This window comes from Kogia breviceps, chromosome 7, assembly GCF_026419965.1.
Source record: "Kogia breviceps isolate mKogBre1 chromosome 7, mKogBre1 haplotype 1, whole genome shotgun sequence".
Taxonomy (NCBI): Eukaryota; Metazoa; Chordata; class Mammalia; order Artiodactyla; family Physeteridae; genus Kogia; species Kogia breviceps.
In genome coordinates this window covers 99,530,844-99,602,932 of record NC_081316.1, presented here as the reverse complement: position 1 = coordinate 99,602,932, position 72,089 = coordinate 99,530,844, and the positions used below count along the sequence as shown (strand labels likewise).

Sequence of the window (72,089 nt, the reverse complement as noted above, 5' to 3'; positions counted from 1 at the left end):
ATAAAGTCAAATTTCTCAATGATTCATTCAACTCACATTTGAATGACTGGCACTGCACAAGGTGCTGGTGTAACAGAGATAAAGGCCCAACTCTCAGGGAGCTCACAGTCCAGAGCTGCAGACAGAAGTTAATGGACAGAGTGACCGAGCGTCTACCATGTGCCAGGCTCTCTTGCAGACGCGTGGGATGGAGCACACAGGAACGTAAAACATGCTGAGTCCCTTGTGTTCAAAATGAGGAGCCTGAGGTAGAGGTGAACTAAAGCAAGCAGGACATGGCATAGTGGCAGGAAAACCACCAACTGTAATAAATGTTGGTAGGTACTGTTCCTGTGTTAGAAGCGAGAGCTGGATGCTCCAGAAACACAAGGAAGTGATACCTGCACGGAGTCCTAATGCCGGGAGGCTTGGTGAAGAAGGTGTGCGGTCCCCGGGGCAGCGTTCAGAGCCACAAGAAAAGGTGTGGAGTCGTGCCACAGGGTGGCACACGTGGGTGGTATGGCTGGAGTCAAAAGGGTGTGCGAGAAACGGTGGAATCTGCAGCCAGGCCACAGAAAGCGTTGTCTGCAGGTCTAGGTTGCCTGGACTCTACCTTGTTGGCCCCTGTGTTTACTAAGTGTGCCTGATAAGAATCACCCAGGTGTTTGTTAAAAGCTGCTTTTCAAGTTCTACACCAGGCCTGCTGCATCAGAGTCTTAGAGGAGAGGCTCTGACTAAGGCCTTCTAACAAGCCCTCAGGTGGTTATTCTGACCAAACAAATTTGGAAACAGCCTGGAGGTGATATTGGTCAATGAGAGCTAGTTCTAGACCAGTTCTTAACTAAATGAATCCTCATCTCCCCACCCCCGCCCCTCCCCCTTGCAGAAGTGCACACCCTTGAATCTTCCTAAGTGTCTGCAGGGCAAGCAGGGGTTGGTACACTGACCCTGTCTGCAGACTTCTGGACCTCATGACCTGATGAGGCTGTGTGTGACCTTTGCCACCAGCAGCATCACTGCAGAGCAGTATATTCCCGCAGGCAGAAATCAAACAGCAGACATAGAAGCAATAGAATATATTGTTCCTTGTTTTCACTGTTGTTTTTTTCTTTTCTTTTTATTAGGGCTTGTGTTTGCAATGTGCACTAGCTATAGCCTGACTGAATATTGCAATCATAGAAGGAGTAGAAGGGAGAGAGGATGAATCCTGGAAGAGGGGGTGGAGCAGTGAATAGAAATTTCTATGGGTCAGAAAACTATGTTTGTAGCCATCTGGCAAACTGTAATAGAACATGCCTTGATGAAGAGACAAATATCTCCTCCTTCTAGATTTCTCAAGGAGTGCTGGCAAAAGCTTCCTCAGAGAGAGAGTGGTGAGAGATTTGACAATACAGATTTTATACATGCTGTGCGTAAGTGGGCTAGGGATTAGGTTTCCTAATACCAAGTTAGTGTTGCTAAAGCTTCCCATGATGGAAAAATGCTCTCGATGTTAAATATCTTGGCTTCAGACAGTTCAGAAAGGATTAGTGAGAAATTCTACTGCAATTCATGGTTAATACCAAATAAGGGTGGGGGGAGGAGAGAATACAGAAAAGAGAGACAATGCCAAAAAATGAAAACTCATTTTAGCTCTTCTATTAAAGCCAGATGTATTTTAGGCCCTGTTCCTAAGCAACTGCATAACGGTAATATTCTTGAATCTTTTTTAAAGACTCACAACTGTCAGAGTCAGTAAAGGTCAGAAGGTAATTATAAAGTAATAAAGATGACATACAAGAGGCAGAATCACCTTAGCATCGTTTGGGAAGCAGTGACATTTTGTATTTTGCATTCATTCTCAGAAACTCTAAGATCTTCCTTGGGGCACTCAGACATGCCCCTCTGGGAAGACCACTGACCCAATCAAACTTGAGGGTGACATTGGCATTTAGCCTGCCCATCCCATCATCGCCCATCTCCAATCACCCATGGAGACAGATGGAGCTCCCACAGTGTGCACACGCCTCCACTGGTTGCTGAGGGGGTTTAATAACCCTCTCAGACAACGTAGAACCAATAAAAAACTTTCCAACTGGAAATGCCTTAGACAGCAGTCCAACAGGCGCCATAGACAGATATGGAAACTAAACCCACAGACAGGAGGGGAAAAGGAGAGAGAAGGAAACTAAGATCTATGAAGTGCATGCATGTGCCCGCTTCAGGCTCTCTGAATGCGGTGCGACCCTGGGACAAAGAAGGAAATTAGCATTCATTGTGTTCCTCAAGCACTTTGCTAGGCCCTTTATATACATTAGCATTTGATTTTCACAATAACTGCATAGGGCTTATAGAAATCATTCCTATTTTGCAGAGGATGAATCCAGGGCTTACACAGAGGTCAAGTCTCCCTGACTCACCCACTTACTGTATGTTTGACTTTGAAAAAGGTCCTACAAGCTCTCGCCTACAAAATGATGACACTACCACATACCTTGCAGGGTGTTTTACAAGATTAAATAGGGTCGTTTTTGTGAACACCTAGCACAGAAAGCTGGGCATATGATGAGTCAGAACATCACACTGCTTTTCTCAGAACCCTCCTGCGGCTTCCATCCCACAGCAATAAAGCCGAGTCCATGCCAGCCTCCAGGGCCTGCTCCCTTTGGAAATGCACCTTCACTCACAGACCTTTTAACCTGTCCTGTTCCTCCCCAGCCCCTGCCACTCCTGGGCCCGTCCACCTCGCTGGCATGCTTTCCACCTCAGGGACCACCTCACTTAAAATTCACCTCTTCACTCTCCCCACCTCAATGCCTTTATCTCTCCTCTGCTTTGTTGTTCCCCAAAGCACTTACGGCCATCTAAAATATCCTATATTTCCACTTATTTTCTATCCTACCCCTGCCCTGGAAAGTAAGCTGTGAGGACAGGAATTTGGTTTTTTTTCGTTTGCTTGGTTTTTGTCCTTGCTGAATCCCCAGCACCTAGTAGATGCTCAATAAATATTTGCTAAATGAATAAATGGATATTATCTTGCTTTCTCCTTCCCTTCGTTTCTCTTTCAAAGTCACACACCTTGTTAGATCAAAAGTCTCTGCCCTTCCAAAATATGAAGAAGACAAGAACAAAACTTAACCATAAGTAACTATGAAACACAATTAAAGGGCTCCAAGACAAAGAACATGTCCAAACCAGGGACAAGCCATGTTACCAGGGCTTCTTTATTCATACTATAACTCCTTGCTGAGTTTGGGATGTTTAGGACTTTATGGGTTTTTGGTTTTGTCTTTAGTGTTCACATGGCTTATCCCCCTAGCATGAAGGCACCCACTCCCTGCCTTCCAACACTTCAGAAAAGCATCTATTGACTGATGAGTGTGTGTCAGGCACCATGTTCTGGGCACTATGATACACAGGATGGGGCTTAGTGGCAGACAAACACCAACAGCCAAACTCAGCACATTCTAATATGGCAAATACCCTGGGGGAACCCAGAAAGGGGGAATTTAACCCCAGCTGGGAATCCAGAGAAGACTTCCCAGAGACATCTAGAAGAGGATCAAGAGTTAGCCAGGCCAGGAAGGGGCAGGAGGGTGCTCCAGGGATCAGTCTAAATGCAGTTATGAAACTGCCTGATGTATTCAGGGAACTACCAGGGAGTTTGTGCTACTAGAGCATAGGCTATGAGGCTCAGAGTCTTATATGCTATATGCAGGAGCACGGACTTCACCTGTGGAACATGAAATGATCCGATTTGCTTGCAGACTGATCATCCTATTGGAGGATAGTTTTAATCCAGGCTTGTGGAAGGTTTCTTAAGTCTACGAAAGCAAGACTTGGTGAGATCTTGGATGACACACCTAGCCCTTTTCATATGATGACAGGAGAGGATACAGACCCTTCAGAAGCCCCTGTAGTCTGGAGGCCTTCTTAGAATCAGGCAGAATACCTAGAGAGGCTGGGTGATCCACTCCAGCCCATGGGCAGTCTGCAGGCCCACCCCAGGTCTGGCAAGCCTCCTAACACTGGAGATCCCTTAGCAAGCGAATCAACTTTGAGGCTCCTTGAAAATCAGATTCACTGAAAGAGACCCATGTTGACATTTCAGAGCTTTTTGAGTATAATGAAAGTCCTAAGAGTTAGGACCCAGCTGACTCACTTCCCAGGGATTCTTAGACCAGAGGTTGCAAGGTGGCAGCCCACTATTATCTGCTCATGGCTGTTTTATTTATCCCATATAATATTAAAAACAAAGGCTAAAACAACTTAAAATCCTTGCAAATATGTCACAGTCGGTAGATTTCACATGAAAATATGGGTCCCAGCTTCTAATCTGAAAATACTGGCCTGCCTTCTGACTGGGCAACAACTGGCTGGAGTAAAATAACAGCTGCCGCCACCCTCCTGTCCTCCTCCTCCCTAGACAGGCCATGACCTCATGTGCCCTCATGTGTAGGGGAGCCTACAGGTGACTTCTGAGACTTCAGAAACTGACCCTAAACATTCTTAAATGTCTCCACCTTAGTCAAAATCATAGCCCCTCATCTCCAGTCTGGGTTTATCAGGTGATCAAATTGAAAAATTCTTTCAAGACTAATGAGTCCTACCAATAAGCTCTCTCCAGCCAAGTACTTGGTGCTAGTATTGGGTTAGACATAGAAGTTACCTTAGTAAAGGAGAACATAATGGGCACTAACAAAGAGGAGGAAAGAGACAAGGTAGGGTCAGGTAGGAGTCGGGGTAGGCAGAGCACCCCAAAGAATCAGATCAGAGGGCTTTAAGGAGCTGATTTAAAAAAAAAAAAAAGACATGAAGTGGAGAGGGGCAGGACGGGCTGGAGAGAAGGAGCTAGTGTGGAATTAATATCTTGGCAGGAGGTGGGAGTGGGATGGGGAGGGTTCCTCTCCTTCTCAAACCTCATGGTCAAATGTTTAAAAGAAAAGAATTAATAGCCATATGCTTCTAAGTTTTATTATGAATTAGAATTTAACATGCTTGGGAGTTTGGGATGAGGTGATAAGTACAACGTATGTTAACTTGGGCAGGGGTGAGATTTTTCCAGTTCAAAATTAATGCCCCTACAAAAAATGAGAGCAATGGAATGTTTCACCCAGATGGTTTGGCTCTTTAATATCTACAAACATTTTGAAAACACGTAAAATATTTTTCAACTTTTCTGTGCAGTTGCACTAGTTGATGACTGCTGACTTTATTTCCTGTTCAGTTTTTCCTTTGCTCTCTCCCCAAACAACTTTTAGTTTGGAAGGCTGTAGTCAGTCCACAAAATTGGACTTGTGGCATAAAAAACTTGTGTGGGGACTTCCCTGGTGGCAGTGGTTAAGAATTCGCCTGCCGATGCGGGGGCACGGGTTCGAGCCCTGGTCCTGGAAGATCCCACATGCTGCGGAGCACCTAAGCCCACACGCCACAGCTACTGAGCCCACACCCCACAACTACCAAAGCCCACGTGCCTAGAGCCCGTGCTCCACAACAAGAGAAGCCACCCCAATGAGAAGCCCGAGCACCGCAAAGAAGAGTAGCCCCCGCTCGCCGCAACTACAGAAAGCCCACGCACAGAAACGAAGACCCAACGCAGCCAAAAATAAAATAAATAAAACAATATTTAAAAAAACAAACCTGTGTGGGACTTCCCTGGTGGTCCAGTGATTAAGACCGTGCTCCCAAAGCACGGGGCACAGGTTCGATCCCTAGTTGGGGAACTAAGATCCCACATGCTGCAAGGTGCAGCCAAAACAAAAAAAAAGTTGTGTAATAATGGAGACACATGAGTTCCAACAGGTGGTTTCACAATCTAATGCGTTGTGATAAATTCTGTTATCTTGCTGCTCGGCATGAATTCTGAGCTTGAGGATGGATGTTTTGAGGTGAGCACATTAACCACATCAAGATGAGGCTCTCACCTGCAGGGGATGGGGTTTCACTGGGGCTATGGAAGAGCTCCAAGACTGCGCATGATGACTACATAGAGGTAGTCAGCCGGCTGGCTGACAGCTGCTGCAACTGTTAGACGAACGTTTTAGTCCCTGATGGAGAAAGGAGAAGCCAGGGAAGTCAGCTTCCTACCGCCCTCTCTTCGTCCGCTACTATAAAAGAAGCCTCCATGCCCTAAAGGTGTGATCGCCAGGCAGGGCACCCCAGAACACACAGTAGAAGCTGGTAGAGCCGGGTGCCAGGTCAAAGTAGGTCCACTCCCCTGCTGGGTATATGAACACTTTATTTTCAGTTTTTTAATTCTGGCAGCATCCTGAAAACAAATAATCATTTTGTCCTCCTGAAGAGTTCAACTGTCTGGCAAAAGTAATAAAGACTAAAAAACACTTGAGAGTTTGTCTCCTCATCATCCTGATAAGAGCTATAACCCAAGACTTTAACCTCAAAAGCTGTTGATAACCTTTTTGCTTTTCTGTTTGGTTTAGCGAACTCATTTAACATAATCACACTTATTTAATCCAAAACTCTAACCCGAGATATTGTCCTCTCAAGCCCCTCCTATTTTCACCCCAGAAACCTTTCAGGGCACAGTGGTGGGCACAGGAAGTAGGTCCTTTCAGAGTAGCTTCATGCAATAAATTCAACCAGTATTGATTGACCACCTATTATGCATCAGATACTCCCCTCAAGCCATTTGGAATGTAACAATGAATAAGAGACTGAATTTTTAAAAAAACACCACAGGAGCTATGGAGCCATGGTCTAAATCTGATCTTAAGTAGATCTCATCACTTGAAATTATTGTATACATGAGAATCTGACTGGCAAGTTCGCTTGGTTGCCAGGACCCAGCTCAAAACTGAGCAGCCAGAGCATGCTACTCCCTATAATAGAATTACAAAAATTTCCCCAAAGTGTTTCAGCTTTTGTTTGAAGATTACCTATCATGCAAGATCTATCCAATGATCATACTTTAAAAAATTAGATTGGGGGCTTCCCTGGTGGCGCAGTGGTTGAAAGTCCGCCTGCCGATGCAGGGGACACGGGTTCGTGCCCCGGTCCGGGAAGATCCCGCATGCCGCGGAGCGGCTGGGCCCGTGAGCCATGGCCGCTGAGCCTGCGCATCTGGAGCCTGTGCCCCGCAATGGGAAAGGCCACAACAGTGAGAGGCCCACATATCACACACACACACACACACAAAAAAAAACAAAACTATATTAAACTCTTACATATATCCCAATTTAGTGGGTGGGGAGTAAGCTGATCACGGTAGTGCTGTTATCACTTTTAAAACAGGTTTCCATACAGCAATTTGTATTATGAGGAACTATGTGGTTTGAAAGAATTGATGTTGCTCTAAAAACCAAACAATTTTTTTTAACAACTTTATTGGAGTATAATTGCTTTTCAATGGTGTGTTAGTTTCTGCTTTATAACAAAGTGAATCAGCTCTACATATACATATATCCCCATATCCCCTCCCTCTTGCGTCTCCCTCCCACCCTCCCTATCCCACCCCTCTAGGTGGTCACAAAGCACCGAGCTGATCTCCCTGTGCTATGCGGCTGCTTCCCACTAGCTATCCACCCTACATTTGGTAGTGTATATATGTCCATGCCACTCTCTCATTTGTTCCCAGCTTATGCTTCCCCCTCCCCGTGTCCTCAAGTCCATTCTCTACAGCTGCGTCTTTATTCCTGTCCTGCCCCTGGGTTCTTCAGAACCATTTAAAAAACCAAACAATTTATACCTCCACTTTCAACAACACATCCTTCCCTTCTTTTACTTTTATTGGAAGTTGCTCCTTGCTTTTTCTATCAATAAAAAGGCAGAGTTATTTCCAGACCACATACACAGCTGTATTCTTATTTGCTTCCTTTTGTAGTTATTACAGCCTAGAAATTTTCAACTCATAACTACTTCTTGAGAATTTAATATATGTGGTTATCAATGGAATATAACATAATAAAGCACTTCCATATTTAGTGCATTTATCAGATGGGTAGTTAAGTTTAAAATTAATCCCTTTAGGGCTTCCCTGGTGGCGCAGTGGTTGGGAGTCCGCCTGCCGATGCAGGGGACGCGGGTTCGTGCCCTGGTCCGGGAAGATCCCACGTGCCGCGGAGAGGCTGGGCCCCTGAGCCATGGCCGCTGAGCCTGCGCGTCCGGAGCCTGTGCTCCACAACGGGAGAGGCCACAACAGTGAGAGGCCCGCGTACCACAAAAATTAATCCCTTTATACATCTGCTTTTTAAAAATAACTATTCTGAATATAAAAGTCAAATAAGTCTCAGTTTTCAATTCATACATAATAGGAATTCTATGTTTTAATACCTAAGGGTTAAATTTTGTCAAGAAGCAGCAACCAAAAACCACACAGCACTTTCCAGTTGAGAAAGGTGTTTACACACATCGTTTTTGAATTTAAATAATTACTAAACTTTGTCCAGTGGATATTACTATACGGATGAGAGAGTAGTTTGGCTGAAGTATGGGTATCATCATCTCTACTTAACAGATATGTAACCAGAGACTCAGTAGGGTTAAGTGACTATCTCAAGATGGAACATTCATGAGGAGGCATAGCCAGGCCTCAAGCAGTCACTGTACAATTTTCTATAAAGAACTCTCATACAAATATAGTGATCACATGTCAAAGATTTAACTCATTAGCAAGGGGATCAGCAGAATGACAAGGCTGGTTCAAAGACATGAGAAACTGATATACAAATACACACACACACACACACACACACACACACACACACACACACGCATGCACAGAGGAGAAAAAGAATGCTGTAGTAAGACTGCAGAGATAGATACAAAACTGGATAATGCCTTACAAGGCAAGAAAACCATAACTCTTGGAGTTACCTTTTTTTAGCAAACAAATCCTTTGCAACTTATCAAGTTTCTCTAAGTTACTTAACATCTAACTTCAGAGGGACTGACTGGGTCCTAGTCAATAGTAAGTACCAAGTTAAAGTTACCTCCTCTGGAGCAGATAGAAGTCAGTAAACTTTTTCTGTATATGGCCGGAGAACAAATACTTTAGGCGTTATAGGCCATTTAGTCCCTGTCACAACTACGCAACTCTGTTGTAGCATCAAAGCAGCAATAGGCAATAAGTAATGCATGAGAATAGCTATGTTGCCATAAGCCATTATTTACATAAAACAGATGATGGGCTTGATTTGACCCACAGGATAGTTTGTCAACTCCCCTGCCCCAGAACATCAGATGATCCTTAGGTGGCCCGGTTAGGCAATCCTCTAAGTACAACTTTGAAGAGACCTGCAGTAATTTTTTTGCTTTATTTCTAAGTTCTGGATAATTTTTAAAAACATACCCAGGTTTTAAAATGATAATTTTTGTAGTGCTTTTCCCACACTACATAAGAGAGCTTACTTTGCTCTCTAAGGCTCATCAGACTTTGGACTTCTGTTACAAAACAAAGTAAGGCTCTATTAAAGAACATTAAAACAAAATTACTGTTTTTCAACATGTCTTCGACTTGCTTGGTTTGGTAAGATTCTGTGACTCCCTACCCCTTTTCCACAGCCCTGAAGAATGCCCATCAGGACCAACAGGAAACATAATGCCGATGAGAACTTGCTGAGCGCTATCAGAAATACAGGATGCCAGACTCTTCCAAGATGAAGAAGCACTGATTTGCAGGTATGGTCGTAACAGTGTCACATGATTCAAAGGGATGGAGTCCATGTACCACCTATAGGACCTCAGCACTCAGACTTCAGGAACCAGTGACCTACAAGCTGTAAGACCCGGCAGATGGACCTGCATTCAGCTCATTCAAAAACTGTTTCAGCCAAGATGTTAAAAAAGACAAAATTTCATTCTTTTTATGGCTGAGTAGTATTCCATTGTACATATACACTTCATCTTCCTTATCCATTCATCTGTTGATGGGTATTTAGGTTGCTTCCATACCTTGGCTATTATAAATAATGCTGCTATGAACACTGGGGTACAGGCATCTTTTTGAATTAAGAGTTTTCATCTTTTCAGGTTATATGCCCAGGAGTGGGATTGCTGGATCATATGGTAGTTCTATTTTTACTTTTTTGAGAAACCGCCATACTGTTTTCCACAGTGGCTGCACCACCAACACTGTACAAGGGTTCCCTTTTCTCCACATCCTTGCTGACATGTTGTGTTCTTTTTGCTGATAGCCATTCTGACAGGTGTGAGGTGATATCTCATTGTGGTTTTTATTTGAATTTCCCTGATTACCAATGTTGAGCATCTTTTCGTGTGGCTGTTGACCATGTGCAAGTCCTCTTTGGAAAAATGGCTATTCATGTCTTCTGCCCATTTTTTAATTGAATTGTTTTCTTGATGTTGATGTGTAGAGGATGTTCATATGCTTTGGATATTAACCCCTTAGCAGTCATATCATTTGCAAATATTTTCTCCCATTCAGTAGGGTGTCTTTTCATTTTGTCAATGGTTTCCTTTGCTGTACAAAAGCTTTTAAGTTTAATTAGGTCTCATTTGTTTATTTTTGCTTTTATTTCTTTTGCTTTAGGAGACGGATCCAAAAAATTTTGCAATGATTTAAGTCAAATTTTGCCATTTACAACAACAACATGGACGGACTTGGAGGATACCATGCTAAGTGAAGTCAGACAGACAAATACTGTATGGTATCACTTACATGTGAAATCCAAAAAATACAACTAGTGAATATAACAAAAAAGAAACAAACTCACAGATACAGAGAACAAACTAGTGGTTACCAGTGGAGACAGGGAAGTGGGGAGAGGCAAGATAAGGGTAGTGGATTAAGCAGTACAAACTATTATGTATAAGCTACAAGGATATATTGTACAACACAGGGAATATAGCCAGTACTTTATTATAACTATAAATGGACTATAAGCTTTAAAATTGTGAATCACTACATTGTACACCTGTAACTTACATTACATTGTACATGAACTATACTTCAATTAAAAAAAAAATTAAAAGATGGCAAGTTGAACACCGTCCTTTTAAACATAGTGGAGACTACCTGACCTCTCAAGAAAACACTCGTATGTATCCAGACTCCTGTTAAGAGTTAAGATTCAGGCACAGTGTAAGTCCTATATTGAGCTCATGTAATCTCATCAATAGCAGGTGACTGCCAAAGAGCAAAATGCTAGAAGCATAAGACCAGGTTTTGATTAATTCAACTATGTATTATATACCTACTGTGGGCTAAATACCACAAAAGAAACTGCAGTTACAAAGTTGAATACAACCTAGTCCTTACTCTTAAAAAGCTTAACCTATCAGGAGAAAAATGTAGGAAGTGCCACATGTAACAAATACAAAAAGGACAGTCTGAGACAGAGGACTGGGAAAGATGAGGAAGCAGTGAAACCCATTGGGGTAAATAAAACTGAGTGTTAATGGCTTCAGAAATGACTAACAGACAAAGGAAGCCAGAAAGGCACAATGGCTCTGCTTAATTTTATAAGTTATTACCAAATCAAGTCTAAAAATTACATGACAAATAATACATCCAGATAATAAGATAAGCAAATGGGAGTCAAAAGGAAAGAGGAATAAGACATTGATTAGGTTATTAACTAAGTTTTTGGAGAGGTAATGCCTCTCACTGTAAAGATCTTTCCCACCAACTTCTCTTTTAAGTTGCTTCTGGTGGACTTAAATTTTCTTTTAATTTCCTATTTCTGTTGTTATAGCCACATTTGTTTGTCTGCAAGTGATCATGCTTTCCTTCCACCAGCTGGTTTTCTAATTTTTCAGCTTCTAGAAACTTTTAAACAGAAGAAAATCTGATAAAAATAACTTGATATCATGTGATGTGTTGACATATTAAAGGAATCCTGTTGTTGCTTAACCAGGATCATACTTCTATTCTTAAATGTTTCTCCAATAGGAAACAAAGTTTATGTGTAATGTTTGAACATCTCTGAATGGTTTACACTTAGAATAAAGTTTCACAGGCTATTTTTAGAAATGTAATACAATTATTTGTCTTTTCATTTAGAGTGATGTTATCCTATAAATAAGAAAGCCATTTAAGAAATTCTGATCCCAAAATGTGGTTTACCACAAAATTTTAAGTAATTTTAAAAAGGGAAAAGCAATTTAAAGAGTTGTAAAAAGGAAGAAAAAGAAAAGATGGGAAAACATATACTGAATATAAATTTCCCTTAGAAAACATTTTTCCAAGTGAAACGTAATTATTCTATTGCTGAATGACCATTATAAAAATCACATGGATCACCATATGATACTTAAATAGTTATATAAAAAATAGGAAAGCAGTCCTTTAAGACAAAAATTAGACAGTATTTTCACACTGAGAGTTAAGCAAAAGGTTTTGGAAATTTTTTAGAATGGTTCACTTAAAAAAAATTCAGCAATTCTGAATTACTTATATAATTACAGGCTGGTTTTCTCTGTGAAAACCAAATACAACATTAAGCATTAGCACTTAACCAACAATTATATGGAGTACTATACCAAAGGAAGATGGCTTTCTTGATGACAAAATGACACAGAAATATAAACTAAAATTATACAGCATTGAAAGGAAACCCACCACTCTTCCCTCTGATTTAAATCAACTGTCAAGAAGAAAACTGCAAGGAGTCAGAGAATAAAACAAATGAACCATCATAACAAAGAAGACACAAGAATCTTCTGAAACACAATACAAGAGTAAAATCTAACCCTTCTTCAAAAGTTTAGAACACTGTTAGTAAAAGGCCCGTTTTCACGGGCAATGATGTGCCTGTAAATTAATCTGAAAGTTACGGTTACTGTGATGGTTTTAAAACATGTCTGCAAATTCTTTGACACCCCTCAATTCAAATGATGGGTCAGACTTGATGCCTCACTTCTAATGAAAAAAACGGGCAGAAGCGATACTGTGTGACATTCAGCTTCTGCCTAGCAATGCTTATATGCTCTCTTAGGGCACTGGGTCTCAGAAGCCAGCCACCATGTTGTGAGGAAGCCCAGGCCACGTGCAGGGGCCATACACAGGTGTTTCAGTCAACAGCCCCTGTTAGACCCCCAGGTGATACCAGCATCAACTTGCTAGTCACATGAGGGAATCATAAGCCTTCATATGATTCCAGCACCTGGCCTTGAAGTCCTCTAGCTTAGGCCACAGACATCGTGAAGCAGAGATGAGCCACCCCTGCTCTGCACTCTCTGAATTCCTGACCCATAGAAACTAAGACAATACAATTGCAGCAATAGATAACTGAATACCATTACCTAGAATGCACACACATCAAACATGGATTTTTTTCAAACTGAAAAAATAACTTTTATACAAAACAATTATAGGATATATGCTCCATTTAATAAGTTTAGTAGGTTTTATTTAAGTAATACAATTAAACATCATTAATAAGAAGCTCTCTTAACTTGAAATCTGAGACAATTAGACTAAAGTTTAGAGTTTTAAGCTGGATGTCATCATTAAAGTGCTCTGGAAAGGAGAATTTAGAGAATCCATGCAAGAATACGAGGAGAATATGGAAGCTAACTAACAGGTCAGATTGTTTTGAAGTACTCTAAAAGTGGAACACTCTCTACAAAGAAGGCACTCGATGGTTATCAAGTGTCAAATGAACATTAGAAGCCCTGAGTTCTTCCTTAATCACTTCATACATGTTAATTAGTTTAAAAGTACTCTATTTGGCAAATTGGTCAGTTTAGGTGAAGCAAATGATTTGTGCATACATATAATTTTCTTTTCCTAATAAAAGGTGAGCTCCCTGAGGGCATTCCTGATCGTGTTCATCTCTGTACCCCAATGGACATAATACAACGTTGTAGGTCCAACACCATACTTGACAAATATTTGTGCAAATGCTCAAAGTGCACAGATGTACCTGAAGCTAACTCAACTTTATAATTCACTTTTAACTATTTTTTCTGCCCTTCCCCACCATTAGTCCAAACTAATGTTTTATTATACTTCCAAGAGTATACTTTGTACCCCTTTATTATCATTTACCAGTGTATTCACAGTAAAGTACAAAGGTCTGCCATGCACAGACAGTGATCTGAGGTGCTTGAGCCCACCCCCCCACCCAGGACCGTGCCCATCATGCTCAGTGCACACTGTGAGGCTCTGTCCTCACCAAGGGGAAGGCAGCCCACTCGCTTCCTTCTGCAGCTCAGGACACAGAAAACCTAATCCATAAGATGTCCATTCTGTCACAGGCGTTATTTTTAAAAGATTACAAAGACAGGCCATTCCGATTAGGATAAAAAAATAAAGACATGTAATTTTTAGTTTATTCCTCCAGTTCAGTCAGAACTGACACCAAACATCTTTGACAGCACTCCATTACCTGTGCTCAGACGTACACTTTTCACTGAATCAAAATTTTGAAATATTGACTTATAAGGTCATAACTATCTTTGAAATTAATCAGCTTACTGAGCAATTAAATACACATCTATACACATTCACATTTAACTACAGTTATAACCATGACATTCCTAATTTCTCCACTTTCGATCTCAACACATAACTTGTAATAACAAGATACAGTTCTAATACTGACCTTCTAATTTGTTGTATGGCCCTAGACAAGCCATTTTACATCTCTGCCTCCACCACATCCAACAGAGATAATGATACCTTTTTTTAACCTATTTTATAGGTAAGTAGGCATAAGATTTATGTGAAAATATTTTGCTAATGCTGCTAATCAAACACAGGTAAAATATATAAGGTTTTATCATAGTAACTACTTTCTAATACTTGATTTGTTTTTATAATTTAATCAAAATAAAGATGACATTCTTTCAGAACTACAAAATTCAGCAGTTACACAAGGTGAATTAAAGTAATAAATTTAGTCAAATAATAAATGCATTCATCCATGTTCTCATTTAATTACATTAAGAAATAATTATAAAAATAGGTAAAATGTTGTGAAAATATTCCTATTTATTCTAGCTTAGAGGAGTTCATGCCCATATCAATGGACTCTCTGGCATCAGACACAGCATCAGGTACTCGAACAGTCATATTGTCCATAGCCTTTGTCAAACAGATTTGGCAGCCCAACCGCGATCTGTATAAAAAAGGGGGGAGGTATGATTTAGTATTAAGTATACATTATTCACAAGGCAATGCAGTTACCAGGACCTTTTCTTATCCAAAGCATAGGGATTTATTTACCTTTTAAATTTCCATTAAGTAGAAAAAGATACATCCAACCCTTTCAACTAGAGGATAACAGAATGTAAATATGAAAAACAAAAAGTGTGATATGCCAAAGCTTTATTTTAATCTTTCTACTAATTGTTTCACTGGAACTACTGCTTTTTGGCGACAGGACTGACAAGCAATAAAATGATGAGAAGGCACAACAGTGGAGAAGAGAACTGAGGTTTTAGTAATGCCAAGAGAATGACTAATCAATTTCCAGATAATTAAAACCAGACAGTCTATAAAAGAAAGCTACACTTTTTAAAGCCTTTAAAACAAGAAATCTGGAATAAACACATAGATGTAAGTCATCAATTATCAGATGTATATTTTTCCCACAATTTTAGTACCTCTGAAACTAAATGCATCTTAAAATCAATGCCATCTTACAATCACAGCTACAATGTGAGGTGGCAGTCACATCAGAGGTGTCTCTTCAATTGAGTTATGGGAAGTATGTTAATACTATGTGTTGAATTTCATTACCATTCAAAATAAGTACAAAAATATTACAAAACAAAAATTAACAATACAGAGACCCAGCACAAATTGATATTAGGAAAGTAAATATTTGTCATTGGAAGAAGAATAACTGTAATTCCATTTTCTTTTATTTTTTTCAATATTATGACCAATTTTATTTATATTTTCCTTTTAAAACAGTGATGTACAAATCTGTCTAAATAGCTCTAAATCTAAGTATAAATAGCTCTTTCAATATGCATAAAACATTAAGTGATAAGATCATTTTACCCCATATTTTAATCAGCAGAGTTTTTTCTTTCTTAATGGCACATAAAAATAAATACTGTTATTAGTCTTACAATCAAATTGTCTTCAATTTGATGGAATGTGGTATGTAGGTCTTGGTTTTGTCAACATATTCGTCAAGCACCTGCTGAGTATCAAAAGGCACAGAACTAAATGTCAGTGGGTTTGCAAAAGAACAGCAACTCACTTCGATCCTTACTGAACGAACACCTCTTACATGCTGGGTGCCAGTAATACAGGGGTTAGAGCCAAACAGACCAGTGGTCCAGAATCCAGCACTGAACATGACGTGTTCACAAGCAACTTTCTTAACCATGCCAAATATTAGCTTCCCAACCTCATCCTAAAGATGGATAATAAGTGCGTTCCTCACAGGACTGTCATGAGGATTAGTTACTAATATCAGTATTAAGGCGTGAACTTTCAATCAAATAAGAAGAGCTGAGACACATTTGCAGATAATTAACATGTGAGACTGTGACAAATACCACAGAGAGAGAAAGGTGAAAGGGCTGAGGAGAAAGCACTGACTTCTGACGGGGGAGATGGTGTTTCTAATGGGCTTTGAAGGCTGGCTAGAACTTAGTATTTTAAAAAAAGATAAAGGAGAAAGGCATTTGAGGCAAAGCTAATAGGGATTCAAGGCATGTTTGAGGCAATATGGGGTTTTGGCCTGGCTGCTGTGCAGGCCAGATGAGGACAGGGGAATGATGGGCTAGAAAGGTGGCCAAGCCATGGACAGTTCTGAACACCAGTGAAGGGGTTCAGGTTTTTTACTGGTGGGCAATGAAGAAGCAGCAGCTTCAAATAGTAAAAAAACAAGGGTTTTGGGGTCTAATGTAACTGATTCAAACCAGGGCTCTGTCATTCTCTAGCTGTGTGGCCTTGAGCAAATCTAAAAGAACTACACTTTGTTCCATAAAATGGTGATAATACTGCCTAACTCTGAAGGTTAGAAATAATCTTTGTTAAGTTTGTAGGCATTATAGTAAGTTTCTGGCATTTGAATTAATATTATTATAGTCAGAATGCCAACAACAACCATTTAATGAATGCTTTCTTCACCAGACACTGTTCAAGGAGCTTCACGTACATTTATTAGTTGACACAACACAACAACCCTACGAGGTAGGTACTATTATTATCCTCATTTTACAAATATGGAAACTGAGGCCTCTGTGTAGATTATCCATGGAAACTGGTAGCGCGGAGCAATGACAACCATCAAAAATAGATTCACAGATAATTCCTGAATCTCTCTACCAACCACTAATTCCAAAAACAGTTGGTGACGCCTTTTGTGAATCAGGCACTGGAGACACAATGATGAAATAAGACATGGTCCCTACTCTAATGGGGAAAAGGAGACATGTAACCAGTACAATAAGTGCCATATGACCCCGTGTATCAACAATCCATCATTAATCAAAGTTAAGTACACCCTAAAATAAACATTAAAATGATGCTGTTTTATCTTAAAAATTATAGACATTGACATAGCACTTAATTTAAAAAATAAACCTATGGGACTGCCCTGGTGGTCAAGTGGTTAAGACTCCATGCTCCCAATGCAGAGGGCCCGGGTTTGATCCCTGGTCAGGGAACTAGATCCCACATGGATGCCACAACTAAGAATTTGCAAGCCACAACTAAAGATCCCACATGGTGCAACTAAAGTTCCCATATGCTGCAACTAAAGATCCCACATGCTGCAATGAAGATCCCACGTGCCTCAACTAAGACCTGGTGCAGCCAAATAAGTAAGTAAGTAAGTAAATAAATAAATAAAATAAACCTAAGAACTAAAGACTGAGTTTCCTTGTTTCTTTGTTTGGAAGTATATGGTACACTAGAAATAGAAGTTTACATGCAGTTATTATCTTTGAACAAAATTATTTTCATTCTAAATATGTCAGTGTTTTCTAAACCCTACCTGTGAAAAGCATTATACTCTTTCCCCACAAAGCATTTCTACTAAAATTCTGTGTACTTAAGAATATCAGCTATGAAATGCCATAAAAGCTATTTCCTGCTTTCCATTATCTTGTTCTAAAACTTCTGAATTTTATTACCAAAGTTCTTGGCTACTTTACATTTACAATAGGTTTCTTGTATCTTCTCACACTCATGTATCTCTCCTAAATGTAGCTCTCCATTTCCTCTCGTGTTTTTTCTTTTCATTCAGAATACTATCTGTTATATGCGCCTACAAATTTCACCTGAATAAAAGGGCAAGCAGTTAGCTATGATTTACCCCTCAAATTGAAAGAAACAATTTTCAGAACCAAATTAACACAACATTGAGTGTATTCTGTGTGATATCCTTTAGAAAAAAAAAAAAGGTGTTGATAGAGAATGTGGCACCTGAAGATGTGAGGGGAGACAGGCAGATGGCAGCCACAATAAATACCAATGACCTAAAAACTTTTTGAGGATTATTAGATAAGAGGGTTTATCTTAAGAATCTAATAAAATTGTGGTTACATGATACACATGAAATAAAGCTATTATTATTACTATTATTTCTTATTTTTTAAAACTATTTCTCATTAGGGCCACCAAATTAGTTAAACACCAAAGCCAACCTTAATTAAATAAACTCTTGTTATCTTGTCCCTTGAAACAGTAAATTAACTACCTATCTTCCCTAACTCAAACCAGAAGACTAGATAATTAAAAAAAAAATAAGGTATCACTTGATATCTCTTACTACTATAAATCTTACCACTTTTAAGAGTAATTCTACTTATTAATAACAAGAATAAGCTCTGATTAATTTACTTTAATGTACAGTTAGAAATAGAAGTATTCATTTTAACATAATTACTATTATATATTAAGTTTTTAAAAAAATTGTACTCTCTCAAGTAGGCAAAATTTTCCATTATAATTTCTTTCAATTATCAAATCTGTCCTTCAAGAATACCATAAAAAGCATTAAATTTAACCCCAACTCATTAAATTGTGATAAATATTAATTCCTGGAATAAAAATAGATGAAAGAAGATTTATTAGTATCTAGAACTTATGCTTCTAATACTTCTAATACAATTAATTTTTTTTTTACTTTTGTTAAAAGTTTCATAAGGGTTAAACTGTAGAATAAATAAGAGAAATGTCACATATTTGATATTCAAAGTCTGTGACTGTTATCTATCTACACTGGGAGAACCCTATTACATGCATACATATTACATGTCTCTGGTCAGAGACAGACATGAACTAATAAAACTTTTATCCTCCTAGATTATTATTACAATGGAAGTGGTCCAAAAATCTTACCTATCTGTTAGTCCATATGCCAGATCAAGCATGTCATTCTCCTCATCACTGATTGCTTCTAATTTCTCAAATATGTGCTGTTCAAAGATGAGGTGACAGGTGGAGCAAGCCAAGGTTCCCTCACATGCACCTACAAAAGCAACAAACATTGAATATGCTCCCCTCTACATTCAACACAATTCAAAATTGACTTGAATTAATTAAATTAAGTAATTTCTAAATTTAAAAATCAGCATTAGCATACATCAATGATAGGACTTTATTTCTGAATAATAATGAGAATTAGGGACAACCCCCCCATACCCAACACACACACACACACACACACACACACACACACACACACAGAGTTTGAAATCACTTTCAAATATTATTTTTAAAAGGTATGAACTAGATGCTGTGAGGGGAAACATAAAAATACAAATCCTAATACCAAAGAGTTTACAAGTTAATAAACTCAGATATGCATACACACAAAAATGTATGCATTTTAAACTTATATAGCACTGATTTATATAACAGCTATGCAAGTTACCTACCTTTTCCTGGAGAGTGCAACACAATTTATAAAGCCTCACAGTATATAAGAGGAACCAGAAAGTAACCAAACCGACATCTAAAGTTAAATATTTTTCCCTCTCAATCTCTCCTTATAATCAGGACAGAATCATATAAGTCACTTGAAGAGTCACATTGGTTTGGGACTTCCCTGGTGGCACAGTGGTTAAGAATCCACCCGCCAATGCACGGGACACGGGTTCAAGCCCTGGTCCGGGAAGATCCCACATGCTGTGAAGCAACTAAGTCTGTGTGCCACAACTACTAAGCCTGAGCTCTAGAGCCCGCAAGCCATAACTACTGAGCCCATATGCCACAACTACTGAAGCCCATGCACCTAGAGCCAGTGCTCTGCAACAAGAGAAGCCACCGCAGTGAGAAGCCCGCACACCGCAATGAAGAGCAGACCCCGCTCGATGCAACTCGAGAAAGTCCACGTGCAGCAACTAAGACCCAACGCAGCCAAAACTTAATTAATTAATTTAAAAAGAGTTCTTTGTACATTAAAAATAGTCACACTGGTTTAAAATAAAGAGAGAAGAATATTTCTCCCGTTCCATGTTTTTAGAAGTCACTAATTTATTTATTGAGTGCATATTAATATGCCAGGGACTGTGAAAAGGGAACTGAAAAGTCATCTAGTCCAACTAAACTATGAATCTGCTCTGCAACATACTTTTCCCAGGGGTTACCCAGTTTTTGCTTGAAAACTTCCTGACAAAGAAATCCTCACTGCTTAAGCCAGCCAATTTCACACTCGGCTTCTACTGAGCTTAAAGTCTGTCACTCTGTAACTTTCCACCTACTGCTCCAATTCTATCCCATGAAGGCAAATCCTTTTTTTCTCTCTGGCTCTACCGAGGTATAACTGACAAATAAAATGCTAAGATATTTAAAGCATACATCGTGATGATCTGATATACGTATACACTGTGAAAGGACTCCTCTCATTTAGTTAACACATCTGTAACCTCATATATTTATTTATTTTTAGTGAGAACATGTTAAGTTCTACTCTCTCAGCAATACGGTGTTATCACTGCAGTCACCATGATTTACATTAGATCCTCAGTCCTTAATCATCTCAGAGATGAAATTTTATACCCTTTTACCTATTCACCTCCCTATTTCCCAACCTCCCCCAAGCCCCTGGCAACCACTTTTCTATTCTCTGTTTCTATGAGTTTAGTTAGTGAATCCTTCTAAATAATAGCTGTTCATATATTTGAGAATGGTCTTTCTTCTCCAAGCTGAGCGTACCCAGGCCCTCCAAATTTTTCTTACATAATGACATAGTTCTAAATCCCTTCCCTCAGTCTGGTTGGGCTTTTCTTAAAACACAGCACCCAGAAGAGGACCCAACAAAACAGAATCATCTAGAATCATGTTCTCATTAAATTCTACCTTAAAAAGTTACTCTGGTTTCTGAATAATATTTTTTAAAGCCACTATACAACTATAAAGATTATAGAGTCCTAGGAGTAACTTCAGTTTGATTTAGATTCTTTTGGTCAATAAACACTATATAAAATATTAATAGAACTATCAATAATTAGTGAACTTCTTAATTTTCCTCAGAATGAATTTATCATTTTAACAAGAGTTGTTCTTTTATAAGTTAAACATTTGTTACTCATATTTTATTTTTTAAAACATCAAGAAAGAAGAGAGAGGCTTCCTTAAATATTCATTTTTATTAAATCTCATTCAAAGCAGTAACAAGATAAAGCAGAGACACCATATAGTGATGTACAGGGGTCATAAGCATGCCAGATTCCCTGGTTTCAATCCCAGCTCCACTTTTTACTAACGGCATCATCTTGGAAGACTACACCCTCCTGCCTTAATTTCCTCAATAGTAACTGTACCAACCTCACATAATAGTTGCAAGAACTACATATGAGTGTGTACTTAACGTATGTACTTGCAACCACAACTGACTGGTAGAGAATAAGAACTATTCAAGTGTTGGTAATTATTATGATTTGGAAGTTATAAGAAAACTTAAGAGTCATTCAACTTTTTAAAATGTAACAGTAAGGATTAAACCCAAGAAGTTAAATGAATCAACTATGAATTCCTGCCACTCAATAATCTAATTCACCTTATGTGAACATTAAATACATAAACATATATATACATATATTCAGTACATTTATGTAATACACAAATATATACCCACACCAATTGGTTATTTGAACAAGCACTTTCCATTTCTATTTTTGTATAAATTTGAGGCATTTCACAGAAAAAGGTAAATGGATATATTTTACTTAAAAAGAAGTAAGCTTCCTCTGCTTAAAAAAATACAGATAGGTAGGTAGGTAGGAAGAAAGAAAGAGAGGAAAGGAGGGAGGGAAGGAGGGAGGGAAGGAGGGAGGGAGGGAGAGAGGGGAAGGAAGGGAGGAAGGGAGGGAGGGAGGGAGGGAGGGAGGAAACCCCTGCAGTAAAAGGAGAACTGTTGTAGTACAATCCTGAGGCCATCTGGACTCTAGATGAATCTGCCACACTGTCTGCTGTGTCCTGGGCAAGCCTCTCAAGGGCTGCAGTTTTCTTCTCATCTGTACCATGAGAGACTGAAGCAGATGATATCTAAGGGCCTGTTCTAACATTTTATGACTCCACAAAGAAGAATTACAGTTCTTAATAGATTTGTTCCCTAGTATTCAATAAATATATACTAAGTTTGTTTTCTGTTTTTATCTCATCAATACCCAATCCAGAAATATTCAAAACTAAAATGGAAAATCGCTCTGAAGATACTATGGGACAAAATTTAGGAAATCCAGCATCTTTTGTCTTAAAAAGTATGCAAAACCTCCTTATAAAATATACCAAGCAACTCTCCTAATTTAAAAAGCTTATAACTTCCCTTCATATTTTTATTATTAAAAAAAGACAAATCCTGAGAACTGCAAGCCATGTGTAACAGAAGATGCAAGAAAAACAAAACTCACAATCCAGGGTGGGATGCGGTGCTAGGGGCTATAGAGGCAGACAGGGCATCAAGCATGGAGGTTTCTCATGCTTTCCTAAGGAGCTTGAGCTGTCCTATAAGCACACTCCCTGTTTCCTGACACGGTGGGTAAACTAGCATGCTCGTAGTGGGTGGGTTGACACAGAGATGTTTCTGGCCAGGGGTTATGAGTACCTGTCATGTCACTGCCCCTCTCCTGGATCCAGACCCTGGAGGACAGTGGTTGCTGTTGAAGTTATGGGAAGCTTCTACAGGATTCTGAGTAGGAAAGTGACATGGTATGTTTATTTTGGATAGATCTTGCTGGTGCCTGTGTGTAAAGGATGGATTTGACATGAACAAGACAGAAGCAAAAGTCATGAGATTTCACCAAGGAGGAGGGGGAAAAAGAGGAAAAGAAAGATAAACTGAGAGAGTCAAGGAGAGACCCGCCCCCTCCGAGAAAAGGAGTCAAAATAAAACACAGACCTACTAGAGCATGGACCTGAGGATATGGGGAGGGGGAAGGGTGGGCTGTGACGAAGTGAGAGAGTGGCAGGGACATATACACACTACCAAATGTAAATTAGATAGCTAGTGGGAAGCTGCCGCATAGCACAGGGAGATCACCTCTGTGCTTTGTGACCACCTAGAGGGGTGGGATAGGAAGGGTGGGAGGGAGGGTGATGCAAGGGGGAAGAGATATGGAAACATATGTATATGTATAACTGATTCACTTTGTTGTAAAGGAGAAACTAACACACTATTGTAAAACAGTTATACTCAAATAACGATGTTAAAAAATATATAAAATAAAATAAAATAAAAAATACAAATGTGTCAAATGCTAGAGAGAGAACCAGAAAGTGTGGCATGAGAAAAGCCCAGGGAAGAAGCGAGTGCATAAAATATGGTCTCAATCATCTCGGAATGCAGAGTAAAGTTCACATGCTAATAAATCCCTCCAGAAAATTTAGGACATTCCTTTTTTTTGCTACCTGGTCAGTCAAAATGAAGAGTTACCATCCGTGTTCCAGCTCTTCACTTTCTTCCCTAGGAAACCTCAAGTCTTTTAACCTTCTCTTAAAGGCTTTATTTTCATTCTCTAATAGTTTTCATTGTTCCTCTCAGGAACCTTGCCAATTATTTCCACATCTTGCTTAAGTTGCCAAGTTCAGAGCTGAAGAGAGTATTCTAGTAAGAATTTGACAAATGTTGAATATATACAGAAGATTAACTTTTGGTTCCTACACTCAAGTTCCTATTATACATTCTAGTCCCATATTTATTCTTTAGATAAACGCACCATGCTCAGGATTCCTCCTTATTTTACAGTTCCTTTCAAACTTTTTCTATCACAAGTTGTCAACAGGTATGCTTTTCTTATTCTTTGTACTAGGAAGAAACTCAAATATAATAGAAACTTTAAAACTCAGAATGAAATCAACTCAGCATGCATAAGATGACTACCACTGAACCAGAGACACATATGGTCATATAGTGGTACAAGTATCACTACAGAAAAAAATCTGGAGCAAAGATTTACAAACCCTGTGGATAGTACTTATAAGAAGAAAGAGTCAATCTTGCAAAATTCCAAAATAATAAGACAATCTGGGCAGTTTTTTGGAGGGGTTTTTTTAAGATTTAAACTATATGTTCTATAAAAAAGAAAAAAATTTAGAGAACAGTGAAGACATGTCTCCAAAAAGGTATTAGGAGGAAAAAAGATTTTGAAAGTGAGCCTAAAACTGAGAAGAAAACTTTAAGAAAAAGTTACTCCATTTTTGTTTGGGTTATTTTCATCTCATGATTTCATGATGGGTATTTCTGCCAATTTATTTGTTTCCTGGTCTGGTAATTAGAGGGAGCTCCCCAATTAATAAGCATCTGACTTTTGCCCTTTTGGTATACAGGTCTATGAATCTTAACACATGTATAAGTTTGTGTACCCACTACCATAACCAGGATACAAAATAGGTTCATCATCCAAAAGAAACTCCCCTGTGTTGCTGTGCCTTTGGAGTCACAGCCTGCATTTCTATACAGTAACAATGAACCAAAAAGACAAATTAAGAAAAACAATTCCATTTACAATTGCATCAAAAAGAATAAAATACCGAGGGGTAAATGTACCTAAGGTGGTAAAAGACCTGTACTCACAAAACTATAAGACACTGATCAAAGAAATTAAAGACAACACAAACAGATGGAAATATACACTATGTTCATGGGTTCGAAGAATTAATATTGTTAAAATGACCATACTACCCGAGGCAATCTACAGATTCAATGTAATCCCTATCAAATTACCAGTGGCATTTTTCACAAAACTAGAACAAAATTTTTTTTAATTTGTATGGAAACACAAAAGATCCCAAAGAGCCAAAATAACTTGAGAAAGAAGGACAGAACTGGAAGTATCAATCTCCCTGACTCAGACTATACTACAAAGCTACAGTAACCAAAACAGTATGGTACTGGCATAAAAACAAGACACATAGATTAATGGAACAGAATAGAGAGCCCAGAAACAAATCCACACACCTATGGTCAATTAATCTATGACAAAGAAGACAAGAATATACAACGGAGAAAAGACAGTCTCTTCAGTAAATGGTGCTGGGAAAACTGGATACTACATGTAAAAGAATGAAATTAGAACATTCTCTAACACCATATACAAAAATAAACTCAAAATGGATTCAAGACCTAACTGTAAGACCTGAAACCATAAAACTCCCAGAAGAAAACAGAACACTCTTTTGTGTTCTGTTCACAGCAATACTTTTAAAATCTGTCTCATAAAGCAAAGGAAATAAAAGCAAAAATAAACAAATGGGACCTAATTAAACTTAAAAGCTTTTGCATATAGCAAAGAAAACCACTGACAAAATGAAAAGACAATCTACTGAATGGGTGAAAATATCTGCAAATGGTACAACCAATAAGGGATTAATCTCCAAAATATATAAATAGCTTATACAAATCAACATCAAAAAAACCAAACATCCCAATTTAAAAATGGGGAGATCCGAAGAGTATAGCCACAATGTAATACAACATGGAGATTCCTCAAAAAATTAAAAATAGAACTACCATATGACCTAGCAATCCAATTTCTAGGCATACATTTAAAGGAAATGAAATAACTACATCAAAGAAGTATCTGCACTCCCATGTTCACTGCAGCATTATTCACAATACCCAAGATATGGAGACAACCCAACTGTATGTCCATGGATGAATGAATAAGATGTGGGGTGTGTGAGTGTGTGTGTGTGTGTGTGTGTGTGTGTGTGTGTGTGTAGATACACACACAATGGAATGCTATTCAGCAATAAAATAGAAGAAAATACTGCCATTTGTGAAACATAAAGAGACCTTGAGGGGATTATGCTAAGTGAAATAAGACAGAGATAGACAGTGTATGACCTCACTTATATGCAGAATCTAAAAAAGTCAAACTCGTAGAAACAGAGAGTAGTGGTGGGGGCTAAAGGAAATGGGGAAGATAGTCAAAGGGTGTAAAACTTTCAGCTGTAAGATGAATAGGGTCTGAGGATCTACTGTAAAACATGGTGACTACAGATATAATACTGTTATACACTTGAAATTTGCTGAGAGTAATCTTAAATGTTTTAACCACACACACACAAAAAAGGAATGATGTGAGGTTAACTCTATTGTGGTAATCATTTTGCAACTGAGATGTGTATCAAACCATCACGTTGTACATCTTAAACTTACACAATGTTAGTTGTCAACTATATCTCAATAAAGCTAGAAAATAAATAAAACAAAACCCTGGTGATGGTTGCACAACTCTCTGAATATACTAAAAAAACAACGTATACTTTCAATGAGTAAACTGTATGGTATGTGAATTATATCTCAGTAAAGCTCTTCCAAAAATAAAAACTCAACTAGATATATTTTTAATGGGTCTACCACTGAACTCTTAATTCTATTTCACTCATCTACATGTCTATGTTTTTGCTATATTACACTGTCTTGATTACTGTAGCATCAAGTTTTAAGATCTGTACTATACATATGTCTTCCAGCTTTATCTTTCTCTTCTAAAATTGTTTGGCTATTCTAGTTCATTTGTTTTTCCATTAAAAAGTTTAGAATCAGCTTGTCTGTATCTAGAAAAAAATCCTGCTGAGATTTTAATGGGAAATGTATTAAATCTATATATCAATAAAAACTGACATATTTACTATGTTGTCTTCCAATCCACGAACACAGTATGTCTCTCCACTACTTAGGTCTTTGCTCTCTTTCATCAGAGTTCTATAACTTTCAGGATACTGATGCTATACATATTTTATTAGATTTAAACCTAAAAACTTCATTTTGAGGAGCTACTGTAAATGGTTTTTTTTGTAAATGCTCTTTCAAAAAATTTTTTTGATTTCCAACTGTTCATTGCTGGTACACAGAAATACAATTGATTTCTGTGTGTTGACCTTGTATCCTAGGACCTTGCTAAACTCACTTAGTTCTAAGATCTTTTTTATAGATTTCTTGTGATTTTCTATGTAAATAATCATCTAAAAACAAGATAGTTTTCTTTTCAACCTGTATGCCTTTTAATTTTTTCTTTTTTCATTTTACTTATTTATTTCTTAAAATTGTATTTATTTCTGGCTGCATTGGGTTTTTGTTGCTGCGCGTGGGCTTTCTCCAGTTGCAGCGAGAAGGGGCTACTCTTCATTGCGGCACACAGGCTTCTCATTGCAGTGGCTTCTCTTGTCGTGGAGCACAGGCTCTAGGTATGCGGGCTTCAGTAGTTGTAGCACACGGGCTCAGTAGCTGTGGCACACGGGCCCTAGAGCGCACGGGCTTCAGCAGTTGTGGTGGGCTCAGTAGTTGTAGCACACAGGCTCTAGGGCACACGTGCTTCAGCAGTTGCAGCACATGGGCTCACTAGTTGTGGCTCACGGGCTCTACAGTGCTGGCTCAGTAGTTGTGGCGCACAGGCTTAGTTGCTCCACAGCATGTGGGATCTTCCTGGACCAGGGATCGAACCCGTGTCCCCTGCATTGGCAGGCAGATACTTAACCACTGTGCCACCAAGGAAGTCCTCTTTTTTCTTTTTTTGCTTCCTTACACAAAGACTTCCAGCGTGAGAATAGACATCCTTGCCTTGTTCCTAATCTTAGGAGAAAGGCATTTCATTCTTCAGCATTAAGCATGACGTTAGCTGTAGACTTTTCATAGATATCCTTTATCAGCATCTGATTTTGCACCACAGCTGATCTGGCGCTGCCCACTTGTTTTCAGTTAAAACACGGGAGCTGCCACCAATTCTATATCCCATTTAAACAGAGTTCACATGCTTATTGAACGTCCCTGCTGCTCCCAACTCCACTAGAGCCACAACGCAAAGGCTATAGGTAAGAACAAAGTGGATGACGTTCCTGTTGGGCCTCATCTTCTAACTCCTTTTCAGCATCACAGAATTCCTAGGCTCCTATCTAACATGAAATTATCTGCATTGAAAATCAGCAGTATATATATCCCCAATGCCAGACTGCAAAGTGGAGTCCCCATAGTGTATGTGGGGTGTGTGCATTGTGTGTGTGCAGTAGGTAGGCCCAAGGAGTTAAGGAGTTCTTGATCTGATATTAAAAGTTGGAAGTTGGGCTTCCCTGGTGGCGCAGTGGTTGAGAATCCGCCTGCCGATGCAGGAGACACGGGTTCGTGCCCCGGTCCGGGAAGATCCCACATGCCGCGGAGCAACTAAGCCCGTGAGCCATGGCCGCTAGGCCTGCGCGTCCGGAGCCTGTGCTCCGCAACGGGAGAGGCCACAACAGTGAGAGGCCCGCATACCGCAAAAAAAAAAAAAAAAAAAAAGTTGGAAGTTGCAACGCATTTTCTCATAGAAACCAGGCTATAAATGGTGATTAAGTTAGTTGTGAAGAAACAGGTTCTGTGGGTTGGCCCAAAAAATTTAGCCACCATGTATAACAGTATTTCCATGGGAAAACAAATTCCAAATGCCAACTAGTTGACCTGAAAATGGATTTGGTAAATGAAACCTATCCCTAAAATGGGAAGTATTTGTTGATTTTTATGCTTATCACATACACAGGGAACAACTCTACAAAACACACAGTGGGAGGCAACTTATCAAAGGAAAAAGGATACAAAAGCAACAACTATAGAACCTTCAATCTAAAACTGATAGCTGATCAAAATATGGGTACACTAATAGTACATGTGGAGAGTTGGGGATTGAAAGTGCATAAGTTATGTGACTTATGCTTATATACAGACCCAAAGAAGCACTGACAGCTGTCAGCTTTTAGTGTCTTTATAAGTGGTTGGTTATATAAGAGTAAATTAATAGGGGAAATGTGTATATATGTGTGTGTATATACATAAGTAAATACAGAGATACATACACATATATTTAACATAAAGTTATCACATTTTATGAGGAATACATTCTCAAAGATTTTGAAACTGTTGAAGTCTCAATTCGAATTATATTCTCAATGAAACAAAATGTAAAGTAGGGAGTGGGTTCTTATAGTTCGTAAATCTATAATCCTCATATCATGTTTTTGTTGCAAAATATACTTAGAACAAACATTTGAAGTGAAACTTTTTACATTACTATGTCCACTTTTCAAATAATCAGAAATACTCCATGGCTTACAATAGATGATAATCTGATCTAAGGGACACATTACAGCCGTATTAGCCCCTGATGCCAGCATTTTATCCATCATCATTGCTTGGTTACACAACAACTGTCAAGAACTTAAAGGTATGTACAGTTTAGCACTACTTTAATATTGTTGGCATTCTGGCTAATGATTCAGAGTTCTGTCTCCTAAATTAACAGTAATACAAATCATGATAGGTTTTTGGCTTTCTTCATTGCATTCTGTCACATTTAACTTCTGTCCCAAAATAACTCGCTTTCGGATGCATTTTTCGGCATTAACACTTAATGAATGCTTGGCTGAAACTGTCACAGGCTTTAAAATGATATTAAATTATAACCACAGTTTAAAATATCAGCACTACAGTCAACAAAAATCACACAGACATCAGATGTCTGGAAACAGCACAGTTCACATGATACTGACAAAGGCTGACAGGTATTTGTTTACAGTTGTAAAAGGCATGGAAGCAAATATAAAATTTATAATTTGCACAGCCTGCCAGCTTGAAATTATGGGATTCTTGACAAAAGGTTTGGTTTTCACAGCACTTCTGATTTTAATAGAGTAAGAATCTTAATATTGTTAACCTGTACAATTCCAAATTTTCATAATTTAAAAATTACATTAAGAATAAGTAAGGCATGGTTATTGCCTAATTTCAAGGTTGATGATGAATAAAACTCTGAACTGAGGTGTTTTTTTTTTTTTTAAAAAAAGACTGATACTAAGCTTTTGCACAAAAGCTTAGAAATTCCTGCCATAAAACTAATTCCCAGAGAAAATGAGCTATCTGCAGACTCTTGCTCCTTTCATGTTATTTGAGAGTTTTCCACCAGGAAAAGATTGTTTCGTGTGTGTGTAACCATACTAAGATAATTTGGAGATCTGTAATGATGCTGACAAGACGGACTGCCTAACTCCTTTCCCAAACAAAACTCCAGGGGATAGCTATGTGGAAATATTATATATTAAAAATATGAAACTATATAAAAATATAAAACCTAATTTTCTAGAGTAAACCTTGATCCACCAGAGCTGGAAATACAGTATGTTAATAAGGAGTCAATAAACATGATACAGATAAATAGAGATTTATATGATCATTATCAGGGTCACCCAATTTGAATAATTTCCCTACAAACAGACACATGAAGGAAATACATAATATTTAAGGAAAAAACAGGGCTTCCCTGGTGGCGCAGTGGTTGAGAGTCCACTTGCCAATGCAGGGGACACAGGTTCGAGCCCTGGTCTGGGAAGATCTCACATGCCGCGGAGCAGCTGGGCCCGTGAGCCATGGCCACTGAGCCTGTGCGTCCGGAGCCTGTGCTCCGTAACGGGAGAAGCCACAACAGTGAGAGGCCCGCGTACCGCCAAAAAAAAAAAAAAAAAAAAAAGAAAAAAGAAAAAAACAAAGTCTGAGATAATAAACTAGGTAAATTTGATCAGAGAGATGTAACTGCCCCCTAGTGACAGAATACTATAATACACTCTGAAAACTTAAAAGATCATCCAAAAAATCTACATTAATTTAAAAGATGGATAGGAATGTTCATAAATTTATTGCTTCCAAAATTTACAATTGTCCCTTTTTACTCACTTGTCCATTCATTACTTCACTTCATACATAAATAAAACAAGGATGATTTTATCCTTCATCACAGTCTCTTAGGAGAAAAACACACAAGTAAACAAATACATAATTAACAGGTTGTGATAAATGCCATAAAAAAATGAACAGGATGCTGTGATGGAGAATAACAGGTTCACGGTAATGAAAGAACATTTTGGACTGAGTGGTTGGGCAAAGCCCCACTAAGAAAGTATTACAATATAAGATAAACTGAGACCAGATGGATAAAAAGCAAACACATACAGGATATTCAGGATATTCAGGGTGGAATGAGAGGGAAGTGTCCCAGGCAGAAAAAAATGCAAAGCATGTACAAAGTCTCCAAGCTAGAAATTCTGGGTGAGTTCAGCTCTTGATAAAAGGACAGTGTGGCCAAAGTGAGAAAAAGAACAATGAGAAATGGGGGAGAGGAAGAAAAGCAGATGGGGCCAGTTAATGCAAAACCTTTTAGGCTAGGGTAAGGAATGTGGATTTTATCCTAAATGAAAAGTTATTCATAGATTTAAATCAAGGAACCTGTCTGATGTGCATTATGATGAATCACCCTAGCTGCTGGGCTCAAGAGCAGAAGCAGAGAAGTGCAGTTCCTGGAACATAGTAACTAGCCAGCCCCAAGTAGTGACTGCAGGGATGGCGAACACAGGACACACTGGAGACATACATGGAGCTGACAGGAGCTGCTGATGGACTGAAGGTAGAGGATACAGAAGAGGAAGAATAAAAGACGCTCTCCAGTTTCACACTGGAGCACCTGAGTGATGCTTGCTACTGGCAGAAAAGATTCTCAGAAACATAAGTCTCAGTAAGGGGGGAAAGAATCAAAATCTGTTTAAATATGGTGACTTGTTTAAATGCCTGTGAAATTTCCAAGAAAAGACATAAAGTAGGAAGTTGAATCTGTAAGTCCAGGGCTCAGAGGAATGGTGTGAGTTAACAATGTAAACTTAAGAGTCTATGAGCATCTACACACCAGTCAGAATGGCCATCATCAAAAATACTACAAACAATAAGTGCTGGAGAGGGTGTGGAGAAAAGGGAACCCTCTTGCACTGTTTCTGGGAATGTAAACTGATACAGCCACTATGGAGAACAGTATGGACGTTCCCTAAAAAACTAAAAATAGAATTCCCATACGACCCAGCAATCCCACTACTGGGCATATACCCCGAGAAAACCATAATTCAAAAAGAGTCATGTACCACAATGTTCACTGCAGCTCTATTTACAATAGCCAGGACATGGAAACAACCTAAGTGTCCATCGACAGATGAATGAATAAAGAAGATGTGGCACATATATACAATGGAATATTACTCAGCCATAAAAAGGAATGAAACTGAAGTTATTTGTAGTGAGGTGGATGGACCTAGCGACTGTCGTACAGAGTGAAGTCAGTCAGAAAGAGAAAAACAAATACCGTATGCTAACACATATATATGGAATGAAAAAAAAAAAAAAAGGTCATGAAGAACCTAGGGGCAAGATGGGAATAAAGATGCAGACCTACTACAGAATGGACTTGAGGATATGGGCTAGGGGAAGGGTAAGCTGGGACAAAGTGAGAGAGCAGCATGGACATATATACACTACTAAACGAAAATAGCTAGCTAGTGGGAAGCAGCCACGCAGCACAGGGAGATCAGCTTGGTGCTTTGTGACCACCTAGAGGGGTGGGATGGGGAGGGTGGGAGGGAGGGAGATGCAAGAGGGAAGAGATATGGGCACATATGTATATGTATAACTGATTCACTTTGTTATAAAGCAGAAACTAACACAGCATTGTAAAGCAATTATATGCCAATAAAGATGTTAAATAAATAAATAAAGTAAATTTTATACAAAAAAAAAAAAAAGAGTCTATGAGCATCTGGATGGGATTTAAGGTCACAGTAGGGATAAGATCATCCAGGGAGAAACTGTACTGACACTCTGTACTTGGCCAGCCTCGTCTGCATATGGTGTTCACCTGTGAGCACGACTATAACAAAGGCAATACGTAAAGGGTGCCCTGTATTCGACTTCAGAAATGAATTAAATAGTTGCCCCTATAATGTTATCACAGCCTCTTATTTATAAACATAATATTTCACACTTCTTGATTGCATTTCTGTCATCATTGTTCTAGAAAGTGGCTGAGTCTTAACTCTATCTTTTGTGAACCCAGTTTAGCTTATCTCAAATGTGTATTTACATGCCAAAATTTCTGGACACATTAGGATCCTTGATCTTTAAAGTTTCTCTTCTAAGTCTGTATAAATAAATGCAGGATTCTTATCAAACTACTGAAGACTGTATTGGCATTAAATTTTCTGTATTTCTGGGGCATCAGGGGAAAAAGATTCTGTCAGTGGTTATCTCTGTGGGATAAGACTATAGGGAGAAGCAAGAAGAACTACAATCCTGCAGCCTATGGAACAAAAACCATATTCACAGAAAGACAGAAAACATGAAAAGGCAAAGGGCTATGTATCAGATGAAGAAAGAAGATAAAACCCCAGAAAAACAACTAAATGAAGTGGAGATAGGCAACCTTCCAGAAAAAGAATTCAGAATAATGAGAGTGAAGATGATCCAGGACCTCAGAAAAAGAATGGAGGCAAAGATCGAGAAGATGCAAGAAATGTTAAACAAAGACCTAGAAGAATTAAAGCACAAACAAACAGAGATGAACAATACAATAACGGAAATGAAAACTACACTAGAAGGAATCAATAGCAGAATAACTGAGGCAGAAGAACGGATAAGTGACCTGGAAGACAGAATGATGGAATTCACTGCTGTGGAACAGAATAAAGAAAAAAATGAAAAGAAATGAAGACAGCCTAAGAGACCTCTGGGACAACATTAAACGCAACAACATTTGCATTATAGGGGTCCCAGAAGGAGAAGAGAGAGAGAAAGGACCGGAGAAAATATTTGAAGAGATTATAGTCAAAAACTTCCCATGGGAAAGGAAATAGCCGCCCAGGTCCAGGAAGCACAGAGAGTCCCATACAAGATAAATGCAAGGAGAAACACACCGAAACACGTAGTAATCAAATTGGCAAACATTAAAGACAAAGAAAAATTATTGAAAGCAGCAAGGGAAAAATGACAAATAACATACGAGGGAACTTCCCTAAGGTTAACAGCTGATGTCTCAGCAGAAACTCTACAAGCCAGAAGGGAGCGGCATGATGTACTTAAAGTGATGAAAGGGAAGAACCTACTATCGAGATTAATCTACCTGGCAAGAATCTCATTCAAATTTGATGGAGAAATCAAAAGCTTTACAGACAAGCAAAAGCTAAGAGAATTCAGCACCACCAAACCAGCTCTACAACATATGCTAAAGGAACTTCTCTAAGTGGGAAAGACAAGTAAAGGACCTACAAAAACAAACCCAAAACAATTACAAAAATGGTAATAGGAACATACATATCAACAACTACCTTAAACGTGAATGGATTAAATGCTCCAAACAAAAGACACAGGCTCGTTGAATGGATACAAAAACAAGACCCATATATATGCTGTCTACAAGAGACCCACTTCAGACCTAGGGACACATACAGACTGAAAGTGAGGGGATGGAAAAAGATATTCCATGCAAATGGAAATCAAAAGAAAGCTGGAGTAGCAATACTCATATCAGATAAAATAGACTTTAAAATAAAGAATGTTACAAGAGACAAGGAAGGACACTACATAATGATCAAGGGATCAATCCAAGAAGATATAACAATTACAAATATACATGCACCCAACACAGGAGCACCTCAATACATAAGGCAACTACTAACAGCTATACAAGAGGAAATCGGGCTTCCCTGGTGGTGCAGTGGTTGAGAGTTCCACCTGCCGATGCAGGGGACTTGGGTTCGTGCCCCCATCCGGGAAGATCCCACATGCTGCAGAGCGGCTGGGCCCATGAGCCATGGCCGCCGAGTCTGCGCGTCCAGAGCCTGTGCTCTGCAACGGGAGAGGCCACAACAGTGAGAGGCCCACGTACCGCAAAAAAAAAAAAAAAAAAGAGGAAATCAACAGTAACACAGTAATACTGGGGGACTTTAACCCCTCACTTACACCAATGGACAAATCATCCAAACAGAAAATTAATAAGAAAACACAAGCTTTAAATGATACAACAGACCAGAGAGATTTAATTGATATTTGTAGGACGTTCCATCCAAAAACAGCGGATTACACTTTCTTCTCAAGTGCGCACAAAACATTCTCCAGGATAGGTCACATCTTGGGTCACAAATCAAGCCTCAGTAAATTTAAGAATATTGAAATCGTATCAAGTATCTTTTCTGACCACAATGTTATGAGATTACAAATCAATTACAGGGAAAAAAACGTAAAAAACACAAACACATGGAGGCTAAACAATATGTTACTAAATAACCAAGAGATCACTGAAGAGATCAAAGAGGAAATAAAAAATACCTAGAAACAAATGACAATGAAAACATGATGATCCATAACCTATGGGATGCAGCAAAAGCAGTTCTAAGAGGGAAGTTTATAGCTATACAAGCCGACCTCAAGAAACAAGAAAAATCTCAAATAAACAATCAAACCTTACACCTAAAGGAACTAAAGAAAGAAGAACAGGGCTTCCCTGGTGGCGCAGTGGTTGAGAGTCCACCTGCCGATGCAGGGCATGCGGGTTCGTGCCCCGGTCCGGGAGGATCCCACATGCTGCGGAGCAGTTGGGCCCATGAGCCATGGCCACTGAGCCTGCACGTCCGGAGCCTGTGCCCCACAACAGGAGAGGCCACAGCAGTAAGGCCCACGTACCACAAAAAAAAAAAAGAAAGAAAGAAGAACAAAACCCAAAGTTAGCAGAAGGAAAGAAATCATAAAGATCAGAGCAGAAATAAATGAAATAGAAACAAAGAAAACAAGAGCAAAGATTAATAAAACTAAAAGCTGATTCTTTGAGAAGATAAACAAAATTTGATAAACCATTAGCTAGGCTCATCAAGAAAGAGAGGGAGAGGACTCAAATCAATAAAATTATAAATGAAAAAGGAGAAGTTACAACAGACACCGCAGAAATACAAAGCATCCTAAGAGACTACTACAAGCAACTCTATGCCAATAAAATGGACAACCTGGAAGAAATGGACAAATTCTTAGAAAGGTATATCCTTCCATGACTGAACCAGGAAGAAAGAAAAAATGAACAGACCAATCACAAGAAATGAAATTGAAACTGAGATTAAAAATCTTCCAACAAACAAAAGCCCAGGGCCAGATGGCTTCATAGGTGAATTCTATTGAACATTTAGAGAAGAGCTAACACCCATCCTTCTCAAACTCTTAAAAAAATTGCAGAGGAAGGAACACTCTCAAACTCGTTCTATGAGGCCACCATCCCCCTGATCCCAAAACCAGGCAAAGATACTACAAAAAAAGAAAATTACAGACCAATATCACTGATGAGTACAGATGCAAAAATCCTCAAAATAGTAGCAAACTGAAACCAACAACATATTTAAAGGATCATACACCATGATCAAGTGGGATTTATCCCAGGGATGCAAGGATTCTTCAATATACACAAATCAATCAATGTGATACACATTAACAAACTGAAGAAGAAAAACCATATGATCATCTCAATAGATGCAGAAAAAGCCTTTGACAAAATTCAACACCCATTTATGATAAAAACTCTCCAGAAGTGGGCATAGAGGGAACCTACCTCAAAATAATAAAGGCCATATATGACAAACCCACAGCAAACATCATTCTCAATGGTGAAAAACTGAAAGCATTTCCTCTAAGATCAGGAACAAGACAAGGTTGCCCACTCTCACCACTATTATTCAGCAGTTTTGGAAGTCCTAGCCATGGCAATCAGAGAAGAGAAAGAAATAAAAGGAATAAAAATTGGAAAAGAAGAAGTAAAACTGTCACTGTTTGCAGATACATGATACTATACATAGAGAATTTCTCTTAAAGATGCCACTAGAAAACTACTAGAGCTAATCAATGAATTTGATAAAGTTTCAGGATACAAAATTAATGCACAGAAATCTCTTACATACACTAATGATGAAAGATCTGAAAGAGAAATTAAGGAGACACTCCCATTTACCATTGCAAGAATAATAATAAAATACCTAGGAATAAACCTACCTAAGGAGACAAAAGACTTGTATGCAGAAAACTATAAGACACTGATGAAAGAAATTAAAGATGATACAAACAGATGGAGAGATATACCATGTTCTCGGATTGGAAGAATCAATATGGTGAAAATGACTACACTACCCAAAGCAATCTACAGATTCAATACAATCCCTATCGAATTACCAATGGCATTTTTTACAGAACTAAAATAAAAAATCTTAAAATTTGTATGGAGAGACAAAAGACCGGAGTAGCCAAAGCAGTCTTGAGGGGAAAAAAATGGAGCTGGAAGAATCAGACTCTCTGACTTCAGACTATACTACAAAGCTACAGTAATCAAGACAATATGGTACTGGCACAAAAACAGAAATATAGACCAATGGAACAGGATAGAAAGCCCAGAGATAAACCCACGCGCCTATGGTCAACTAATCTATGACAAAGGAGGCAAGGATATATAATGGAGAAAAGACAGTCTCTTCAATAAGTGGTGCTGGGAAAACTGGACAGCTACATGTAAAAGAATGAATTCAGAACACTCCTTAACACCATACACAAAAATAAACTCAAAATGGATTAGAGACCTAATGTAACACTGGACGCTATAAAACTCAGAGGAAAACATAGGAAGAACACTCTTTGACATAAATCACAGCAAGATCTTTTTTGATCCACCTCCTAGAGTAATGGAAATAAAAACAAAAATAAACAAATGGGACCTAATGAAACTTAAAAATTTTGCAAAGCAAAGGAAACTACAAACAAGACGAAAAGATAACCCTCAGAATGAGAGAAAATATTTGCAAACGTTTCAACGGACAAAGGATTAATCTCCAAAATAGATAAACAGCTCATGTAGCTCAATATTAAAAAAACAAACAACCCAATCCAAAAATGGGCAGAAGACCTAAACAGACATTTCTCCAAAGAAGACATACAGATGGCCAAGAAGCACATGAAAAGCTGCTCAACATCACAAATCATTAGAGAAATGCAAATCAAAACTACAATGAGGTATCACCTCACACCAGTTAGAACGGGCATCATCAGAAAATCTACAAACAACAAATGCTGGAGAGGGTGTGGAGAAAAGGGAACCCTCTTGCACTGTTGGTGGGAATGTAAATTGATACAGACACTATGGAGAACAGTATGGAGGTTCCTTAAAAAACTAAAAATAGAACTACCATATGACCCAGCAATCCTACCACTGGTCATATACCCAGAGAAAACTATAATTCAAAAAGACACATGCACCCCAATGTTCACTGCAGCAGTATTTACAATAGCCAGGTCATGGAAGCAACCTAAATGCCCATCGAGAGACGAATGGATAAAGAAGATGTGTTACATTATACAATGGAATATTACTCAGCCATAAAAAGGAAGGAAATTGGGTCATTTGTAGAGACGTGGATGAATCTAGAGACTGTCATACAGAGTGAAGTCAGAAAGAGAAAAATATCGTATATTAACGCATATATGTGGAACCTAGAAAAATGGTACAGATGAACTGGTCTGCGCAGGGCAGAAATTAAGACACAGATGTAGAGAACAAACGTATGGACACCAAGAGGGGAAAGCGGCGGGGGATGGGTGTGGTGGTGTGATGAATTGGGAGATTGGGATTGACATATATACGGTATTATGTATAAAAACGATAACTAATAAGAACCCTCTGTATAAAAAGATAAATAAAATAAAATTCAAAAAAAAAATCTCCACCCCAAAAGAAAAACTATAGAAAGTGTTGATTTTTTTAATGTACTTTTTAAATTTGTTATAATGAACAATGAGCCTGTAGTAATAACTACATTAACAAAAATAGCTAACATCTATTTAGCCTTGCTTAGATAAACTCATTGGATCTTTACAGCAACCTTACGAGGTAGATACTAACATTATTCCCATTTTACCCTTAAGGAGACAAGGTATTAAGGGCTTAGAGACCTAACCAAAGGTCACAAAGCTGGCAAAGTGACAAAGATAGGGAACAAATCCAGGCAGGAAGACTCCATTCTTAATCATTCTAACCAATGGCTTCCAAAAAGAATGTTTTAATTTTGAGTTGTATTTTACATCACAACCTAGTATACATATACTTTGTAAAATAGCTAAACAAGCATTTCATGGAATAATACAAAAGAGGTGTGTTTTTACATGTTCTCTTTAATTACTTTAAATTCTAGTTGGAAGCTATTAAGTTGATTTTATGACCCACAAATAGTTGCAACCTGCAGTTTGAAAAACAGTGTACTACAATATATACCTTTTAAAAATTAAAGAAAAATACTTTTTAAAAATTTTAAAGATAATTTCAAGTATTAAGTTCAAAATACTTACACTTTTATTTCAAAGAAATGGAAAGCAACTTATGAAAATTATCTACTATAAATAAAGTAATGTAAAATATTTTATGTAGCTACTGAATGTAGCTTCATGTAAAATAGAAGTTAAAAGCCTTTCAAATAAATGTTTTAAATTAATTTTCATTTTTTTTTGCACATTTAAAGAGCCTAACAGCTGAAAATAAACAATACTTCATCTGAAAACAGGCAATCAGTTTGAGCAAACAATTTATAAAACAAACTTAACTAAGTAATTCCATCCCCAGGAATTTAATGCAAGAAAATTATAGAACATAAACATAGAAAGGTATTTCTAGGGATGTTCACCTTAATGTTATTTACAATAGTTGAAAATTGGAAGCCACCTAAAATGTCCAGAGAAAGAGATGGATTAAATACACCATGGCACTTAAAGTCTCCCCTCTGCCTCCCTCCTATCAACAGGTAATCACGATATTTGTTTTTAAGACTCCTTTCAGAGATTTTTTAAACACAGCCATATAGTATCCCCTTGTAGGACTATGTATATCAGTCCTCTATTGATGGGCATTTGCTTCTTTCAAATCTTTCGCTGTTACAAACATCTTTGCAGTAAACAGCCTAGTATACATGTCCTTTCCTAAAGCTGAGATGGAATCTGTGGAGAAATTTATAGAAAGAGATTTACTCGTTCACAGCCTCCACATTAGCTTTCCCAGAGCACAAGAGATCAGCTTTCTCAAGGGCAGGAACAAAGTTCACTATTTCTTTTATATACCCTCATACAGAGTGGTAACAGGGTCCACACACACAGATGTACAAAGGCCCAAGAATATCTCCACATACTTTCCTTAAGCTCTCTGAACTTTTATAACAGCTGATTTAACATCTTTGTCTAGTAAGTCTAATACCTGGGCCTCCTTGCGGACAGTCTCTATTGACTGCTTTTTTTTTCTGAGTATGGACCATACTTTCCTGTTTCTTTGGGTGTCTTGAATTTTTTTATTGCCAAGTGAACATTCTAAGTAATATAATATGGTAACTCTGGAAGTCAGATCACCACTGTTTCCCCTGGGTTTGTCGCTGTGGCTGGCTTTTTGGTTTTTGTTGTTGCTGCTATTTGTTTCTCTAGTGACTTTCCAAGACTAACTCTGAGGTCTGTGTTCCCTGTAGCATGTGACCACCAATGTCTCCACTCAGTGAGCTTAGTGGTCAGCTAGATGACTGGATGGAGGTTTCCGTCAGTGCTCTAAACCAATATGGCTTCTACCCTTTGCTGAGGAGCTCGGTGTGTGATTAGGCGCACCTTCAGCGTTCAAGCAGTCTACATGTCTGTCTTGGCCTTCACCTGCATGGGACCTCAAAATCAGCCAGAGACTGGGGCCCTGTCGGGTCTTTCCTGGGCACAAACACAGTCCTGCATTTGTGTGTGGCCTTCTAGATCCCTGAAGCATTTCAAAGCCCACTACAGATATCTCGTCCCCCAGATCTTCCTTTTAGATTTTTGGCCAGGCTCGTTTGCTCCAAGTGGCATCACAGCCTCAGGCAGCACAGTGTTCAACAACTGCAGGTAATTATTTTAGACGGAAGTCCTAGGGACAGAGCCTCCCCACAGAGCAATCTCTGAGGCAGGTCAAATAACAACTAACTCCCTGGAACGGAGCTTTTCTGAGAAGCTGCAGGACAAGTGACAATGTTCTGGAGATGGGACCTTCTGAGGAAGGTCATTTCATTTTCATTTCATTGTGAGAGAATTCAGAGAAACCCAGCTTAGACAAAAGTGTTGCTGAATATGAACTCATGAGGGAGATCAATTATATATAAATTTTATAGAATATATATATAAATTATCAATGGGTTCTTTTCCATAAATTAGTCGTTCTTAACCATGGTATGGATCTGAACTACGTGGAGCTTTTTAAAAGGATACCTGCACAACTTCCCTTTCTCCCTCACCATCAAGGATGGTGAAGCCTGCATACCACAACAAAGAGTAGCCCCCCAGCTTGCTGCAACTAGAGAAAGCCCGCACGCAATGAAGATCCAACACAGCCAAAAATGAATAAATAAATACATTAAATAAATAAATCTATAAAAAAAGAACCTGCTGTATAAAAATAAATAAATAAAATAAAATTTAAAAAAATAATAATAAATTTTAAAAATAAATAAATAAAAGTGCAATGTGAACAGTGCCTTGAAAGAAGAATAGTCAGATATGCTCCTTGGACCTGACTGCAGACCAGTGGTTCTCAAACTTTAACATGCAACCAAATCACATGGAGGGCTTGTTAAAACATACATTTCTGGGCCACACCCCAGACTTTCTGAATCAGCAGATCTGGAGTGGGACCTGAGAATGTGCATTTCCCAAGTGACACTGATGGAACCCTCTTAAAGAACCACCATTCTAGATAGAGAGAATGCTCGAGCAAAACGGACAAGTGATATACAGGGTATACCTGAGCTCTAAGATGGCAGCTTCCAGGACATGGGCTTTGTGTGAGTGGTTAAGGAATATGGTCAAAAGCCTGGAAATGAAAACTATCTAAACAAAACACTTCCTTCTCTAGTAAGAGGTAGATTAATTACCCTTTCTAAGAAGGTGAGCTGACGTTCAAAACTATGTATGGTGATGAATGCTAACTAGACTTACTGTTCAAGTGATCACTTCACAGTGTATACAAATATCAAACCATTATGTTGTATACCTGGAACTAACATGTCAATTATATCTTAATAAAAATAAAATAAAGTAAGAAAGTAGTAAGTAAAATAAAACTCACTTAAAATAAAAAGAATGCATAAGCTCAATGTAATTAAGAAAACACCAGTCTGGGAATTCCCTGGCAGTCCAGTGGTTAGGACTCCATGCTTTCACTGCCAAGGGCCCAGGTTCAATCCCCTGTTGGTAACTAAGATCCCATAAGCCACATGGCACAGACATAAATAAATAAATTAAAAAAATAATTTTTTAAATTAAATTTAAAAAAAGAAAAAGAAAACACCAGTCAAACCCAAATTGAAGAACATTTTACAAAATACCAGTACTTTTCAAAAGTATCAAGGTCATGAAAAATAAGACTGAGGAAATGTCAGACTGAAGGAGACTAAGGAGATATGATAACTAAATGGAATGTGGGATCCTGGATTGAATCCCAAAACAGAGACATTAGTGGAAAAGCTAGCAAAATTCTATAAATCTGTAGTTTTTTAGTTATTGAACCAATGTTAATTTCTGCGTTTTGATTATTGTATTATGGTTATATAAATTGTTAACAGTAGGGGAAGTTGAGTGAAGATTATACAGAAACTCTCTGTACTATTTTTGCAACTTTTCTATAAGTCTAAGATTATTTCAAAATAAAAAGTTTTTTAAAAAAGACTAACTTAAAATGATTTAACTACCCCCGTGATATGACATTTATTATCTCAACCTGGTATCTTTCAATTCCACTTCCTACTCCCAGCTTTGCATTGCACACATAATCAATAAGGTAATGAAGCAACAGACTTTGGGGCATATAGCTAATTAAATGTTCAAGGAAGAGAAACATGGTGTCACTTATTCTTTATAGGTGAGAATATAACACTAACACATCCTGAATTTTAATATTTCACTTAGCATACTCTCGTTAAAATTCTTCGAAAAAACAAAGCTGAAACCTATTCAGTAGTTTCACTTATAAATTTTAAAGATCCATACTCACCAAAACCATCAATATCTAGATTATTTTCAACCACAACATCTAGTAGAGTGTCACCAACTTTTCCTTTGCTTGTTAATGTTTCACCATCACGGTTTATAAAGTGGACTGTTATTTTATCTTCTGAGCTGGAAAAGGAAGCAGTCCTTTATTATTTTTAGTAATTTCAAAAGATACTTTAAAATAATTGTTCCAAGAACCTGTAACGTCAAAAAAATAGGTGTGTGTCTGTGTGCGTGCAAGTATCCTCCTTTACAGTATTTTCTTTTCTTTCCCAAGTTTATTTGAGAAGGAGACACCACAAATCAGAGGCATATCTATCTACCCACCTACCAGGAGAGAAGCTCTGCCACCTTAAAGGAAATAGCAAGTACGTCACTATCAAGGCCACCTGTAGTATGTGTCTCCCCAGTGGTCACTGTCAGGTCATAGTTACATGAAATGCTTAGCAATCATTATCACTCGTAAAGTTTGCTTTGCTCTCACACAGCTCTCTGAAAAACAATGTCTCTATAAAAGTGTCCCTAGGGCTTCCCTGGTGGCGCAGTGGTTGAGAGTCTGCCTGCCGATGCAGGGGACACGGGTTCGTGCCCGGGTCCGGGAGGATCCCACGTGCCGCGGAGCGGCTGGGCCCATGAGCCGTGGCCGCTGAGCCTGCGCGTCCGGAGCCTGTGCTCCGCAACGGGAGGGGCCACAACAGTGAGAGGCCCGCGTACCGCAAAAAAAAAAAAAAAAAAAAAAAAAAAAGTGTCCCTAAAAGACTAGGTGACGGTTGTGGAGAGCTTGAAAAACAAATCATTCTGCTATTGATAAGGCAATTGTTATGCAAATGTATGATAAGTACGGTCACTGAGAGCCAGCAGTTTGATAGTTTTCTGAGTATTTGAACATCTCATTTTGGTCTATATAGTGTACTCGAAAAACAAAGGGACTAGAAAAAAGGTTTTCTTTGCTTGAATATGTGGGAAAGTAAATATAATACCTCCTTACATGTTTCATTACTATAGGATATCTATCAGCTAGGTATCAGTTAGCTAACTAATTTAAATTTCTTACCCTGTACTTCAGCTTAAACGAATTAGTTGTAATTTTCACTACTGCCAATAGATGGTAATAGTCCATCAAAGAAAACATTGTTTAGTGTAAGTAAAACCTAGAATTACGTAATTTCAGAGCTATAAATATCTTGCAAATTACCAAATCCATCATCTCATTTCCCAAACAAGGTAGCTGAGGCCTTATCAGATAATGTCATCCTTGATAACTCAATGCTGAGAAAAGAGGATCTTAGTAATTAAAATTTTTGATCAGAAGTGTCTGTGTGTATGTGTGTGTGAGAGAGAGAGAGAGAGAGAGAGAGAATGTCCCTTAAATGGGCATGTGCTCTCCGACTTTTTTTCGTAGCAAAAAATGCTTTAAAGCAAGTATTCCCAAACATTCGTGATTTTCAACTAGGCAACTGCTATTTTTTCGAAGAAAAACGACTAGGAATGAAGATACCATGGAGGCAGGGAGACCACACTGGAGGTTATTGAAAAGGCATAAACAAAGCGAGGATGAGAGATATTCAGAAGGCAGAATTTAAAGGTTTTGGAGAGGGAAGAAATAATGTTGAAATGTCTAGCTCGGACAATGAGGGAGTACAGTTTAACTTAAGGTTAACTTAGGAGAAGGAGCTTTGGGGAAGATTGGAAATGAGTTCAACTTTAGACCTGTTTGATTTAATAATAAACAGATGCGGGCTTCCCTGGTGGCGCAGTGGTTGGGAGTCCGCCTGCCGATGCAGGGGACAGGTTCGTGCCCCGGTCCGGGAGGATCCCACGTGCCGCGGAGCGGCTGGGCCCGTGAGCCATGGCCGCTGGGCCTGCGCGTCCGGAGTCTGTGCTCCGCGACGGGAGAGGCCATAACAGTGAGAGGCCCGCCTAGCACAAAAATAATAATAATAATAATAAACAGATGCAAATGTCCAGAAGCCTGATGGAAATATGGGTCTGAGCCCTGCAGAAGCCTAGAGATTTGACATCAAAAAATGCCTGGTAGACTAAGGTACAAGAAGTACAGCAAAAAGAATTCCATCATTTATACACACTACTGAAGGCCGGAGGTTTGGGCACTGCTGCTCTTCTGCAGCACTCTAGAGCTGAGCTACAGCCAAGGAATTGCAACTCTGACGTCAGCCTCCTCTTCTGTAAAATCAGGGTAACATTTATCTCATAGTTTTGACAACATATGCAAAATTCCTAACATACTGTAGAGCTCAACAAACACTGATTGATAACTTCTATTTAAAGCCCCAGTCCTTCTGTTGTTAAGGAGCCTGAACTGCTGCTACATATTTTAAAAGGTGTACAGCCCCAGAAAAAAACTGCAGAGTAAGAGTAATAATAGGTTTATCAAAGAACAGGAGAGGAAGCAGAAATGAGAGAGAAAAAGTAATTTTGCAGCTGAGAAAGTATGGAATATAAGATGTAAGAGTCAGAAGACGTAGATTCTAGCCCTGGCTCTGATATACGTATACTCATTAGGTGACCATGGGTAAAATGGCAAATAACAGTGACTTTACCAAGCTGCTGAGAGAATTAAAGGAGAGAAAGTTTGTGGAAACATTTTGTTCCTTAAAGCACTATACACATGTACTTTATCCAGGTAACTTTATCCATTCACTATTAACAAGTGGTATTTGTGGGTTTTGTACAGTTTTCTTCCCCAATTCTAAGAACTAGCAAAAAAGCTTCTAGCTGTTCCCAAAACGGATAAGATTTCATGCACTGGGAAATAATTAGGATCCTTCTAAATCCTCTATCATTATCAATGAATTAGCCAGCACCACAAACAACTACTTTCTTCACTTGTTACCCTGTATGCACCGCCATTTATTCTGCTCAACCACAGCAGATAGTTTGACAAAGCTCTCTAGGGGCTGCTGTGGTAAAGCTCTTAAACAGACTTCTAATAGGGAGAGGAGTTATAGCTGCTGATGCCCACCCTTTCACTATGTGGGGTAGCCTGGGGTAGTTGGTCCAAGAAAAGGGCCCCATCTAGGGCTCCCCACTTCCATTGCCACCTTAACTCTTCCAAATGACCTTATGGGCTAAAGAATTATCAACTCTAATGGTGCTCAAAAAACAAACAAAAACTATGTGAGTTCTAGTCCTAGTTTTGTGTGCTACTTAATATAAATTTTTATTCTCGTTTATCTACCTCACCTATCTCAGAGGATTTTCTTAAGAGTCAAGGGAAATAATACATGTGAAAGCCCTTTGCAACCTAAATCACTACAAAATATAAAGTACTATATGAGGGTATTTTGGAGTAAAAGGAGTTTTTCGACTCTCAGTTACTGAAAGCTTATCTAAATGTTAAACTTCAAAGTCAGAACTACAGCTTCTAGACTGTTCTGTCCAAACTTTGTGCAATAACAGAGATGTTCTATAGCTGTGATGTCCCAGACAGTAGCTACTAGCCACGTGTGTTTATCCAGTACTTGAAATGTGGCCAGTGGAACTGGGAAAATGACTCTAATTTTATTTAACTTTAATTATCTTAAACTTAAATGACTACATGTGGTTAGTAGTGACCATATTGGATAGCATAAGTCTTAGATAATAAGAGTCAGAAAAACAGGTTGTAGCTCCAAAGTCTGTGATAGGAAGCACAGGCCACCAATGGAAACTATGCCAATGAGGGGGAAAGCAGGTTTATAAGGGAACAGACAGATTTGCTTCCCTTTAAGACAACTTGATGTACCAATTCAAACAGTAACTTTGGGGGATATAATTCCCATTTACAAAAGCAATCATGTTCCTTTAAATACTAGTTACACAAATATGTTCAACATATGTCCCAATTTATACACAAATTTTCAAGAAAGCATACAATGCAGAAAACAAGGCATCCAGGCAGAGGAAGGTCAAAGATAGGAAAGTGTAACGGAAACAGGGACAAATAACCCGTTTGCCTTCCCCATTATCTCCCTCGCAGTTCATGCAACAAAAATGTATTGAGCACCCACTATATTATGGGATTACAGGGGAAAAGATGAGTAACTCCTCCACCCTATTCTCAGGAACCTCATGAAGAAGAAACTAGAGAGGAATACAAATCAACCCTTTCTCCCTGCAGCTCCTTCTTGCTGCTACACAACAGCAGGGAGTCAAAGAGTTGTTCCGAGACCTGCATTATATAAGGTGTCAACACAGTGCTATACTCTGAAATTTATGAGGAAATTTTCTATTATATGTAAGAGGATTCTGTCTCTGAGAAACGAATCTGCCCAAGAATATAAGACTGCCACATATTTTGGGCAAATTTTCTCTCACCTTTTTCGACACAATACAAAACACAACGCTGTGAGCCTAGGAGGCAGGTGGGATCTACTGAGTCCTCGCTACGGGCCAGACACAAGACTCCCTGCATTACCTGTATGCTCTCATTTGTTCTTCAAATAATCCTGTGAGGCCGACACGATTGTTATCCTCCACTGACGTTGGACAAACTGAACAATAAGTGTCAAAGCCCAGTTTAAAACCCTGCCTTGCCAGTCCAACGCAGGGGCTTTTACCCCGACAGCAACCAGAAGAGAGCAAACAGGGAAGCTCGGGGACAGAGCGGGTGTATCCTAAATGGACACGGACTTGGAGACAGGAAGTCCTGACCTAGCAGGAGGAAGGCACGATAAGAAAGTGCAAGCCAGGACACGAACGGGGCGCATCTCACGAAGGTCAGCGCGGTTTCGGGCATAGCAAAGGTTAGATCCTCGCCAAGCCGCACGGAGAACCAGCGGCAGCAAAGTGCCCGGTTTTCCTAAGGGCACAGGAGGCACTAGGACAAGGAGATCGGGCGTCCCGGGCCCCCATTCCCCGCCAGGCGTCAGTGGATCTGAAAGGTAACTTGGCAGCGGTAAGAAAAGGAGGCCGCGACCACACCGAGGGACCAGCCGGGGACACGGAGAAGGCGGAGCAAGAGGCGGGCGGGGCCGGGCGTGTGGCCCGCACGCCGTCGCCAGGAGAAGCCGACGGAACCAGAAAGCGGGCGGAAGGAGCGTGGCCGTTCTGCCAGGGACCCAACGCCCCCGCGCCCCCACGCCCCCGAGCCTCACCTGCTCCGCGCGCGCGCCGACACGCTCAGCGTCCGCGTCACTACAGCTGCGCCGCCGCCCAGGCCCGGCCTGGCGCTCCCGCCCTGCCCCCAGCTCCCCCGGAGGCCGCCGGCACCCGCGCGGGGTCCGGCGAGGAGCAGCCACCGGCCGGCTGTGTCGCCGAGGGCGGCGGAGGCGACACGCAGGAGACGAGCGGCCATAGCCGGTCGGATAACTACGGGAGGCGATGCAGGCCGCACAGCAGCGGCCACGAGAGGGAGACTCCAAGACTGGGGGCGGGCTGACGCTGCGCCTGCCTGACGGCCGGGGTACCGGCGAGGGCCTGCTCAGTGCATCGCCAAGGCCCCGCGCGCCTTCCGGGTGACCTATAAGTCCCGAGGGCCGCAAGCGCGGCTCCGCCTCCCGGGCGTGGTTATAGAGGCGGGGCTACGCGCCTTGTTGTTCTAGCTACTGACCAGGTTTTGTATTGATCTTGCTGCTTTTTTAGCTTCTGGAGTTGCTAAGCAGGAACAATAAATTTTACAAGATAGCTGAACGTCTGACGGAAAGATACAGTAAAACCATCCCCAGTTAACTAAAGCACTTTCTTTTGTCCTGCGCTTCCCTCCTCCTCCTGCCCATTAAGGAAAAAAAAAAGGGAGATTGTCATCTTGGAGTTCAAAAACTATGATAAAAGGGAATTCTAACCATTGTCAACAAGGACAGTGGGAAATTTCAGAAAGCCAATAGGCAGACACCCAGGAGAATAACTATGACTATAAAGTTATAAATGATCACAGTAATGAATAAACGAGGATACCCAAGAAGGCAGATAATGATCCTAGGCTTTGAATGGCAAATAGATGCTCGTTGAGCACCTGAAATCCATGGGCCTGAACAGGAAACTGGTGAACTGAGATTTTTTTTTAAAGAATTTTTAAAAACCAAGAAGATGAATTTTAAAATACACTTTATCACGGTTAATACGTTGTGGTGGGAAAAGCGTGGGCGTTGAGGTCAGAAATAACGATGTTCAAATCCAAGGTCTACCACTTTTGAGCTCTGAGACCTTGGATAAATTATTCTTTTAGAGGGGTCAGAATCTCCTTTACATGGATAAGATGTTCCATCCTTCAGGGCCATCCTGAGGGTTAGAAAAACTGACAGGCAGGATGGGATAGTGCGTCACAAAGAGCCATAACTCTTCCTGGGCCTTCCTGCCTAAGGCTACTCTTCAAAGGCTAAAGTCAAGTGGGTATTAAAAATATGCTAAACACAATAAAAGATACCTTAAAGAATATTCAGAACAAGAAAGTACAGGCCTGAGTAAAGCCCCTCGAGACAATGTATGGTGAGTACTGAACCTGAGGGCAGGGAGTCCGCAGCCTTTCGGCTCCTAAATTGCCTCAGTCTTCTGGTAAAGAGAAAGACGTTCGAGTTGAACCAGTTACAACAAACCCTGCAAGTAATACGGAAGAGGAGGTTGTGAAAGAACAGTTAATCTTTCTTTTATAAGATCAAATCTCCAAAGTCAGATGAATGACTTGTAGGAGGAGAACTGGGAAAAAAAAACAAAAAACAAACCAAAAACAACCGCTGCAGATGATCCCTCTCCTCTCAGCCCTCCTAGCGTAAATCCAGCTTCAGCTCCTTTAGGGCACTTACAGCTCTCTGCTTTGTGGGGTAATTGCTTGTATACATAGTTCATCTTAGTAGGCTCCACACTGCCAGGGACAAGGCCTTGAGCATATCAAGGTTTCAATAAGTATTTATGAATAAATGAGTACTGTCATGTAATTTCCATTAGTAATCATCAGAATTCATGAATCATGTGCATGAAAATTAAAGATGAATAAAAAAAGGTTTTCCAGATTTTCAAAGGCCAGTAAGGGCAGATTCCAAAAATTACAGATATCAAGATTCGGTATTCCAGAGGGAATTTATAAACATGTGGTTTGTGAACACGGATAAAGAAGTGATATGGGATTACAGAGGACAAGCTTTTGCCTGCGTATTTCTCTGTCTTATAAAACTCCCAACCTTCCATCTTTCACTCCTGTCAAAATCCATCTGTATTCTGAAACTCAACTAAAATTCCATCTCTCCCATGAAGTCATGCTTACTCATCACAAAAGATCATCCCTTCTTCTGCTGAATGCCTAAGACCTTTGTTTATTCTTGTAAAATTTATGGTACCCATTGTTTCAAATAGGATAATGTTCATGAAAGTGCTTTGTAAACTGTAAAGTGTTATAAAATTTAGGTTCAATGTTTATAGAGCACCTACTCTGAGCTTCACAGTACCTTGTGCTCCATCACAAATACTTTGTGTAGCTCCTTTAGACTGAAGCTCCCAAGAGTAGCAAGGCTGTCTTATTCATCTTCATATCCCCAGCAGCTGGCATAGTTCCTGGCACAAAGCAGCCATTTAATAGTATCTTTGTTAAGAACTGTGTTAGGAACTTTCACAATTTTTAAAAATTAAAGTATATTTGATTTACAAAATTGTGATTGTTTCAGGTATACAGCAAAGTGATTCAGTTATATATATTTTTTCAGATTATTTTCCATTATATGTTATTACAAGATATTGAATATAGTTCCTTTTGCTACACAGTAAATCCTTTTTGCTTATCTATTTTATGTATAGCAATTTGTATCTCTTAATCCCATACTCCTAATTTATCCCTCCCACCCTCCCTTTCTTTCCCCTTTGGTAACCATAAGTTTGTTTTCTATGTCTGTGAGTCTGTTTCTGTTTTGTATGTAGATTCATTGGTATTACTTTTTAAATTCCACATATAAGTGATATCATGTAATACTTGTCTTTCTCTGACTGACTGACTTCACTAAGTATAGTAATCTCTAGGTCCATCCATGTTGCCACAGATGGCAATATTTCATTCTTTTTTATGGCTGAGTAATATTCTATTGTATATATGATAACCACATCTTCTTAAACCAGTTGTCTGTTGATGGGCACTTCGGTTGTTACCGTGTCTTGGCTATTGTAAATAGTGCTGCTATGAACATTGGGGTACATGTATATTTTTGAATTCGAGTTTTCATCTTTTCTGGATATATACTCAGGAGCGGATTGCTGGGTCATATGGTAGCTCTATTTTTAGTTTTTTAAGGAAGCTCCATACTGTTTTCCATAGTGACTGCACCAGTTTACATTCCCAAACAGTGTGGGAGGGTTGCCTTTTCTCCACACCCTCTCCAGCATTTATTGTTTCTAGATTTTTTGATGATGGCCATTCTGACCGGTGTGACATGATATCTCATTGTTGTTTTGATTTGCATTTCTCTTATGATTAATGATGTTGAGTATTCTTTCATGTGTTTGTTGGCAATCTGTTTATCTTCTTTGGAGAAATGTCTGTTTAGGTCTTTTGCCCATTTTTGGATTGGGTTGTTTCTTTTTTTGGATTTTTTTTTTTTTTTTTTTTTTTTTTTTTGTGGTACACGGGCCTCTCACTGTTGTGGCCTCTCCCGTTGTGAAGCACAGGCTCCGGACACGCAGACTCAGTGGCCATGGCTCACGGGCCCAGCCACTCCGTGGCATGTGGGATCTTCCCGGACCAGGGCACGAACCCGTGTCCCCTGCATCGGCAGGCGGATTCTCAACCACTGTGCCACCAGGGAAGCCCCTGTTTTTTTGATATTGAGCTGCATGAGCTGCTTGTAAATTTTGGAGATTAATCCTTTGTCAGTTGCTTCATTTGCAAATATTTTCTCCCATTATGAGGTTTGTCTTTTCATCTTGTTTATGGTTTCCTTTGCTGTGCAAAAGCTTTTAAGTTTCATTAGGTCCCATTTGTTTATTTTTGTTTTTATTTCCATTTCTCTAGGAGGTGGGTCAAAAAGGATCTTGCTGTGATTTATGTCATAGAGTGTTCTGCCTATGTTTTCCTCTAAGAGTTTGATAGTGTCTGACCTTACATTTAGGTCTTTAATCCATTTTGAGTTTATTTTTGTGTATGGTGTGATGAAGTGTTCTAATTTCATTGATTTACATGTAGCTGTCCCGCTTTCCCAACACCACTTATTGAAGAGACTGTCTTTTCTCTACTGTGTATTCTTGCTTCCTTTGTCATAGATTAATTGACCAAAGGTGTGTGGGTTTATTTCCAGGTCTCTATTGTCTTCCATTGATCTATATGTCTGTTTTGAGCCAATATCATGATGTTTTGATTACTGTAGCTTTGTAGTATAGTGTGAGGTCTGGAAGGGTTATGCCTCCAGTTTTGTTCTTTTTTCCTCAGGATTGCTTTGACAATTCTGGGACTTTTGTGATTCCATATAAATTTTAGGGTTATTTGTTCTAGAAACTTTCACAATTTTTATTTCATTTCATTAGCACAGCAACTCTGTAGAGTAGACATGCCTTTAATCATTAAATATTTATTGACATTAGCAGTGTGTAAATCACTATGCTATTGCTGGAGACACAGCAGTGAACAAAACAATCCCTGCCCTCTTATTTTAAAGATGAACCTACTGAGGTGCACAATGGTTGTGACTTTCTTAGAATTATACTGCTATTAAATTGTGACTCCAAAATTTAAATCTAGGTCTTCCTGGTCCCAAGTCCAGGACATAAGCACAAGAAATGACCATTTTATTGTTTTTATTATATTTAATTATATACTTACACATTATATCCATATAATTTTATTATTATATTATTGTAAATTATATTATTAATATATATTTATTTCACATCTATATTCAATAATAGATGCTTAATATTCTACACAATCCATATAGTTTAGGAATAGGGTCAGAAATTAGCATTATCTAAAATTTTTTAAAGGAGTATGAAATTAAACCTAAGTATATTTCACTCTAAGAAATTACTCATTCCACTCCCAGGTGATTTATTAATATGGCTGATGATATTGGTGGGTTTTCTAACTTAAATTAAATCACTGATATTTAAATAAATTGCTATCTTTGTTTTAATTGACCTTCTTTCCTGCAATCTTACCTTGCTCTAAAGTATGCTTCATACTGCCAGTAGGCCAATCCTATTAAAATATTGATATGATCAAGTTAGTTTCATCAACCTTAAAAATAAAATAGCCAGTTATTCAACCAGCAAAATGAGTTTATTCAGGAATAGCAGAGGAATTGCAACTCAGGACATGCAAGCTATGGCAAACTACAGGCAAGGTCAGAGAATAGAGAAAAGTGGCTTGCTTTTATAGAGGAGAGGAGGAAGTTGGGAGGGGCTGTTTTGAACAAAAGTTCATTGGAGGTCAATGAGAATTCAGGGTGGTGGTAGCTTTTCATTGGCTGAGTGTAGTGGTTTCCCATTGGCTGGGCAAGGAGAAAAATCATCTTTTCTCCTGCTGAGGTGTGTAGAGTAAGCTACTTCCTGTTAGGGAGTGAAAGGTATGCTCCTTCGTGATGGAGTCTACAAAGGGCAATGAATGGTGGTGTGTGAGAGCTTCCCCTTCAGGGCTTCCCAACTCCATTTCAAATAAGGTTTCCTTTATTTTCACTTTCTGGATGAAATCCCTGAATGACAGTCTGTCATCATTATGTGATATTCCATTGCCATTGAAATGACCATTTATTAGTAAAATAAAACAAACTGCTCAGCTGGACCCACAATGTCCCTCAAGCTCTTTCCACCACCCATCCATCCTGCCTCATGCCTTTCTTCCCTGCATTATGTTATGTACTCCTCCGCCTGCACCTGGCTAAAGTGTAGCCACCCTCCAGGACTCAGTTCAGCCCTCGCAAAAACCATTCTCTGACATAACACAACTTTTGTGAACCTTACAACACTATAAATCCCTCTGTCATTGCTTATAATTAAATCATTAAATCCCTCTGTCATTGGTTACAATTAAATCATTATATGCAAATAAGAACTTGAACCAAGTGGCTTCCTCAGTTTCAGGTCCCATTTCTTTGTTATATTTACTTTTTAGGTACTTCTAAACTTTTATTTTTTTAAATTTTTTAAAAATTTTTATGCGGGCCTCTCACTGTTGTGGCCTCTCCCGTTGCGGAGCACAGGCTCCGGACGCGCAGGCACAGCGGCCATGGCTCACGGGCCCAGCCGCTCTGCGGCATGTGGGATCTTCCCGGACTGGGGCACAAACCCGTGTCCCCTGCATCGGCAGGCGGATTCTCAACCACTGCGCCACCAGGGAAGCCCTAAACTTTTAAACATGCCCCTCAAATGTTAATAGTTGGTTGTTTCTTTTTGTGATCTTAGCCACTCCTGATGAACAGTTCACTTGGGCATGCAAAATGCTGGTGTTCTAATTCTACCAATTCTTCTTCATTGATTACCTAGGCTACTTTTGCAAAGACAGACTTGCCCTCATCTTCTATTCAGATATCCTGAAATAGAGCCTGTATAGGAAAAGTGGAATAAATGCTTGATTGCCTCCCTTTATTTATCTGTCATACTTATAGGTTTATTCATGTTTTCTATTTATTCAAAACCTGGTTTAGAAAGTTATAAATTTCTAGCAAATGGTGTATTTTACCTAATTTGCAATACTTATTAGCATATAATTTTCCTTATTATTTACTTATCTTTTAAAAAAACCTCTGATATATCTATAGGTATACTGTTTTTTATATTTCATGTATTATTTTCTGGGTCATCTCCCTATATTCTTTGAATAATTCTGCCAAAAGTTGATTTTATTAGGCTTTTCAAATAACAGCTTTGGACATTGATCTCACCTGTATCTTTGTTTTCTACTTTTATTTATTCATTTATATTTATAATTTCCTTCATTCTAAGTTCCTTAGATTTACTTGTTTGTTCTTTTTCTAACTTCTTGATCTAGATACAATCTCACTAATTTTCAATTTTGTTTTTTAAAGAAGTATTTAAAGTCCTCTATTTAAAATTTCCGAAGTTCTATGTTTGACTGCATACAGAGTTTGAAACAAAATACTTTCTTTATTGTTTAGTTTAAATATTTTCAAATTTCTACACTGTTTATCCTTTGATGGTGAGCCATTTGGAAGTGTGTTTTGAAATGTCTAAATGTAGAAAGGTTAGAAATCAATAACATTGCACAAGCAAAGATCAGTGAGCCTGAAAACACAGCAATATAAACTTGCAAAATGACATCCAAAGATAAAAAAGACTGGGGGAGAAAAAGAAAAGAACATGGCAGCATTGGCCTGTGTTACAATATCAAGGGGTCTAACATACTTCTATTTGAAGTCCCAGAAGAAATAGATGAGGCTGAAATAAAGACATTTTTAAGTCAACAACAATTAATAGAACTATTGCCCTCAGACTCTTACTAAAAGAACTTATAAAGAGGATGTTTGTAGCAGGCAGCTTCTGACCTGGCTCCCAATGATCCCCACCTGTTGGGATTCATGCCTAGGTATAATCCCCTCCTCTTGAGCATGGGCTGGACTGAGTGATTCGCTTCTAACAAATAAATACAGCAAAAGTGATGGGATGTCACTTCTGGTATTGGGTTATAAAAGACTGTGACTTCTGTCTTGCTGGCTTTCTTCCTCTATTGCCCTCATGCTTACATGACATGATGAAGAAGCTTCCATGTTGGAGAGGCTCACAGGGCAAAGAACAGAGGGTGGCCTCTGGCAAACAGCCAGCAAGAAACCAAGACCTTAGTCCAATTGCCCACCCTCGAAGAACTGAATCCTGTCAACAAACACTTGAGTGAGGTGGAAACAGATACTTCCTCAGTTGAGCCTTCAGATGACCACATCCCCCATTGACACATTGATTGCAGCCTGGGAGAGACCCTGAAGCAGAGGTCACAGCAAAGCCGCACCAGATTCTGACATCCAGAAACAGTGAGAAGATAGGTGTTTCAATCCATTACATATTAGAGCAATTTGTTATGCAGCAATAGACAACACAATGTTCTTCAAGAATAGTAAAATTGAACCCAAAAGGAAGGACTAAGAGGCAAGGAGAAATGATAAGCAAAAAAATTAGCAACCGTATGGGTAAATCTAAATAACACTTGATTGTAACAGTAACCATGATCTCGTCAGAGGATAAAAATTAAAGCAAGATAGAACTATTTCTATTACTGGATGAATATATCATATAAAGCAGGAAAGGAGTAATGAGCCAAAGTGTTATTGGCAGGATCATTTTTCCCTTTCTTCCTTTTAGGAACAGAGTACCCTGAATCTTAGCTGAGCACATGACTTACCAACCAGAGTCCACATTTCTCAGCTTCGTTTTCAGCTAGGTGTGTCCCTATTACAGTTTTTGCTAGTTGTTTGCAAGTGGAAGTGATGTGTGAAAACAGATTAACTTTTTATAAGGAAACCTTCTCTATTTTCCTTTTCCACAGGCTAGAAAATGACAACAACCAGAGTGATCACATGAGATGCAAAAATAAATGGAAATTAAGCATTAAAGATAGCAGAGTGGCAGAACCAGTGTACCAGCCTGAGTACATGAAGGACCTCAGGTAGTAGAGTTTCTTACCTATGTTGATGTGGCAGCACCTCCTCCACCCCTATCCCCATCCTGGCCCACTTCTGAAATGTTCCATGAGAGAGAAGTCAACATTTACACTCTTTAAGGTACTTATTTTAAAGTCTTTTTGTTATTCTTGCAGTTTGGCCTCTATCCTGACAAGTACATCATTTAAGCTCCAAAAGAAAGAATAAAAGGAGGGAGAAAGCATTTAAAAGGCACGTGTTTTAAAAGAGTAAAATGAAATCTTGAAAATAAATTCCAGTATATCAAAAGGATTAAATACACCAATATAAAAGGCAGACTTTCATTTAGGAAGCAAAAATTCTGACTCTACCACATTTAGAAGAGACTCATCAAAATCATGAAAACAAAAAGGTTGAAGACAAAAGAATAGAAAAACAAATACTAGGTAAAAAGAATTCAAAGAAAGTTAACTTGCTGTATTGCTGTTTGACTAAATGGACTTTCAGGGGAAAATGCATTATAAAATATAAATGGGACCACCATCTAAACATTTAAATTAACCTGTAATATCTTGTGACTCCAAACGTAACATAGCCCATGTATATATGATATATATGTATATATACATATTATTTATAAAACAGAATTTCATGGAAATGGGCAAATATGCAATCATATTGGAGATTCTTTTAACATACCTCTTTCAGTAACTAATAGATCAAACTATCAATAAGAATATAATAAATTTCAGACATGTAGTAACCTGTACTTAAGTAATCCAATTTTCTAATAAGTTCAGAGAGAACACTTATAAAATTGACAATGCACTAGGTAATAAAGTGTCAGTAAGTTTCAAAAAAATGATATCATAGAGAACACAATATAGTTGAAATGTTAGAATGTGTCCTTTACATATTTTTGTTCTACAGTGTAAGTACATCAGAAGATAGACAGAAACTTTCCAAATGGATTTATATGTAAGTTAACTACCCCGGACATATTTATAAAATTCTGATATTTCAATGTTGGCATATTTTTCTTTCAAGACCATATTGCACTGTGAGTCAGTAACAAACATCAGTAGTCTTCCTTCACACTATTGCTATTGTAAAAGGTGAACTGCACAATGTTAATTTATTTTCATTAAGTTTTGTCACACAAAATGATCTGAAAGTCCTTCAATTCTACAATTTTAGAAATGTAGGGTATGCCATATTTTAAATTTCTGAATTGTGAGCCAAACTATTTCTTGCCAAAAGTTTCCAAAAGATGTAATTTCACCAAGCATGATAAAATCACCCAGTGCATTTATAAATGTATGTCTGAATGTCCCAACAGAGATGGATTCAGCATTGCCCTGAAATACCAGTGATTCGACTTTATTGCCAATACCTCAAAAGTCTTCAGCCTCAGGCCTGAGTTGAGCCATCTCAAATGTTGTAGAACAGCAAACTGGAATATTGTGTTCCTCAATCACCTACAGCTCAAGCCAGTGGAATGTATAGTTTTGGTGCTGTTTACTTATTCCTGGAATGTTTCATTAAAATTTTTTTTAGTACAAAACATGTAATAAATGGACCTAAGTTCTACGTCCTTGCAAAAGATTGCCACCTTGGTGTTGCCAACTAAGGAATGTCACTCGCCACCCAGTTCTACAAGAATTGAGTCATTAGCCACTGCACTCACTGACCTGCCACACACCCTGGAAAGAATTCAGGGTGAAGATCAGCGATGAGGCACTCTGTGCTCTGGGAAAACAGGCAGAACAGGCCCTCAGATAGATATTTTCAGGAGAAAATTTCATGAACCCAGATTCTTGCATCTTCCCATACTTAGAAAAGCACTAAAATCATTAACTGAGAGACCTGTTCCTCTTACTAATAGTAACCTTCTACCAAGATGTGTGCTTGATTGCACATACCCCTTCGCCAAAATCACATATCTACTGACCTCCTCACCCCCAGCCTCTCTAGCGCAGCTCCTCAGAGCTATTTGAGAGGCATCTCCTGGGCTACAGTTCTCAATAAGTCCCCAAATAAAACTGAAACTCACAGCTCTCATGTTGTGCAGTTTTTTCAGTAGACTGTTTATTAGTTCTCTTTTGCTGCTGTAACAAATTGACTATCTCACAGTTCTGTAGGATGGATCCAAACTTAGACTCACTGGGCTAAAATCAAGGTGTGGGCAGCACCTTGTTCCTTTCTGGATACTCAAGGAGAGAGTCTTCTTCCTTGCCTTTCCCAGTTTTAGGGTCCTCCTGTGTTCCATTAGCTCACTTCTATTTTTTAGAACCAACAACAGCTGGTCTGCTGGGTGAGATCTCACATCACTTCTCTCTGACCCTTTTTCCATCATCGTATCTCTCCCTCTGACCACAGCAGGTTCTCTCTTTTAAGGACTCATGATTAGCTTGGGCCCATCTGGATGATACAGGATAATCATTTTCAAGGGTCCTACCCAAAATAACATCTGCAAAAACTCTTTTGACGTATAAGTGAACATTTTCATGGGTTCCAAGTATTAGCACATCTATGTGGGTCATTATTTTGCCTCTCACACTTGAGTTTAAAATCAAACAAGTTTAGCATTAACACTAACCATTGCAGGACTCTTTCCATCATCACTCTCACTTTCTGTGTCGAATCTGACCACTGTGCAGTAAGTTTTCAAGACTTTCCTAAATATATAAAAGCAATGCATATTGTGACTTCCATGGATACCATGTCCAAAGATTCTACGGTCACATGAAATTTCTTACTAACAAAAAGTAAATATGATAACAGCTAACATTTACTGAATGCTTAACTCTGTGCCAAGCACTCACTTTACATGTTAGACTTTTAAAATCTTCACCAAAACCCCTATGAGGTGGCTATCAGCATTATTACCATTTTATTTTGATGAATAAGATGAGGCATAATTTGTATTTAAATTAAATGAGGTGTGACGGGTTACCAAAAGAAATGATACTAGATGGCCTTCAGTACAGTAGTTTCTATAACATACAAACATAGCAGAAACACTACATATTTTACATTACATTCTACCCCCCAAAATGGATTTATTCCTTTCCTCCCTTGGAGTCAAGGGGAAAAGTAGAACAGAATCTACACATTTCTGTTTCTTTGATTCTGAAAGAAATGCTTCTGCTGGGATTGTGTGTGTGTGTGTGTGTGTGTGTGTGTGAGTGTGAGAGAGAGAGAGAGAGAGAGAGAGAGAGAGAGAGAGAGAGAGAGAGAGAGAGAGAGAAGAGAGAGGAAAGGGGAAGGAGAGGGAGAGACTGACTCACTAACAAAAGGGATTCCCTCCGGTTCTATTTTTCATCATTTGTGCCATTTTTGCTCTATATCTGTTCAAGACATTATATGTGTATTATTTTGCCTTGGAGTTTATTAATATGCAGTTATTAATTTGGAGTTACTAATATGCAGGCCATACTAGAACCCAACAAGAAATAAAATTCAGTTAACAGGGCTGCAGGACAGCTCAAGGCCAGTCTGCAGGAATGCAGCATTTGATCTTTCTGGATTAAGATTGAGTAACTACAGAGCAGTTGCCAAATTTCCGTGAACTTCCTTGACATAAATCTTTGAGTTACTGAAAAATATTTTTGTTTTGTTCCAAAGTCAGTTTCACGTATTAGTCTGCTGCAAAGCTTCAGACTTAGGGTCTGCTTTGAAGAATCCCTTTCTACCAAAATTTACCTTGAATTTTGACCAGCATTTCAACTTCCCAACTCTTTGTGTGTGTGTGTGTGTGTGTGTGTGTGTGTGTGTGTGTGTGATAAGAACTCTTAGGGTTTACTCTCTTAACTTTCATATATAACATACAGCACTGTTAATTATATTTATCATGTTGTACATTACATCCCTAGTACTTATCTTTTTTCAGTCCCATGTAATTAATTTTTTTTCATCTTAATCTTTTGTTAGCACTTTTATGAGTTCATCAGTTTTCCATTAGAGTTCTGAAAATGCTTATTCATTTGGTTCAGCAGTATAGTCAGTTACCAGAAACCTGTACTTGTCAGTCTTTTCCATGAATTCCTTGAAGATGAAACCCTTTTATAGGAACATTTTTGCAAAAGCATCAGAGTACACCCAGAACTGTCTGTAAATGACAAAAGACTTAAAAATGACCACGGTTAAAGATTTTATGAAAGTTCATAATAATGCAATTGACAAGGAAATTTAGTTATTTCTGAGATATACATTTTAAAGTAATAACTAGAATTATGACTTATAACATTATACCAGAACATATAAGATTTTTAGAAATTTCATGTAATGTCTGAAACATTTATATTAACATATTTCCATACAACTAACCCAAAGAAAGTTTAGTATTAGTTGTTTTGTTTGTTTGTTTGTTTATACTGCAGGTTCTTATTAGTCATCAATTTTATACACATCAGTGTATACATGTCAATCCCAATCGCCTAATCACATCACCATCCCCACCCCACCACATTCCAACTCTTTTTTAAAAGCTACATCTTCATGCAAATGAAACTCACTCTGCATACCATTTTCCCTGTCAGATTACTTAAAAATCTAATGTTTGACAGCACAATATTGGCAAATATGTGAGAAATAGGCACTCTGATATATTCCTAGCTGGTGTGTAAAATGGTCTGACTTCTATGCAGGGCAATATGATAATATTTATAAAAGTTACAAGTTCATTTACTCTTAAACCCAGGAATTCCACTTCTGGGAATTTGTCCTACAGATACAGCTGTGTATAATATGAAATGATATGTATACAGTTTTATTCATTTGCAGCATAGTTTGTAATAGCAAAATATTAGAAATGTCCTTCAAGTGTCCTTCATTAGGAGATTAGCTAAATAAACGATGGTATTGTCCCACAATTGAATAATACACAGCTAAAAAAAATTAATAAAGTAAAGGAAGCTCTTTGTGTGTACTGATGTAAGGTAACTTCCAAGGTACATTGTTAAGAGAAAACAGCAAAGTGTGGAACACTGAATATAATGTATCATTTTTTGTGTAAGAAGGGGGAGAAAATAGGAATATTTATACTCATATTGCTTGAACTGCATAGATAGATAATCACTCGAAGGATGAATCAGAAAGTAAGAAATGGAGGCAGGAGAAAAAGGGTAGACAGGGTCAGGGTGGGGAGCAAAACTCCTCAGTGTATGACTTGTGATAGGGTTTTGACTTTTGGACAGTGAAAATGCATTAGCTTCTCAAAACAAAACAAAATAAGCAAAACTTTCCAGAGGAAAAAAAGGTTTGTCATTCCATTGTTCACAAATATTTCTAAGCATGTTATACGTTTTGAAAATTTTGTATATGAACTCAAGGCATTCAGGAGGTGGGAACAAGGGAGGAAAATGCAACAAAGTCTCGGAGAAGAAAACTTAGAACCAGCAGATGAGAGAAAGCTAGGTCCAGAAAGTCATAAACTGACAAAGCGACATAATTTTCTAGCTAGAAAGAGCTAAATGTTACCTAGTCATTTTTACAGATTAATCAAACTGAGGCTGGAAGTGTTAAGCGGCGTTGCCACAACCACTGCTCTGATTTATGGACAATCTCAGGGCCCCTGATTAACAATCTCAGTGCTCATTTCTTTATATCTTGATGCTCTCTATTAGATTAATGATACCCCCTCTAATGAGGTGAAAATAACACGTGCCAAGTACCTTAAGCGTTCTAACATACATTAACTAGTTTGATTATCACATTATATTATTATGGTAAGGTAGTATAGTGTAATAGTTAAGATTATGGGCTCTGGAATCAAACTTTGAATCTCTGCCTCATCGCTTACTCGCTGTAAGATCTTGGACAAATTATTTAACTTCGCAAGCCTCAGTTTCCTCACTTGCAGATTGAGAATATAACAGTACCCACTTGAAAGGGTTGATGTGAAGAGTTAACGGAGTAATGTACATGAAGCGCTAGCTTGGCACCTAACATGCGCTCCCTGAATGTTATTGCTGTTATTGCTTTTATTTTACATAAGAGAAACTGGGATTTGGGGGAATGGTTGAGTATCTTGCCCAAGGACACATAGTTAAGAAGTGGTGGGTCAAGAACTCAATCTAGCTTTTCTCACTTAAAATTCTCATACTCTTTCCACCCCTATATAATCCTTAGATTCAATGCACTTCGTTTTCTTCTAACTCATTACAGCAGTTTTTCAACTTTGGCTTGCTCAGTCAATATGAGCCTTTGTAACAACCTGATGTATTTGGATGGGAGCAACCTGATGTATTTGGATGGGAGCAAAGGAAAAAAATCTCTTGTATGCAATCAGATTTTATTTTGTTGTCATCATAGGATCTAACACATTATAAATAAATATTAATTATTTTGTGTATGCTAACATTATATTCCTTGACATCTAATTGGTGGTTAGAAAAGTATTTTTCTCACATAAAGAAGCCGATTTAATCCAGACAAGATTAAATATATAATATATATAAATACAATTATGTAAAAATTATTTATGTATAAATGATACAATGAATTATATACATATAAATGATATATATTATTTTTATAAAAGTATACATATTATATGTAAATGTTTACATGTTTACAAATTCTGCACATGTGCAGAATTCAATAAAATGTCTTTATATTATAAAAATGTGAAGAAATTAACTTCCAAGTGTATAACAATGATTCTATATTTGTATGTATTGCAAAATGATCACCACAATAAGTCTAGTTAACATCCATCACCACACATAGTTACAAATTTTTTTTTTGTTTCTGTATATACTATACTCATATATACATTATAAGGATATATTTTTGTATAATTTATAAACAACTCCAATATCCCATTAACAAGTAAATAGATAACCGAATCATGTTATGTCCATCGATAGAATACAAGTCAGCAATAAAAAAAGGAATGATCTGCTGATAAACACAACAACAGGGAGAAAGAAGAGAAAGAAGCCAAACACAAAAGATCGCATATTGTATGATTCCAGGATATCAAGTCTAGAACCGGCGCAAAATCAATGATGATAAAAATCTGATCAGTGGTGGTTGCCTGGGTTTGAGTATGAGGAAGTGCTGACAGCAGGAAGTGTGAAGGAACTTTCTGAGGTGATACAAATATCCTATATGTTCACTGTGGTGGTGATAACTAGTTTGTGTATATTTGTCAAAACTCATAGACAAGTATACTTAAAATGTAAGCATTTTATTTTATATTATATTGTATATAAAATATGCCTCCATGGAGTTGGTTTAAAAACACATCTCCCTCCACCTACTGTTCTATTTCTCTGTTCCCTTTTACAGAAAAATTCCTTAAAAGAGTTATGTGTATTCTGTGTTCCTTTTCTTTTCTCCCGTTCTCTATTTAAACCATTAAAGTCAGACTTCCACTTCATCACTTCACTGAGATTTCCTGAATCAAGGTAATCAATGACTACCTCGTGGTAAATATCATGGTCAATTTTCAGTCCTCTCTGCTCTACCAGCAGCATTTGTCATGTTAATTACCTTTTCCCTCTACAAATGCTACTTCCCCTCGTCTTTAAGGACTCATTTTTAAATTTTTAAATTTTTAGTTTTTTTTTTGCCACGCCACGTGGCAGCATACAGGATCTTCGTTCCCTGACCAGGGATCGAACCTGTACCCCCTGCAGTGGAAGCATGGGGTCTTAACCACTGGACCACCAGGGAAGTCCCAAGGACACATTTTTTTAAACTGAAGTATAGTAGTTGATTTACAATGTTGTGTTAGTTTCTGGTGTACAGCAGTGATTCAGTTATATATATATATGTTTATATTCTTTTTCAGATTCTTTGCCATTATAGGTTATTACAAGATTTTGACTATAGTTCCCTGTGCTATACAGTATGACCTTGTTGTTATTTATTTTATATATAGTAGTGTGTATCTGTTATCCCAACCTCCTACTTTGTTCCTCCCCCCACCCCCTTTCCCCTTTGGTAACCATACATTTGTTTTCTATGTCTGTGAGTCTGTTTCTGTTTTGTAAATAAGTTCATTTGTATCATTTTTTTTTTAGATTCCACATAATGTGATATCATATATTTGTCTTTGGCTTACTTCACTTAGTATGATAATCTCTAGGTCCATTCATGTGGAAATAATGCAAATTGCATTATTTCATTCTTTTTTATGGCTGAGTAGTATTCCATTATATATATAAGTGAGTAGTATTCCTATATATATATATATCACATCTTCTTTATCCATTCATATGTTGATGGACACTACGTTGCTTCCACGTCTTGGCTGTTGTAAATAGTGCTGCTATGCACACTGGGGTGTGTTTCAAATTAGAGTTTTCTCCAGATACATGACCAGCAGTGGGATTGCTGGAACATATGGCAACTCTATTTTTAGTTTTTTAAGGAACCTCCATATTGTTCTCCATAGTCCCTGCACCAATTTACATTCCCACCAACAGTGTGGGAGGATTCCTTTTTCTCCACACCCTCTCCAGCATTTATTATTTGTAGACTTTTTGATGATGACCATTCTGACCAGTGTGAGGTGCTGCCTCACTGAAGTTTTGATTTACATTTCTCTGATAATTAGTGATGTTGAGCAGCTTTTCATGTACCTATTGGCCATCTGTATTTCTTCTTTGGAGAAATGTCCATTTAGGTCTTCTGCCCATTTTTTTGGTTGGCTTGTTTGTTTTTTTGATATTGAGCTGTATGAGCTGTTTGTATATTTTGGAAATTAAGCCCTTGTCAGTCACATTGTTTGCAAATATTTTGTCCCATTCCACAGGTTGTCTTTTCATCTTGTTGATGATTTCCTTTGCTGAGCAAAAGCTTTTAAGTCCCATTTGTTTATTTTTGCTTTTATTTCTCTTACCTTGGGAGACTGACCTAAGAAAACACTGCTACAGTTTATGTCAGAGAATGTTTTACCTACATTCTTTTCTAGGAGTTTTATGGTGTCATGTCTTATACTTAGGTTTTTAAAACCATTTTGAGTTTATGTTTGTGGAAGGTGTAAGGGAGGGTTCTAACTTCATTGATTTACATGTGGATGTTAAGGACATATTTCTTGGTTCTTCTCCCTCTGAGTCTCCCTTGCTGGTTTGTCCTCAGGTCCCCAACCCTAAATGTTGGAGTGCCCCTGAGATCAGTCCTCAAACCTTCTATTTGTCCTCTTTCTGCTGGGCGATCTCATGCAGGCTCCTGACATTAAAAGTATATCTAGGGCTTCCCTGGTGGCGCAGTGGTTGAGAATCCGCCTGCCGATGCAGGGGACGCGGGTTCGTGCCCCGGTCTGGGAAGGTCCCACATGCCGTGGAGCGGCTGGGCCCGTGAGCCATGGCCGCTGAGCCTGCGCGTCCGGAGCCTGTGCTCCGCAACGGGAGAGGTCACAACAGTGAGAGGCCCGCGTACCACAAAAAAAAAAAAAAAAAAAAAAAAGTATATCTATAAGGAATTCCCTGGTGGTCCAGTGGTTAGGACTTGGTGCTCTCACTGCCAGGGCCCCAGTTCAACCCCTGGTCAGGGAACTAAGATACTGCAAGCTGCGTGAGCAAAATAAATAAATAAATAAGTACACACACACACACACACACACACACACACACACATCCACAGAAGCATGAATGTATACCTCCAGCTCAGGCCTCTAGTATGGATTCCAAATCTGATTTTCTAAGTACTTACTTGACATCTCTACTTGAATGTCCAAAAGGCCTCTCAAATTAACATATGCTAAATCACATTACTGACTTCTGAATCATCTCCATGAGAAAAATTTCCTCTTCCTAGTCTTCTCTGTCTCAACTAATGGAAACTCTGTCCTCTGGTTTTCTCAGGCTAAAAACCCTGTTGCCATCCTTGAGGCCTTACTCCTTCATTCCCCATCCAATCGATCCATCAGCAAATCCTGTCGGCTCTATCCTTAGGACGTTTTAAAATTAGCCCACTTCTTATGCTTCAGCTGCTACCACCCTGGTAGCAAACCACCATCCTTTCTTGCCTGCATTATTGCAATATCCCCCTATTGTATCTCTCCTATACATTTGCTATCCCTGTAGCTTCTTCTCAACACAAATTTTATTAAAAATTTAAGTCGGATCATGTCATTCCTCTGCTCAAAATACTCAGATGGATTCCCATTTCATTCAGTGCAGAAGTAAGAGCCTCACAGTGGCTTATAAGACCCCACCTGGTCTGCTCCCTCCTGATCTTATTTCCTACCCCTCACCTGTTCTGTTCCAGCCACTCAAGCCTTCTACCTCAGGGCCTTTCACTTGCTGTTCCTTCTGCCTAAAATGTTTTCCCGCAGATAACTGCATGCCTCACTTACTCACTTTCTTTAGGTACCTTCTCAAATATTACATTTTTAGTGAGGTCTTTGAAAATCACAGAATAGCCACTGCCCACAACCCCGCAGTCCTTATCTCCTCTCCCTTGCTTTACTGTTTCCTACAGCAGTTATTTGCTGTCTCACATTCTTTATGTTTACTTGCTTACTTACTGTCAGTCTCCATATCCACCCTTCCCCATCTCGTAGAATATACTCTTCAGGAGGGTAGCAACTTAATTTTTTAAATTTAATTTAATTTTTTAATTGAAGTATAGTTAATTTACAATATCATGTTAGTTTCAGGTGTACTGCACAGTGATATATATATATATATATTCCTTTTCAGATATGTTTCTCTTATAGGTTATTATGAAATATTGAGGATAGTTCCTTGTGCTATACAGCAGATCCGTTTTGGTTATCTATTATATATGTGGTATGTGTATATGTTCATCCCAACCTCCTAATTTATCCCTCCCCCCACCCCTCTTTCCCCTTTGGTAACCATAAATTTGTTTTCTATGTCTGTGAGTCTCTTTCTGTTTTGGAAATAAGTTCATTTTGTATCACTTTTTAATTTATTTTATTTTTTTATTTTTATTTTTTGGTGGTGTGCGGGCCTCTCACTGTTGTGGCCTCTCCCTTTGCGGAGCACAGGCTCCGGACGCGCAGGCTCAGCAGCCATGGCTCACGGGCCCAGCCGCTCCGCGGCATGTGGGATCTTCCCGGACCGGGGCACGAACCCGTGTCCCCTGCATCTGCAGGCGGACTCTCAACCACTGCGCCACCAGGGAAGCCCTGTATCACTTTTTAGATTCCACATATAAGCGATATCATAAGATATTTGTCTTTCTCTGTCTGGCTTACTTCACTTAGTGTGGTAATCTCTAGGTCCATCCATGTTGCTGCAAATGGCATTATTTCATTCTATTTCATGGCTGAGTAATATTCATATATATACCACATCTTCTTTATCCATTCAGCTGCTGATGGACATTTAGTTTGCTTCCATGTCCTGGCTATTGTAAATAGTGCTATGAATATTAGGGTACATGTATCTTTTTGAATTATGGTTTTCTCTGGATATATGCCCAGGAGTGGGATTGCAGGATCATATGCTAGCTCTATTTTTAGTTTTTAGAGGAACCTCCATACTGTTCTCCATAGTTGGTGGGTGTACCAATTTACATTCCCACTAATAGTGTAGAAGTGTTCCTTTTTCTCCCCACCAAGAGGGTAGAAATTTTAATATACTCCCAACGAATATATTAAATACTCTTATTTAAATAAATCAATGTTTTTTCATACTAGGCAGTCAATACATATTAGCTGAAAGAATTAATGAACTAAAGATATTTATCCTTGGACTTGAGAGTAGAAATAAAGTGAAACTGCCAGAAATGCAATTCCAAGGTTAGAAATATGTAGATAACAGGGTGGACCAGATTTCCCTGAGATAAGGAAGGCAAAGGGACTGGAAAACTATATAAGAAATGTGTTCACTTAAAACTCAAGACCCAGGTCAGTTCCTTTGATTCTAATAGAGGTAGCAATTATCAGCAGAAGATCTTCCAGAAAAGGAACCTTTGCATATTGAAAATAGTAACCGAGGATCACTGAAAATGAATGGAAGTTTCCAGCTTCCATAAGCTCCCACTAACCAAAGTAAGTATTTACTCTTAAGGAACAGTGGAACTTTCCTCCAAAGAAGAAAATATGTCCAGGAGGTATGATCAAAAGCCATTTAAACTCCTTCTGTCCAGGAATAGAGCTTCACAGAGTCACATTTAAGTATAATGTTAAGGGAAGATGTAGTAGAGCTCTGCTTAAGTTGAAGACTGCAAAGAAAGCCATAATTGGGAAATTTAGGCAGCATTGGTCATTTTCGTCCAATAGATGGAGCCAGAGTAGAAAAGATGCAATTTCTGGCAGACTTTGAAATCTCACAAAGAGAGATTGGAATTGGGAATCTACTGTGGATTCTAGTCCCTCGGAGCCCATTAGGCATCCAGCCAGGGCTCTCTCTCCAGTCGGTTGGTGTGGGGGGAGGGGAAGGAGCCAGAAATGAACTCAATGAACTCATAGAGTATATAGCAGGGAAAAGCAATGTGCAATGGAAAGGAAACAAATCTGATTTTAATTTGAACACCAAGGGTTTGTTTTTGCAAGTGTGCAAAACTTTGAACTTTAGGAACCAAGATGGGATGGAGGTGGATTTGTGACACTCTTTGGATTAGAAATAAAAAATTAGTACTTATATTAAAATTATAGGGCCAGTCCTTGTATTACAATTAAAGCCATAGGGCTATGGTTTTATGGTAAACACATGTGTACTAGAAGGAAAGAAAGAAAAAAAGTGTAAAAGAAGGCTTGTGATTCCCATTACTGACTGATTAATAACCAGATACGTAAAGTTTATCCAAAATTTGAACATTGTGACGCTAATAAAAATCTATTGAATTACAAATATTGGATTATAGTTCGTGGATGCACTTAGTACTCTACCACTTTTAATATGGTCTCCCATAGATCTTCCTGACAGCAAACCTCAGAGGCAGAAACTGATAATTAGTCCAAGATTAACGGCACAATTAGTAAAAAATGACCCTGTCTTATGTACCTGCACTCCTTTGCTGTAAGCTCCTGTCAGCCACCAAGAGTCACCTGCCGCCTTGATTCTTTGAACAGATTTTGTGGGTGTGACTGAATAAGAATACATTTCTTTTGTGTTTTTGTTTTTTGGGTTTTTTTGCAGTAAGTGGGCCTCTCACTGTTGTGGCCTCTCCCGTTGCGGAGCACAGGCTCCGACGCGCAGGCTCAGCGGCCATGGCCCACGGGCCCAGCCGCTCTGCGGCACGTGGGATCTTCCCGGACCGGGGCACGAACCCACGTCCCCCGCATCGGCAGGCGGACTCTCAACCACTGCGCCACCAGGGAAGCCCAAGAATACATTTCTGAAGAGAGGGGAGCTGTGCTTTGGGGAGTGAGATGACATGGTATTGGTGAAGCAAGAGTGGCAGGCAGGGGAGCTGGGGCTTAAATGAGCTTGGAATCATAGGCCTGTCCCTCTCTTATCCACCTGGTGGGAGAGGGCAGGGATCATAATGCTCCGTCCTCTCTCTTCATCAACTTGTGAGGAGAGTAGGGGAGAGAAGAACCAGCTAAATCTCAAGATTGCTGGGCTGCATAAGGGCCTCCAGGAATGTAAAGTGAGACCAGTCAATGAGGTTGCATGCTGTTCTTCTGCTACACTCAATGGGGGCAGACAAGGGCATAGGGTTGATACCTGGAGGTTGGGGAGGGCCAAGGGAGTAAAGTACCATGAGATGGAAAAGGGAGGTTAGGTTATATTCAAGGAGGTGATTAAAATGATTGGCTACTGAATTTCAGTTGAATAAGAAGATCAATGAGGAAGGAAAGTCACAGGCACAGTCTGAGCCTATTCGCAGTGTCCAGGGTTATAGAAGGACAAAGGCCATAAGAAAGCAAGGAGGAGCCTTGCCCTGATGGCCTCTGACAGCGAGTAGAACCCAATCTCTAACCAGTGATTCAGTTTCCTCTGCCTTAAACAACTCTTGGGCCCACTGGTTCATTCTCACCCCTCAGGCTATGGTGAAGCCTTCTGTGACTTCCTCAGCTAACACAGGTCTGCTCTGCTGTTCCCAGTCACGCACCTGTAATTATTTCATTTATTTGTTTGCGTGTTTATTATCTGCCTCTTCTGTTAGAATATAAGCTCCATGAGGGCAGAGACCTCATCTGTTCCATTTCCCACAGCATCCTTAGCACCCAGCAGGCAGTCCAGCACACAGGAAACCTTCTATAAATATTTGTTGAATGAATTAACCGATATTCTGGACTGGTTCAAGTGCCAAGCACTATACTAAGGTTTTACATACATTTTCTCCTTTATCTCTCATGAGATAAACATTCACTATGAAAAAGCTAAAGCTTTAATAGGTTCATAATTTGACCAAGGGCACATAGCAAAGCTGAGAATTATAACTAAGTCTTTCTGATTCTAAAACCTCTGCTCTCACCTTAGCAACTTTCATAAATAAATAGTTTGTAAACTAAGCAATAGTGCATTATGCCAAGGTTTTCACAAAAAGCCACGGAAAAAAATAGGAGATGCAAGAAAAGTGGCTGTGGCCCTAACTTTTATTACTGCTCTGACATTTGCTCGTGTGCTAGGCATCCCATACATTACATACATTTCAAAATCAAATGTGCTTTCTGATATTGGGTTCCAATTTTAAAGGAGAAGATCCGAGATCTTCTTTAAGGGCAACTATCTCTTCTCACCGTACCTCCCTCTTCTTTCTTTGTCCATAGCTCTTGCTTCCTTCAACCCACCACGTACCTTCCTCACTCTCTGGGCACACTCAAAACAAAGACACAGAATTAGACTGAGTTGCTGTACTATTACAAGAAGGAAGATCAGGTGTAGGACATGTAAGACATAGTCAAACTTAGACAAAGAGGGGTACTGAGAAAGTATGAAAAGTAAAAAAAAAAAAAAAAAAAAAAAAATTAGAATGCATAAAATTCTGTATCACCCATAGAGAAAGATCTGGGATCCCAGAAATATGTGTGAGTGAGAGAGAGAGGAACTTTACCCTGATGGGGAGGGCAACCTCCCTATTTCTTTTATATAACCCATATATAAAAGAAATAGTGTGAAATTGAGAAGCAACTTGTTGCATTAGTACTTGGAATAAAAATGTGATTTGAATCTGTTATTCTTTTAATAATATGAATGTCACAATTAAGACTAAAACTAACAAATAGAAATAAAAGACCCAGCTTAAAATCTCAAGTTTTCAGAAATAATATTCTTCTATTTGCATCTCCTGGCACTGCTGCAAAATGAGATTCATACATACAAAGTCCAGAAAGGAACTAAATTACAGCACTTTAAAAGAAAACAATTATTCCTGGCATACTCTAAACTTTCCTTAAATAAGTTAAAAGAAGGCAGAGATACAAAAATCCTTATTCATAGCCTACACAAAACCCCTGTGGAGGCAATTGGCTATTTGCCCCAGGATGTGTCAGAAATGGGATGAAAATGTAACATTTTGCACTTGTTCAGGT

At 38.8% G+C, this 72,089-nt stretch overlaps 1 protein-coding gene across 1 annotated transcript; it reads right to left on the bottom strand.

Annotated features, from left to right (window-relative positions):
* Positions 1-14,175: 14,175 nt before the first annotated feature.
* Positions 14,176-48,600, bottom strand: FDX1 (ferredoxin 1). The gene is made up of 4 exons (XM_059069497.2): positions 48,281-48,600; positions 43,186-43,310; positions 19,190-19,319; positions 14,176-14,999 (listed from the first exon to the last, which is right to left on the bottom strand). The coding sequence occupies exons 1-4, from the start codon at positions 48,478-48,480 to the stop codon at positions 14,873-14,875; spliced, it is 582 nt and encodes a 193-aa protein (XP_058925480.1). The 5' UTR covers positions 48,481-48,600; the 3' UTR covers positions 14,176-14,872.
* Between the last annotated feature and the right edge of the window lie 23,489 nt (positions 48,601-72,089).

Coding starts and splice junctions, on each gene's coding strand:
- FDX1 (XM_059069497.2), bottom strand. CDS start 48,480: ATGGCCGCTCGTCTCCTGCGTGTCGCCTCCGCCGCCCTCGGCGACACA. Junction 43,311..48,280: donor TCGGCGCGCGCGCGGAGCAG/GTGAGGCTCGGG, acceptor TTCCTTTTCCAG/CTCAGAAGATAAAATAACAG. Junction 15,000..19,189: donor GCATATGGACTAACAGATAG/GTAAGATTTTTG, acceptor TTTTTTATACAG/ATCGCGGTTGGGCTGCCAAA.